The 61,142-nt window shown below is 37.7% G+C and overlaps 4 long non-coding RNA genes across 5 annotated transcripts; 1 reads left to right on the forward strand and 3 right to left on the reverse strand.

Annotated features, from left to right (window-relative positions):
* Positions 1 to 344: 344 nt before the first annotated feature.
* Positions 345 to 44,886, reverse strand: LOC135971746 (uncharacterized). 2 transcript variants are annotated; one of them, XR_010587979.2, is made up of 3 exons: positions 44,291 to 44,886; positions 42,747 to 42,832; positions 345 to 4,623 (listed from the first exon to the last, which is right to left on the reverse strand). It is a non-coding gene; the product is annotated as an uncharacterized lncRNA (long non-coding RNA). The 2 variants fall into 2 exon arrangements; XR_012414701.1 differs by lacking the exon at positions 345 to 4,623 and adding an exon at positions 35,411 to 35,878 and having other exon boundaries at positions 44,291 to 44,868.
* Positions 12,884 to 16,678, reverse strand: LOC135971747 (uncharacterized). The gene is made up of 2 exons (XR_010587980.2): positions 16,595 to 16,678; positions 12,884 to 15,053 (listed from the first exon to the last, which is right to left on the reverse strand). It is a non-coding gene; the product is annotated as an uncharacterized lncRNA (long non-coding RNA).
* LOC141407159 (uncharacterized) lies at positions 25,265 to 30,898 on the reverse strand. Its single transcript, XR_012414702.1, has 2 exons — positions 30,780 to 30,898; positions 25,265 to 29,369 (listed from the first exon to the last, which is right to left on the reverse strand). It is a non-coding gene; the product is annotated as an uncharacterized lncRNA (long non-coding RNA).
* On the forward strand, positions 25,410 to 26,366 carry LOC135971748 (uncharacterized). Its single transcript, XR_010587981.1, has 2 exons — positions 25,410 to 25,640; positions 26,170 to 26,366. It is a non-coding gene; the product is annotated as an uncharacterized lncRNA (long non-coding RNA).
* Positions 44,887 to 61,142: the final 16,256 nt, after the last annotated feature.

The raw sequence follows: 61,142 nt of genomic DNA on the forward strand, positions 1-61,142 counted from the left end.
CTCAGCTATTTGAGATCAGCGTGAGCAAGATAGTGAGACCTTATCTCTACAAAAAAATGAAAAAATTAGGTGTATGTGGTAGCACTTGCCTGTGGTCCCAGCTCCTCTGGAGGCTGAAGAAAGAGGATTGCTTGATCCCAGGAAGATGAGGCTACAGTGAGCCATAATTGTGCCACTGCGCTCCAGCCTGGGTGGCTTGAGACCCTGTCTCAAAAAAATCAAAGTAAAATTAATAAAACAGTGGCTTTCCTGAGATAATTGTCATCCACAGATTACTGTGTTTTTTTTTTTTTTTAAACTATTCAAAAGGTGTTTGCTCTTTGAAATGTTCTCGTGAATACAGGTTTCTCATAACTAAAGACTGGGGCATTGAAATAGGAAAAAAACAAAACAAACTTCCAGGACTCTCATAGATAGCTGTATGTTTATGAGGACTGCTGACTCAAGGTCAGACAAAGTTAACTTCATAGACTGAACTAATAGAAGACCGAAATAATCCTTTTATGACTTGTTGCTTGAAAAGTTTCTGAGCCTTTTTCTCATTTTTCAGAGTCAAGACAACATTTTTCTTTCCAGCTATTTACAGCTTCTCATGATTGAGTAAAGTATATTCCTGTGAGCAAAACTTGAAAGATATTTCATATTCTCTACTTGATTTCTCCAAAATTTGAAAAGTACTTATGAGGATTCCATACCAAGGAGATATAGTTATTTACCTAAGTACACTAAGAATCTGATTTCTTTCGTAACAGAACACAACTGGAGGCACAGATTATTTTACCAAAGATACGGTTATTTTACCAGTGGAATGGCCTACCTTCAAATACAGACAGACAGGCTTGAGGAATTAAAGTTGACCAACAGAGATGATAAAAGCCCCTTGAAGAAACTGGCCTCATAACTATCTACACAGGAATTGTACAGGGTTCCTGACCTGTGGTAAGTAAAAACTGTCACATTCTGACAGGCCTATGATTCCCAAATTATCTTGGGAGCTGAAGAAGAGAGAAATTCAACCAATGTGTATGAGTATTTGCAGGCACAGATACATCCCTTCAAGGCTTTAAAAAAGTCCAATCTGAGGTTCCTTAGGGAACAAAGTTGCAGTAAACCCAGTTTAGAAAGAGCTAATATGGGAAATAATTATTCTTGCTGAACTTTACACAAATAATCAGGCTAACTATAATAATACCAAAACTTATTTTGCAAATAAATGTGTCTTACTATGGTATGTCTTAAATAAAAATGAAAACTAGGGAGCGAAACGTTATATTTCAGAAAAATACTATAGCACACTTGTTGTTAGATTCTAGTCTTCTCCATTGTTTTTGAGTTTTTTATTATTTTCTGCACTTTGGAATGAATTCTGAAATCTCTTAGAGCTAAACTACTCAAACTAATACAACCACATTTTTTTTCCACTTTTCTGACCTGGACTCAATGAAATGGCTACGACTTTCTTCCGGAGGCCCTGCATGCTGAAGCTTATACCTGGAGATACAGATGAAAAATACGTGAGATTGTCATCGCTATCCTCCTTTGCAACTTAAAAATGCTTTGAATCTAACATCTGGATACGTTGTGCCCAACATTAACCTTTGTTATTATTTTCTATTTCCCTACAAATGCCTGTTGTTAAAAATATTTTTTGCCTTAATCACATAAGGGAGCCTCCTTCATTTGCAGTGACACCTCCTGGAATGAAACACAGATAGGATATATTCGGAGAACTAGGAAACTAACTAAAAAGATATGAGATGGTATATTTAAATTTGCTCTTTCCTGTTTACCCAAATTTGTCTTTCTAACAACCTCTGACCCAAATCTCTCTTGACTGTTGACCCCATGTCTGATTGGTTCTTAGGGCTATTCACTCTAATCCCTCAGGGATTTAGATGAATTACATAAGGACTTCTGAAGCTAGGACTTCCACTCCTTATATTAGGACCCATTATCCTAGAGTTTGCTGTTCACTTAAGTGCTGTACTAAAATTGTGGATGACAGTACTAACATCTTTGTCATGCAAGCCTAGGAACCCCAACCAGGCATCTGCGAATACATGCAGACAGCTACAAAGCAGTTTCATTCCATTTACTCTGGGGCCAAACCCTCTCTCAAGTATACCCCTTGTCAGCAGAAAGAAGTTAGAATGGTCTTTGGCCTCTTCCCAACTCTGTACCTCACACCTTAAGAATAAGATGCAATGAAATTCAGAAGGGGAAATTGACATCCCATTTGCAAAAACAGTAATTGAGAAAATTACGACAGGGAGAGACATACGACCTAAGTGACTTCATCTTGCATTCACGTCCAAGCAGCCCTTGTTTATTCCTGGGCAAAAACAAAACCCACTTTGGAAGAAATTTACTTTGTAGCTTAATTTTGAAACAAAGATAATAACAGCTCCTCCCTGAAACAAAACCCCTCATTGTTTGGGGACCACAATCACCTTTGTAAAACTAACAAATTAACCACCGTATTAGAAAGCACGGCTCGGGAGTCATACAATCAGAGGCCACAAGATTAATTAACTCCCCCATGGCTCCTATACATAACATTACTATTGTAAAACCTAAGATTGGTGTTTGAGGTATTTCTCATAACTTGCATTCTGACAGATCAGCAGGTGCCACCCAAACCAGTAAACTGGCTCATCTGGATATGTGGCCCCCGCCCAGGAGCTGAGTCAGCAAAGAAGATGGCTTTGACTTTCTAAGAGTTCATCCCTGACCCAACCAATCAGCATGTCCCTTTCTCTAACCCCCTGCCCACAAAACTATCTATAAAAACTCTAGCCTCTGAGTATTTGGAGAAGCAGTTTTGAGTAATATGAAAACTCTGCTCTCTCTTTTAGCTGGCTCTACATGTATAAAATGTTCTCTATAGTAATTCCCTTATCTTGGTAAAGTGGCTTTCTCTGTGCAGCAGCCAACATGAACCCAGTGGGCATCAACAACCCAACTGCCAAATTTTGTATCAAGAAAACTTGTTTTGATTTCGTGGGCTGACAGAGGAGACTTTAGATTTTTGCCGAATTTTGTATCAAGAAATCTTGTTTTGATTTCATGGGCTGACAGAGGAGACTTTAGATTTTAGAACTTTCTGTTGGTGCTAGAACAATTTAAGCCTTGGAACTATAGGAATGAAATAAAACTTTTGTGACAGGGTGTGATTTTTAGAGAGGCAGAAGTGCAGTGCTAGGGTTGGAATATTGCTTCCTTTCCAAATTTATGCTGACATTTCATCCCTAACATGGCTCTGTCACGCAGGCTGGGGTGTAGTGGTGCGTTCTCAGCTCACTGCAACCTCTGCCTACCGCATTCAAGTGATTTTCCTGCCTCAGCCTCCTGAGTAGCTGGGATTACAGATGTGTGTCACAACATCCAGCTAAATTTTGTATTTTTTTTAGTAGAGATGGGGTTTCACCATGTTGGCAAGGCTAGTCTCGAACTCACGACCTCTGGTGATCCACCCACCTGGGCCTCCCAAACTGCTGTGATTATAAGCCTGAACCACTGTGCCCAGCCTTGCTACTATTTTTTTGAAAGGCACCTGTCTGCTATTGAATATAATTATTTTAAATAAGCTGTTATATGTAAGATCAATTAAGAATATGAAAATTAAAAGCTTTTCTTATCTTCAGTAACCAATAAAAAAGTATAAAAAAAGTCTGAGATGCTAAGAAAGAATATTGAATTATATGAAATGCTGAATAAAAACCACAAAAAAAGGAAAATGAATGGAAGACAAAAATGGAAACAGGGGCAGCGCAAAAACGAGAAGACAGTAACAAACATGGTGAATATTCATCCAACTGTATCAATAATCACTTTGTAAAAGTGTCAAAATCTAATTCAGAACAATCATAATCAGAATATCAATATATGTGTCAGTAAATTTATGAATTAATTTCAATATTGCTTTCATTTGTATATGAATAAAATGTAAATTTAAAACTCTGGATGAACTTTTTCAGTAAGTGTAAATAAGTCTACTATGTGTATAAGAGTTTAGATAGAGATATTATTATTTCTTTGAGATCCTACTTAAGTCTTTGATTCATTGACATGCTGTGGATGTCCCCAACAAGACTACTACAGACGTTACATATTCACCAATCAGACCTTCCCTTTAATGATACAAAGGCCAGCTCGCTTGTCCATTTTTCTCTGTGAGTCTGGTGCACGTTGCTCCTTACTCAGCTTCACACTGACAACTACATCCATATAGGCGGTGATACAGTAATGATGGAGTAACTGCAGGAAGAATGAAACAAAATGTGGTAAAACTTATGGGGACTGGACATGGCTTATCACATGTAAAAATAGATGATTTATCTGGAGGGATGGATTGCAAGACAGTGCACATCAAACAATGAAGGACAGTGACATCCGAGAGAGGCAAAACAATGAGGGTTCACTGCTGCTTCAGGTTACTGCTTGGGGAGAGTTTCCAGGCTGTGGTGTAACACGGACTCTGGAAGACAGTCGGAGTTGAGAAGATGGAACTGACTGGAGAAAGAGGTGGCTGAATTTCATGAGGCGGGAGCACTCAGGCCAACACCCATGCAGGCTGGAATGTGGTGCCATCATTACTCCACTCAGACATGGTTCACAGGAGTACTGGAGCAGTACAGAAACAAAAAGCAAAGATACAAAGAAAAGTAATTTAAATGAATTCTTTAATAAAGAATAATTTACCTTTATGCTTTCATCTCATTTCTGACTACAAAAACACAAAGTTTTCCATGACTCAGTGATCCTGCATCAAGCCCAAGGATGAAGGTTATTTTTAGAAATAAAGTAAATGGTTTGTTAGGTAGATTTAGTGACCCTGTGTGGACACCAACCTGCCTTTCCTATGTTATCCTGCTAGTTGTGGCTGGTAAAATCACTACATTATGAAATAATTAAAGTACAGTTGTCTACTTATAAGAGAACATTTCTCACCAAAAGGAGAAGCCAATAAAGGTTTCTTCCTTCACTGATTTTCCTTAAAAAAATCTCCAGTTTCCTTTGCACTTCAAAACTATTTTTTTTCTCTGTTCGTCACTCCATGAATGCCACAGGCTATGTAGCTTGCATGAAGTATAGAATAGCTCTTTAGACACAGTGAAATTACGTTAAATTGTAACCCAGTATAGCATTCTCCTAAAAATTACCTGTGTATTTTTTCTCTTTCTCACTGTTCACCTCTTGCTTAGCTCCTTAGAAAGGCAAATTTAACCTTTTCCTTCCTTCGTTTCCACCAGTGAAACAACCTGCAAGGACTGCCAGCTTATCTAAGTATGTTTCCTTAGAAATTCTAAGGACCAAATGTTGAACTGAAGCGGCACCATCCAGAATTCTCCCTCACAGGGAGACTGTCTCAAGACAAGAGTTAATCCACATTCCGACTCTGTCCTCAATGACACTGGTCAGACTAACCAATGACCCCTTAGCTAAGTTTTACAGCAAGACACATAGACCCCGCACCTTCATGTTCCTTGCACGCCCTGCATAAGAAAGTTTCTCTTCTTAAAACCCTGCTTTCTTCCCAGAAAACTGAAGCGGCTCCATTAGGTACGAACCTGGTTCTTCTCCATTGCTAAACTGTGAAATAAAGTCACTTTCTTTTTACCACCCTCATGCTTGTTATTTGATAGTGTCAGTGACAAGTGGCCAAACCTGTGTTTGGTAACAAATTTGGTGGCCCATATGGGGAGCATTATGTGCTCTGGGCAACCCAAGCCTGTGAGCCTGGTTTTGCTACCAAGGCGGAGGGTTACCTGTGAGTACCAGCAGCTGAAGGCTAGCGGACCCCACAGCAGGAATGTTAGGGAACTTCCAAGTGGCTGCTGAAAATCTTTCATTTCCTAGACCCTCCCTTTCACTTCCTCGCACAACTTCTGCAGCCATCGACACTTTGCTGGTACAAAGAATGTGATCTCTGAAGAAGCTGGCAACCCTTGCAACCAAGGGAGCTGGTCGGATTGCACCCAGCTTTCCCGTGTCTTCTGGGGTGTCGCTGGGGCTCTGCTGTTTCGTCTTGTCCACTAACGGGACTATCACTTGAGTGTTTGACGGATTTGAATTTGTGGCACTCCTGGGCATTGCTCCACTTGGTTTCAGATACCTGTGGAGCTGTTTTGAACAGAGGAAAGAAATTCAGGATTCTACCCAGCCCTTAACTGGGGTTTGTTTGGAAGCTCACCATTTGTTTCTAAGTGTGAGTGTTTGACGTCTGAGTGTGGGCCCTGGTATCTTCCTATCCTTTTCACTTTCAACTTCATCTTCCTGATTATCTTGGAAGCCACCTACAGCCTTACTCATCTCAGTCAAAGGTACCCCTAGCTCTCTCCAGCTGTAAAGTTTCATTTGCCCATGACTTGCAGAGGTGGGAGGGATCCGTCTCACACTGTGCATGTCCAGGGTACTGGGGCTCTCCCTGATGGGATGTCAGCAAGAGTGGTGGGGGTACAAACCCTATACCATGCAGCAGCTAGAAGGTTCACAAACCTCCTTTTCTATCTTTTTCTCTTTCCCTCCTTTTAAAGGAGCCAGATTTTAAACCTGGCTCCTCTGCAGAGGCCTGACAGGAAATTCATATTCTCATACTCTTCTGGATTTCAGCTGGCTACTTATTAAGACCTACTTTTGTGAACATTTTAAACAGAGAGGCAAACTATAGCAAGAAAACTTGAGAGCTCAAATGGTTAACTGCAGCTATTAAGTGAAGCAGAGTCATCAAAACCTCTTTCTTCCTCTATTTTCTTTCCCCTTGCTTCAGATTGGCTGTTACTAAGCTGTTGGTGCTGTGATAAGACACATTATTGATGGACTAATTAGAAAGTAAACACAGGAAATTTGTTTAAAACTGAAGGAAAAAAAAAAGGTAAAAGATGCTTTTTAAAAAACAAAACTGCCATAAAGATTGCTTTACTCAAATTTTGGTTCACAGTTTTCATAGATTATATATTGGAGAAAACAGAATTTATCCATGGAAACAGGTTCCAGTTTTGTCAGACAATAACGTGTATCCAGCTATTTTTTATAAAATACTGAGTGTGCACTGTTACTTTACGGTTGGAATCCCAAGATAAAAGCTATGAGACCTTTGCTTGTGCGTATATACCTCTTTAGACATGTTTGTGTGTATGTACATATGTAGACATGTTTGTATGTACATATGTAGACATGTTTGTGTGTATGTACATATGTAGACATGTTTGCGCATGTACATATGTAGATATGTGTGTATGTACATGTGTAGACATGTTTGGGTGTATGTACATATGTAGACGTGTTTGTATGTACATATGTAGATGTGTTTGTGTATGTACATATGTATATATGCCTGTGTGTATGTACATTTGTAGATGTTTGTATGTATGTAGATATGTAGACATGTTTGTATGTACGTATATAGACATGTTTGTGTGTATGTACATATGCAGATATGTGTGTATTTACATATGTAGATGTGTGTATTTACACATGTAGACATTTTTGCGTGTATGAACATATGTAGACATGTTTGTATATGTACATATGTAGACATGTTTGTGTGTATATACATATGTAGACGTCTGTATGTACATATGTAGACGTGTTTGTGTGTATGTACATATGTGGATGTTTGCATGTATGTACATATGTAGACATGTTTGTGTGTATGTACATATGTAGATATGTTTGTGTGTATGTACATATGTAGACATGTTTGTCTGTTACATCTAGCCTGCTACCAAATTGACTTACAAGTAAATAAGCGCTCATATATTAGGAAGCTTTTCAAGTTCACATAAATTTAGTAATCCTTGACAAATAAAACTGGTGTTAAGATTATTGGTGACATAATATTAGAAATGTCTTCAAAATGATCAACATATTTTTATCTGAGTTTACTGAACAAATGGTTTTGTATTTACCTCTATCTATACATTAAGGTGTCAGGATATGACATAAAGGCTATAAGACCATAAACCCAGCCAAAAACAGAATAATTTTTGTTTCTGTGATGTTATAGATGAGTTAGACTCATTTAATATTACTAGTTCAATGAAAACAGTTAAATCTTCTGTGCTATTAACAAAATGCACATATATTGAACTTTAAGGTTCTTACTTAGGTAAAACACCTTATGTCCACAGACTTTAAAAATGGGTAATAGGGACATAACTAAATAATTACTACTTTTGGATAATCTCCCAGTTTTCAAAAGTACTCTAAGGTAAACTGTTAAAATGAAAAAACTGAGTACCCGTCAATGAGATCAATGCTTCTATGTGCAATTTTTGTATAATTTAAAATCTTAAAATCATTTTGGATGCTTACTGGATGTCTGGGTCAATTCCAATTAAGAAAGGGTTATTACACAGAGAAAACTGTTCTAAAAATTGTGAAATGTTTCTCATCTATACAATACTAATATCTGATAGTTCAGGATTTTTTACCTAGGTTTCTATAAAATGTGCCAAAGAAGAGGTGTCTTTATTGAGAAAAAGATTTATTTTGTCTAATTCAAAAGTTTTTTAAAAGTTGATTCAAATTATGAGTTTGAAAAGGTTATTTATGAAACAAACTAGAAAGGAAGCAGTAAATGGTGAAGAGAGATGTGAAGAAAGATATAGACAAGAATATGTAGTTTTGGTAAGGAAAGTTATCAAGAAAAAAGAGTAATTTTATATGAGAAAGAATCTTGCATGGTAAATTATTCTCCTAAAGGAAAATGACTGGTTATTTAAGAAACAGGTTCTTATTACAAGGTTAATCTAGAAAAAGAAAATCAAAAATAATTTTAAAAAGGAACAGGTACCATAGGACAAATATACAGTCCAAGTATGTGACAGATGGTCTGTGTAAGTCATGATAAGGCTCGTGAAGGGGAATTTATAACAGGAATTTTGTATGTAATCAAGTTAGGTATAATTCAAAAGGAATTGTTTATAATGGTCTTTCTAAAGAATGGTCCCCTATATTAAACCAATATTTTCTTAAGGTATCAATTTCCTCTTAATAAAATGACAAGAAATTTTGATTTTCTATTCCATAGTCGATTTCTTTTGAAAACTTCTGAGATTCATATCTCAAATGTTCAATTGTTGTCTTGCTACTATCAGCTTTTTCTCCCTTTGATGTGGCCTGGGATAACTCTATCTTTCAGCTTCCTCTCAGCTCCTGTAACTTTTCTTAGTTCTAAATGTTGTGGCCTGATGCTGAAATATTTTATCTTAGAGGTCTATAAAAGCAGTATTTTCCTCCAGGATAACTTGATTCTATATTCCTGGGTTTTTTTTTTTTTTTTGGTGTGTCTAAATTTTCACTGTCATCAGGAAAGTTACCATGCAGCTACTAAGAGTCATCTATTCCCCAGTTCTACGCATAACCTTGTACACACTCTTCCCATGTTTGACTAAATTCAAGCACTTTTTATTATAAGTTGTACTTCCAGATCATCTCAACGGGCTTTCCCCTAAGGAGAGGCAGTCGCACTAAAAAGGGTTTTCCTTTGACTTTTTGGTAACTGCCTTAAGAAACAAGAGTTTACATTTCATCAAGATAGTTCCTACGTTACCTTTATAAAGTGTTTAATTGGTTTTAAAAACCTATGAAATTTGAAAAGAGTAAGGTTTTTACACATGTGTAACTTTCTGCATTGCCTTTAAAGTCTTTCAATGATCACTTTGGTTAAATGAATAACTATTGTTTTACAAGGACCTGTAGTTTGCTTTTGATCAAATATTTTAAGCTTTCTAACATCTTTGACAGACATCTCCAAAATTGAATTCTGAATTAAGTCTCTGACTTATTGCTGGGGCTTATCAAAGCTAAAAAAATTAATCACTGTGAAGTGTATCACCACCTCCAACACCCTGAAAAAGTTCTTATCAGGTGCTATTAACTAACCTTTGTGGTGTTAAGGTACAAGGAATTGACTCCTGGATACATGTAGCTCCTCTAAAGAAGACAGACTCCTGCCAGCATCTAACATCTAACTCAAGTTAACCAAAGCCTCATCTTTAGACTCAAGCAAAGGCAATAATCGAACTACACTGCATTCATGCAACACAGGGACAGGCCTATATTATGGTTTATTCAATAATTTTGCTTCTATCTGAAATAGAAATATATGAAATATATAATTTATTTTGTGCCTTAATAATAAATAATTTAAATGTTTAGTTACCTATAGGCTTCTTGTCCTGGCACTACTGGGTTTGGTAACAAAATGGTCCAGGCTGAATACAACAGATGAGGGGCACCTTTTTCCTTAAAGCAGGATCTGTCAGTTCTGCTTACAGCACTGAAGCTCACAGACCCTGACTGCTGCCACACCTAGCAGAGCAAATGCCCATCTGTTATTACATATTCCCATACAATATCAGTGTTTTTGCTCTGCTGACTGCTCATGTCACACATCTTGAACAAGTGTTCCCAATCCTCACGTTTTTTGACTAAGACAACAAAAATTAAAATCTAAAAAGAGCACAAGCATGAAAGCCTTTTGAGAATATTAAGATTGATGAAAATGACAATAAATAAAAAATTGAAATACCCTTTTTACAAGCCAATGTAATTTAGAATATGTTGAGCATATTTGCACTGAGAGTTTCAGCTTCTACTAGGGCTGAATTGAGTGAACAGGAAGCCCTAATCTCCAATAGAGGAATCATACACCCTTTATTCAGACTAGAGGGCGGAGACAGCGTTGGGTTCTTGCCTAAGGACATGGTCAGATGATGGGGTGTTTTCAGTGGCATCTTTCTGAGAATTCTGGTGGCCAATCCAGACTCAATACAAATCATATTTTCCACACTATCATAGTAATGTTTGCCAGCTTAGTGCTCAGCACTGGGTCCTCTCTGCCTGGGACATCATGGTAAAAGAGTTTCATGTCTATCACTTTTCCAGTCTTAACCCTGAGCACTCAGAGCTCATCGACCCTCTTGCCACCTAGAGATGAGTCTGTCCTTCTACAATCTAATTCTCTCTCCTTCCTGGCCTGCCTGCCAGTTGGTGATTTTTTTTTCCTCAAGAATTTAGTCATGGATGATCTTCACAGTACACATCATAATAGATCAGATGTGTGCATTGAAATGAAGAGGAAAATGGGATTGTACAAGTTACTTACTTTATAGAAACTCCTGTTATAATAAAAAGAGCAAATCTCCATGACTCAAGATCACCAATTTAAATGAAACTGTCCTTTCCTATGGGGTGAATTGTAAGATTAGAGGCGTAAGAAGGTTTACTGAATTATAAATGCCCCAAATAATAGCACCTGAATTACTGCTACAATCTTCTGAGAAGTGAGAAATACGGTCAAGGTCAGCTGCGTCTCTCACTCTAAGTATCCAGGACCCAGGAGTTTGTTTTCTCGCTGAAGCTATGAATATGGTATGGAGAATGTAGCCCGTGATCATGGTCTGAAAACGCAAGAGTCTTGACTTTCCAGATGTCCTTGGGAGTGTACTATGCAGTGCCATGGCTTAGTATGCTTTGTGGGCATGGCTTCCGGAACATCCCTGGTGCTTCTCTATAAAGTGGTGTGGTCTGTGAACAGGGAGCTGTGTTGGGGAAGAGGGGACAGTCCCCTTGCTGTGGGGTTCTTTGTTTAGCCAGCACATTTGCAGTCAGCACTCAGCTTGTGTCCATCTCTTAGATCACAGGAAGGTGGGCTGGGGTATGTTGTACTTGCTGTTCGTTCCTTTTATCTATTAGGCTATTTCCACCTCTGCACAACACACTCTGAATCACTAACATGCCTCACCTTCATACATCTGATGTCTAAAGGTTCATTTCCACATCTTTTTGAGCAGGAATTAATCTACAGCTCAATGATTATAAACTTCTTTCGTATCTAGTTAACTTGCTTCCATGATAATGTCTACTCTGTGGCTTTTGGGCTTGTCACTTGAAATGATTTCATTGTGTCCCCACCCAAATCTCACCTGAAATTGTAATAATCCCCATGTGTCAAGGGCAGGGCCAGGTAAAGAAAATGGAATCATGGGAACAGTTTTCCCCATACTCTTCTCATGGTAGTAAATAAGTCTCACAGGATTTGATGGTTTTATAAATGGGAGTTCCCCTGCACAAGTTCTCCTGTCTGCCGTTATGTAGGATGTGACTTTCCTTCTCATTCACCTTCTGCCATGATGGTGAGGCCTCCCTGACCATGTGAAACTGTGAGCCAATTAAACCTCTTTCCTTTATAATATACATTACCCAGTCTTAGGTATGTCTTTATCAGCTTCATGAGAACACACTAATATACCAAAGGACAATATAGATCCATGACGTGAGTGTCAAGAGAATGTGTGGTCCCATAAATTTGTGATGGAGTCTGCATGATGAAGAAAACTAAATTATCACAGAGTTTTCTCAAAGGCTTAAGGCATCGTATTCTTGCAAAACTTGGGAAAAAAAGGAATCTGTACTAAGAAAACACGCTTAATGCAGAAATATATATGTTCCCCATCACTGGTGTTTCTCAGTCTTCTCTTCTAATGCCTGGAAGTCATGTCTTCTAAAATGTCTTTATACTGAGATCCTACAAAGACACTGCCCGAAAGTGCCTGCAAACAGGGCCTTCTAACATATGTGAGAAAGGTATCTTTCCTTGGAAAAGTGGTTACGAACACAGGAACTGATAACTGGATAATGGTGTGATTGGAAGAAGAAAATGGATGCGTGTCCCTGAAGCCTGACGGTGTCTTTCTGAAGCAGGTGCCCTGCGTAGGAATGGGGTATAATAAGGCAAGCTACTTTGCTATAGTCTCCCTACATCTCCATTCATCCTCTGATCTGTGGCTTTACTGTGGTTTAAATCTGTCTCTGTTATTGTTGTTTTATTTTTTGGTATCCGAATACTACATTTTAAGAAATGCTTTCATCATAGTTTTAGTTTTACAGAAAGTAGTAAAGATAATAGAGTTTCATATATCCTACAGCTTCCTGAAACGTGAACACCTTATATCACCATAGCATATTTATGAAAACTCAGAAATTGACAGTGGTACAAAACTATTAACTGAAATAGATTTTCTTCATATTTTACCAGGTTTTCCACTAATGTCATTTTTCTGTTCAAGGATCTAATGGAAGATACCACATTACATTTACTGTCAGGCATATTACCGATTGATCGTTGTATAACATATGACTACACAGTTCAGACTTTCAAACCCAGCCCTACATAGTACTTACAGTTTCTCTGGGTCAGATACCTGGCAGAGAGTTCAATGGAAGGCTCACCTGACAAAGGATCCCCTTCCAAGCTCCTAGAATTCTTGTAAGGATTCAATTTCTGTCCAGGTCAAGATGACTTCACTGGTGTGTTATTCAAAGCCTCTCAGCATTAATAACAATCAATAAAATCAGATGAGTAGAGAACCTTTCCCAATGCACTGTATGAAGCCAGTGTTCCCTGACACCACAGCTAGACAAAGACATTTCCGGAAAGGAAAATTAGAGACCAATATGAAATAGGTAAAAAGTATCAAGGAAGTACTATCAAAATTAACTAGTAACATATAAAAAGGATTATACACTAGGAGCAAAACTATTTATCCTTGCAATGTAAGTTTGGTTAAACATACAAAACAACTGGTGTTATAAACTATAGTAATAGAATTTTTTTAAAAAGACTCATGGTCACCTCTAAAGATGCAGAATAGGTATTTGACAAATTCCAAACCCATTCATGATAAAAGCTCTGGGAAAGTTAGGCATAGAAGAAAACTTGCTAAACCTACAAAGAGCATCCACGGAAAACTCACATAACGTAAGGAAAGACACACAAGCCAACAGAATAGATTTGAGCACGCCAAAATCCATCTTTATATATAGGGCAAACTTATTTTCAAGGTTGAAAAATTGATTCAAGATGAAAAAATAGTTTCTCAAGAAATGCTGATGGGAGAAAGGGATATCCATATGGAAGTTTAACTCTTTCCTGTACCATATATGTATCTGACTCAAAATAGAGTATGTGGCTAACTGTAAGAGCTAAAACTAAAAGTCCCACAGAAAGGAACACAGGAATAGGTTTTCATGGCCTTATGTGAAACAATGGATTCTAACATGTGACACAAAAGTGCAAGTGACAGAAAAAAAAAATAGATGCATTGAACTTCACGTGGATCAATACCTTTTAAGATGCAAAGTGCACCATCAAGACAACTGAAATAATGGAAGAAGATATTCCCAAGTCATATAACTGTTAGGAGACTATTACCCAGAATATAAGAAACGTTCAGGTGTGTACCACCACACCCGGCTAATTTTTGTATTTTTAGTAGAGATGGGGTTTCATCATGTTAGTTAGGCTGGGCTCGAACTCCTGGCCTCAAGTGATCCACCCACCTCAGCTTCCCAAATTGCTGGGATTATAGGCATGAGCCACCGTGCTCAGCCTCATTCTTCTTTATTATTTTCTAAATTTATATTTCTAAATAATATATTGTTCAGGATTTTTGTCTTCAACATTAGATAAATATGTGAATAAATTAATGTTTAATCTTAGTCAAATGATGAAAAAATATAACAAATCCATATCGTGATACATCCTATGGAACACCTGACAAGTTCTTTTCACTAGGATCAAGGTCAAAAAAATAAGTGAGGACCCAGAAACTGATACAGGTTAGACAGGACCTGATGTGGCAGGTAGGTTCTAAGATGCTTCCCAAGGATCCACACCTCTAGATATGCAAAACTCTATGCTAATACCCTCACTGTGAGGTTAAGACATGCCATACCACATGGATACATAAACACAAAAGGGGCAAAGTGTATGGAACAATGGTTTGTAAGAGAGACTATATCAAACAGGGAAGGACAGTGATACCTGAGATATACCATGCTGTGACATGAGCTCTACCATTGCCTCAAGACACTGCTTTGGGAGATTTTCCAGGCTGTGGTGTGGCATGGACTTTGGAAGACACTGTGAGTTGAGAAGATGGAACTGAGAGTCGAGTACAGATTGGCTGGATCGCATCTAGAATTTCTTCACATCCAGTGGTAAGAACGGGAGACAGCATGGCTGCCATTGTCATCATTACTCACTGAAATACGGTTCGCAGAAGTACAGGAGCAATGCAGAAACAAAGGCAGAGACACAAAGATAAGTTACTTGAATGAAGCCTTAATATTGCACAAAGACTGATGCCTTTACATGTTGTACAAAACCAAGGCTTAAAAAATAACCATTTGAGATAAAGTAAATGATGTGTCTAAGTCGAATGAACCTAGTGGACTCAAACCTACCTTTACTATACAATTTTCATACACGTGCCCGATAAACTCACTATATTATAAAATAATGAAAGTAGAGCTTTCTATTTATAAGAGCAGAACACAATTGTCAGAAAAAGAAGGATTAAAAATATTTTTACCTCTATTTGTTTCCCTATACAACCTTAAGTTTCCTTTAAATTTGGAAAATCATTTCTCACTTTCTTCACTACATAAATTCCACTGCCATTCTAGTTTGCATGGACTATAGGGTTGCTATTTTTAGGTAGTGAAATTAATTTAAATTATTTATATGCAGTGAAATTAATTTAAATTAAGTTGCTATTTATATGCAGTGAAATTAAGTTAAGTTAAATTGCCAGGCTCCAATATGATAGATGAGGGGTTGTTATTGTTGTTGTTATTTTAACCAAGATCTGTCACTGAAATTCTGTGTGTACAGTATTGAAGCCAAGAGACCCTGAAAGCCACCCTCACTGGAAAATCAAATGCCCATCTACTGATTTGGAGTACTTGTAAAACACCAGTGTTCACGCTCTCTTGGTTGCTCACATCTCATAAATCTTAGACAAATGTCCCCTATGTCCCCAGAATAATTTTAGAGCACTATGTTGATTATTGCCTTACTTGTACAGTAAACATATGTTATTGAGTTTCAGCAACTCATTCTGTATGAATGCTTCACTCACCAGAGGATGTGTTGTCAACATAGTCATGTTGGCATTAAGGCACTCCTCACTGCAAGCTCTGAATAAATTCTGGTCTGTTTGTTAGAGTCCTGTTAAATAATATCTGAAAATGGGGCTTTTTGACACACGTGATTCACAGGCATCTGTCTTTGAAAAAGTGGTTACTGATGCTAAAACTGGTGACTGAAAAATGCAGAATATGATGAAGAAGATGAAAGAGGACGAGTCTCTGGAACTTGGGGAGAATCTTCCTGAAGCAGGTGTACCTGTGTTCGAGTTGGTAAATCGATATGGAAATATGCTTTGCTATTCTCTCTTTACATGTCCTTTCATCTCCTGAGCTGAAGGTATTCTGTTTGTGCTTTGGAATTCTTTTAATATCACATTTAATATTTTTTTCAAAAATACTTTTCTCTGAAATAATTTTAAATACACAGAAATATGCACAGAAAGCTTTATATATCCTTGAGTTACATGCAATGATGAGCCCTAAAAAATAGTTGGCACAAAACTGTTTATTGAAGTATAGGCTTTTTCCATATTTTACCGGGTTTTTAAGTAATGTCATTTTTTCTGCCCAGGACAGCATATTGCATTTACTGTCAGGTGTATTATTTATTGCTGCAAAATAAATTCTCACATACTAAGTAGCTTTCACTTACAGTTTCTCTTTATCATGAATCCAGATGCAGATGATGGCCAAGGACAAGGTCTCAAGCGAAGAAGGTTCAGCTGGGGAAGGATCCCCTTCCAAATTCATGTGATTGTTGTTAGGAGTGAAGGCCCTGTGCTTGTTGAGATGAATTCACTGGTAAACTATTCCAAACCTGAAAATAATTAATAACAATCTATCACAAACTCTTCATAAAAACGTAAACAACAGTACAAGCAGAGATCACTTCCTGATGTATACTATTAGTTGGTTTATACTGATATTACAACAAAAGCAAGACATTTCAAGGAAGAAAAATTAAGATCAATATGTTTTATAAATAAAGTACAAAGGTCTTCAATAAGATGCTAGCAATACAAATCAGCAAATGGAAAAAGAATTACACACCATCACCAAGAGTATTTGTCTCAGGAATGCAAATTTGGTTCAACTTACAAAATAATTAGTGTCATGCCCTATAAGAATAAAATAAAAAACAAAAGCCATATGATCATCTCAAAAGATGCAGCAAAGGCACCGGATAAATCCAAAATCAATTTTTGATAACAATATACAACAAATTAAGCCTATAAGGAAAGTTTCTTTACCTTAAAGGGCATCCATGAAAAACTCAGTATCATCATAATTTAATTTAAAGGCTCAATAATAGTATAAACATGGACATACAGATCAAAGAAATATAGTAGAATTGAACATCCAAAAATTAATCTTTACCTTTAGAGTCAAATGATTTCGTAAGGTTGCCAAGCCAATTCAATACGGAAAAATACATTTGTAACAAATGCTGCTAAGACAATTGAATATCCACAAGCAAGTTGAACTTCTCACTCACACCATATACATAATTAGCTCAAAATAATCATATATCCAAATGTAAGCTCTAAATAGACCAAACCCATAGTAGATAATATATAAAAACGTAATTTGGGTCTAAAGTTAAACAATAACTCCTATAATTTCTAAGATATGATACTTAAAGCCCAACAAAAATAAACAAACATGAATATATTTAACTTTATAAGAATTAAAATCTTCTGGGATTCAAAGTACATCATTAAAAGTAAAAAGATAATGCAAAGAATAGAAGAAAATATTCACAATCACATAGAAGGAAAGGATTTATTATCCATAATATAGAAAATATTTTACAACTCAAAATAAAAAGGCAAGTATCACAATCGAAGTGGTAAACTATCTGAATAGACATGTATCCAGAGATACTATATTCATGTCTCGTAAGCACATGATATGGGGCCTAAGTCTTTTGTCATTAAGAAAATGCAACTCTAAGCAACCATGAGATACACTTCACAAATCTAAAGGGTATATTGCGAAAAAATAGTAAATTTAAAAAGGCAAAATACTTTGTGAGATTTTGGTGATGTGACACTCTGGAATGTGAAAAAGCATAGAGATAATAAAATGGTATTTACTAGGAGCTTGGAAGAGAGGCAGGTCAAACTGGTGAGGTACAGCAGATTCGCTCTGGGCAGTGAAATTACTCTGGTATCATACAGTAACGATAAATACATTATTGTATTTTACAAATCCTAAATAACTTTATAGTACAAAAAGTGAACTTACAATATACAAATTAAACACCTTATACAGCAGGTAGCAGATAGCACGGGGCTATACACATAAAAGAATTAAATAACACATCAGTGAAATCACCTCACTGAATGGAGGGGGGAAAAGCAGCTGACCCAAGTAACGTAGCAAGTCAGTGGATATTCTGAGTCTAAAGGGTAAAGATTTATCCATAAAATCTTCAGTTGGTAAAGTTCTTTCTCACGGCCATGTCTCATGGTTAATACCAGGCTTGTGAGGAAATCCACACAATTAGCATAAGCACCTAGTAGCGCCAGAAAAAGTAAAATGCCAAACAGTGCAAACAACTAACCAACCACATAACAACAGCAAAGCTTAATTATGGTGGTGTTTCAAAACGACAGATGATCCAACTGAAAGAACTTCCAATAGTCAACATTGCAACAATTTAAACAAATAAATGAAGTAGTAGAAGTAAAGAGTAAAATAAATATCCATGTTTGCATACTGACATAAAAATGATTGCATAAATATAACGATTATTGGAGAAGAATAGATATGTCCAGGATGAATGTTCCAGATAACTTTTGGTAGACCTCTGCTCATAAAGAAGAGCATTTCTTTTGTTTTGTTTTTTGTTTTTCAAGATAGCAGATTGTAGGATTTGTTAGTGTGCCTCACCTGCTTAGAAAGAGCAAAATAGTGTCTAGAGATTCACACTGTGAATTTGTATCCAACAAACACAGGAACTCAACAGAAAAAGTGAAAGAACCTCTGGATACTTTGAAAGGAGCAGGAGGCAGCAACTTGCACTACGTGTCAGATGGGCAACTGAGCCTTGAGAGTGCAAAAGGGGGAGACTCTCTCTGTGATACATTCCCACTAGGGAACCAGGCAATCCAGGTCACAGGGAAGCGCCTGAACCCTGCCCAGCGATGGAGCTGACTTAAGAGAGGTGGGGAGCATGAAAGTAAGAGTGGCACCTGGATGTGCTGCGTGTGCACTCCCAGACCCCAGCAGCAACAGAAGGAAGATATTCTTGACCCTAATTCATGGAATATCTTGAAGAAATCAGCGAAGTAACCCAGGCAGTAGGCATGCACTGGAAGAAGCCCCCAACTGAGGAAGAAGCTGACCAACTAAGATTTGTATTTGATCTAGTATTGAGCAGAGGATGAACCCCCGAAGGCCCAATCCAAGGGGCATCAAGGAAGCATTCTTGTGCCAGGGTCATGGGACCTGGGTACTGCTGTTTCACATGTCAAATCAAGGGGTGTGGCCTCAGAGCTACTGTTCCAGTTTCAGTCTCCAGTGGGAAGTCTTGTGGCCTGGGGCTGTTCTGAGCCTAGACTGCCTGGGACTTAGCTGGCTGCTGTGGGTTTTTGCCAGCAGAAGTCTGCATGTGTAAGACCTGCCACTTTCTACCCCTCTCTCCATGTACAGACTCTCATGGAGCAGAGGCTGTTCTCCTCCCTGGAACATTATCTCAGCGGTCAGGGAACTGTCCACTGACCACCATTGCAGCTTCTGCTTACACCAACATTGGAGAGGAAGAGTATGGACTTTCCTGACCCAGCCCACACCTGGCTTTGCCCCTCTACCTGTCCTAGTAGCAGAACCGGAACAGGGACTTTTTAGACTTCCATGTCACTTCCCATCAGCTGAATACTTCCCCTGGGTAACAAAGGCTAAGCATAAATCCCAGCACCATGACAGCTGGCTCTCTCCTGCAAGTGCCACCAACTGTCCAAGGTCAACCAACACAGTCCGTTATAACATCTGCTGGCACACTAACATGGTACTGGAATAAATGTAGACATACAGACCAGAGGAACAGAATAGAGACCCCAGAAATGAAGGCAAATACTTACGATTAACTGATTTTCAACAAAGCAGACAAAAACATATACTGAGGAATGAACATCCTATTCAATAAAAGGTGCTAGGAAAATAAGATGGCCACATGTCAAAGAATGAAATTGGATCCTTATCTGTCACCATATATAAAAATTAACTCAAGATGCATTAAAGACTTAAATGTGAGACATGAAACCATAAAGATTCTAGAAGTAAAACCAGGAAAAAATCTTCTAGACATTGGCCTAGGCAAAGAATATTTGACTAAGACCATGAAAGCAACTGTAACATAAACAAAAATAAATAAATGGGACTTAGCTAAACTGAAAACCACAGCAAAAGAAATAATCGACGAAGAAACAACCTACAGAATGGGAGAAAATATTTGGAAACTGTCCATCCAACAAAGGACTAACCCAGAATCTACAAGAAACACAAATCAGCAAGAAAAAAATAAATAATTCTATTAAAAACTGGGGGGATGACATGAACAGGCAAAAGATATACAAATGGCCAGCAAACATATGAAAAAAAAATGCTCAACATCACTAGTCATCACGGAATGCAAATTAAAACCATAATGCGATACCAACCTTAGCCTAGTCAGAAGGACCATTATGAAAAAGTCAGTAAGTGATTGATACTGGTGTGGATGAGGTGAAAAGGGAATGCTTATACACCCTTGGCAGGAATGTAAATTCGTACGACCTGTATGGTAAACAGCATGGAGATTTCCCAATGAGCTTTTAAAAGCACAGCTACCATTCAATCTAGCCATCCCACCACTGGGTACGGGCCCAAATGAAAAGAAGTCATTCTATCAGGCGCCACCTCCAGTCTTCCTGGACCCAGCAATTCAGGGGTTTCAGGTTTGGGAGAAGTGCAGGTTTCTCCATAAAGGCAGCGTTGGTGGTGGGCCTGACCCCTTGCAGCCCCACACGGAGGGAGTGGAGGGGCGCGTTCTGCAGCCTGCTGCACAGGATAAAAGGTAGATTCCACCTGGTGAGTGGAAGGTGCATGTGGCAGCTCTGCTGCGGCTGTGGGAGTACAGGAGAGAGTGGCTGGCTGCCTGGTGCACAAGTGTCTGCGGAGCACAGGCTCAGAAGGCCGGGGCAGAGAGGCAAAGGTGCTGGTCGCAGAAACTTTGGTTCAGGGGCTCAACACGCCCGCCAGAGATGTGGCCCATCATCTGACCTTTGGAAGCATTTTGTGCTCCTCACTCAGCTTCCTGTTACAAATCGTGGCAACATATTTCAGAGGACTTAGGGGAAAATGGCCCTCTTGGAACCATCAGGTCCATTCTCAGTGGCGTTCTGCCGGGGAGGGGAGGAAGTCCCCAAGGATGGTGTAAAGGAGGGGTGCCTGACCTTGGGCTTGGCAGATGGGTGAGCTCCACTTCCCGGTGCCAAAGCCTTTATTGTATCTGCTGCAGACTCCGTCAGACTGGGCACAGTGATCCAAGAGTTCACCCATGTCAGAAATTCTTTCGGTGCTGCTGCCCAGTGGAAGACCACAGCCTGCCTTCTTCCTGGGCCTGAGTGAAGTGACACGGCCACTGCCAGGGCGGGGGTCCAGGGAAGCCTGTCTCTGGTGTCACTGTGCTCTGCGCCAAGTACGGAGAAATGTTTGTAAGGAGTTGACAACTCCCGAGAAAGCATTTCAGTGGTTAATGGAGGACCTGCACTCTGGAAATGCAGAGAACCCAGGACTGTTGCCAGGATTAACTGGGTGACTAACAAGAGAGGGCAGACAGAGCCTGGCTCATTTCGGTACTCTGCACGGGTTAGTTGCCACCATCAGCTGTGATGGGCACATGTGGTGACTGCTTTGTGGCACTCCTGGGCATCGCTCCACTTGGTTTCAGATACCTGTGGAACTGATTTGAACAGAGGAAAGAAATTCAGGATTGTACCCAGCCCTTAACTGGGGTTTGTTTGGAAGCTCACCATTTGTTTGTAAGTGTCAGTGTATGACCTTTGAGTGTGGGCCCTGATCTCTTCCTATCCTTTTCACTTTCAACTTCATCTTCCTGATTATCTTGGAAGCCACCTACAGCCTTACTCATCTCAGTCAAAGGTACCCCTGGTTCTCTCCAGCTGTAAACGGTTTCCTTTGCCCATGACTTGCAGAGGTGGGAGGGATTCGTCTCACACTGTGCATGTCCAGGGTACTGGGGCTCTCCCTGATGGGATGTCAGCAAGAGTGGTGGGGGTACCAACCCTATACCATGCAGCAGCTAGAAGGTCACAAACCTCCTTTTCTATCTTTTTCTCTTTCCCTCCTTTTAAAGGAGCCAGGTTTTAAACCTGGCTCCTTTGCAGAAGCCTGGCAGGAACTTCATATTCTCATTCTCTTTGGGATTTCAGCTGGTTACTTATTAAGACCTACTTTTGTGAACATTTTAAACAGAGAGGCAAACTATAGCAAGAAAACTTGAGCGCTCAAATGGTTAACTGCAGCTATTAAGTGAAGCAGAGTCATCAGAACCTCTCTTTCTTCCTCTGTTTTCTTTTCTGCCTGCTTCAGATCGGCTGTTACTAAGCTGTTGGTGCTGTGATAAGACTCATTATTTACCGACTAACTAGAAAGTAAACACAGGAAACTTGTTTAAAACTGAAGGAAAAAAAAAAGGTAAAAGATGCTTTTTTAAAAACAAAACTGCCATAAAGATAGCTTTACCCAAAGTTTGGTTCACAGCTTTCACAGATTATATATTGGAGAAAACACAATGTAGCCATGGAAACAGGCTCCAGTTTTGTCAGACAATAACGTGTATCCAGCTATTTTTTATAAAATACTGAGTGTGTACTGTTACTTTACGGTTGGAATCCCAACGTAAAAGCTATGAGACCTTTGCTTGTGTGTGTATACCTGTTTAGACATGTTTGTGTGTATGTACATATGTAGACATGTTTGTGTGTATGCACATACGTAGATATGTTTGTGTGTATGTACACATGTAGATGTTTGTGTGTATGTACATATGTAGACATGTTTGCATGCATGTACATATGTAGACATGTTTGTATGTACATAAGTAGACATGTTTGTGTATGTACATATGTAGACATGTTTGTGTGTATGTACATATGTAGACATGATTGTGCGTATGTACATATGTAGACATGTTTGTGTGTATGTACATATGTAGACAGTTTGTGTGTTATATCTAGCCTGCTACCAGATTGACTTAAAAGTAAATGAGCGCTCATAAATTAATTCGGGAAGCTTTTCAAGTTCACATAAATTTAGTAAACCTTGACAAATAAAACTGGTTTTAAGATTATTGGAGACATAATATTAGAAATATCTTCAAAATGATCAACATATTTTTATCTGAGTTTACTGAACAAATGGTTTTGTATTTATCTCTGTCTTTACATTAAGGTGTCAGGATATGACATAAAGGCTATAAGACCATAAACCCAGCCAAAAACAGAATAATTTTTGTTTGTGTGATTTTATAGATGAGTTAGACTAATTTAATATTACTAATTCAATGAAAACAGTTAAATCTTCTGTGCTATTAACAAAATGCACATATACTGAACTTTAAGGTTCCTACTGAGGTAAAACACCTTATGTCCACAGACTTTAAAAATGGGTAATAGGGACATAACTAAATAATTACTACTTTTGGGTAATATCCCAGTTTTCAAAAGTACTCTAGGTAAACTGCTAAAATGGAAAAAACTGAGTACACGTCAATGAGATCAATGCTTCTATGTGAAATTTTTGTATAATTTACAATCTTAAAATCATTTTGGATGCTTACTGGATGTCTTGGTCAATTCCAATTAAGAAAGGGTTATTATATAGAGAAAGCAGTTCTAAAAATTGTGAAATGTTTCTCATCTATACAATACTAATATCTAATAGTTCAGGATTTCTTTTTTCCTAGGTTTCTAGAAAATGTTCCAAAGAAGAGGTGTCCTTATTGAGAAAAACAATTATTTTGTCTAATTCAAACGTTTTTTAAAAGTTAATTCAAATTACGAGTTTGAAAATTTTATTTATGAAACAAACTAGAAAGGAAGCAGTAAATGGTGAAGAGAGATGTGAAGAAAGATATAGACAAGAACATGTAGTTTTGGTAAGGAAGGTTATCAAGAAAAAAGAGTAATTTTATACGAGAAAAAATCTTGCATGGTATATTATTCTCCTAAAGGAAAATGACTGGTTATTTAAGAAACAGGTTCTTATTACAAAATTAATCTAGAAAAAGAAAATCAAAAATAATTTTAAAAAGGAACAGGTACCAGTGGAGAAGTACACAGTCCAAGCATGTGACAGATGGTCTGTGTAAGTCAAAATAAGGCTCGTGAAGGGTCAAAAAGAGACATATTTCATTTATTTGGTATATTAACCTACAGAAAACATTGTGAAATACAAAATTATGTTTAACTTTCTTTGGGTTATTTATATAAATATGTTATTAGTATGTATTCCAAATTTCTATGATTCCTATAATTCTAATATGTCTTTGTATATGTTATAACTAATAATTATGTTTATTATGTTAAATTGTTATGTGCCACAGAAATGACCAGATTTCTTTGTCGATTGTGTCTTTAACAATGGCTTCGTTGGACACAGTGGCTCAGGCCTGTAATGTCCTCACTGGGCACGGTGGCTGATGCTTTTATACTACAACTTTAGGTGGCTAAGTGGAAGGATTGCTTTAGCTCAGCTATTTGAGATCAGCGTGAGCAAGATAGTGAGACCTTATCTCTACAAAAAAATGAAAAAATTAGCTGTATGTGGTAGCACTTGCCTGTGGTCCCAGCTCCTCTGGAGGCTGAAGGAAGAGGATTGCTTGATCCCAGGAAGGTGAGGCTACAGTGAGCCATAATTGTGCCACTGCACTCCAGTCCGGGTGGCTTGAGACCCTGTCTCAAAAAAATCAAAGTAAAATTAATAAAACAGTGGCTGTCCTGAGATAATTGTCATCCACAGATTACTGTGGTTCTTTTTTTTTTAAATGATTCAAAAGGTGTTTGCTCTTTGAAATGTTCTCGTGAATACAGGTTTCTCATAACTAAAGATTGGGGCATTGAAATACGAAAAAAAAAACCAAAACAAACTTCCAGGACTCTCACAGATAGCTGTATGTTTATCAGGACTGCTGGCTCAAGGTCAGACAAAGTTAACTTCATGGACTGAACTAATAGAAAACCGAAATAATCCTTTTATGACTTGTTGCTTGAAAAGTTGCTGAGCCTTTTTGTCATTTTTCAGAATCGAGACAACATTTTTCTTTCCAGCTATTTACAGCTTCTCATGATTGACTAAAGTATATTCCCGTGAGCAAAACTTGAAAGATAGTTCATATTCTCTACTTGATTTCTCCAAAATTTGAAAACTATTTATCAGTATTCTATACTATGGAGATATAGTTATTTACCTAAGTACAATAAGAATCTGATTTCTTTTGTAACAGAAGACAACTGGAGGCACAGATTATTTTACCAAAGACATGGTTATTTTACCAGTGGAATGGCCTACTTTCAAATACAAACAGACAGGCTTGAGGAATTAAAGTTGAACAACAGAGATGATAAAAGCCTCTTGAAGAAAGTGGCCTCGTAACTATCTACAGAGGCCTTGCACAGGGTTCCTGACCTGTGGTAAGTAAAAACTGTCACATTCTGACAGGCCTATGATTCCCAAATTATCTTGGGCGCTGAAGAAGTGAGAAATTCAACCAGTGTGTATGAGTATTTACAGGCACAGATACATCCCTTCAAGGCTTTAAAAAAGTCCAATCCGAGATTCCTTAGGGAACAAAGTTCCAGCAAACCCAGTTTAGAAAGAGCTAATATGGGAAATCATTATTCTTGCTGAACTTTACACAAATAATCAGGCTAACTATAATAATACCAAAACTTATTTTGCAAATACATGTGTCCTACTATGATATGTCTTAAATAAAAATGAAAACTAGAGAGCAAAACATTATATTTCAGAAAAATACTACAGCACACCTGTTGTTAGATTCTAGTCTTGTACATTGTTTTTGAGCTTTTTATTATTTTCTGCACTTTGGAATGAATCCTGAAATCTCTCAGAGGTAAAGTTCTCAAACTAATACATTCACATTTTTATTCCCCTTTTCTGCCCTGGACTCAATGAAATGGCTACGACCTTCTTCCGGAGGCCCTGCATGCTGAAGCTTATCCCTTGAGATACAGATGAAAAATACGTGAGATTGTCATCGCTATCCTCCTTTGCAACTTAAAAATGCTTTGAATCTAACATCTGGATACATTGTGCCCAACATCAACCTTTGTTATTATTTTCTATTTCCATACAAATGCCTGTTATTAAAAATATTTTTTGCCTTAATCACATAAGGGAGCCTCCTTCATTTGCAGTGACAACTCCTGGAATGAAATACAGCTAGGATATATTCTGAGAACTAGGAAACTAACTAAAAAGATATGAGATGGTATATTTAAATTTGCTCTTTCCTGTTTATCCCAATTTGTCTTTCTAACAACCTCTGACCCAAATCTCTCTTGACTGTTGACCCCATGTCTGATTGGTTCTTAGGGCTATTCACTCTAATCCTTCAGGGATTTAGACGAATTATATAAGGACTTTTGAAGCTAGGACTTCCACTCCTTATATTAGGACCCATTATCCTAGAGTTTGCTGTTCACTTAAGTGCTGTACTAAAACTGTGGATGACAGTACTAACATCTGTCATGCAAGCCTAGGAACCCCAACCAGGCATCTGCGAATACATGCAGACAGCTACAAAGCAGTTTCATTCCATTTACTCTGGGGCCAAACCCTACCTCAAGTATACCCCTTGTCAGCAGGAAGAATGGTCTTTGGCCTTTTCCCAACTCTGTACCTCACACCTTAAGAATAAGATGCAATGAAACTCAGAAGGGGAAATTGAAATCCCATTTGCAAAAACAGTAATTGAGAAAATTACGACAGGGAGAGAGATAATGACCTAAGGGACTTCATCTTGCATTCAACCTCCAAGCAGCCCTTGTTTATTGCTGGGCAAAAACAAAACCCACTTTGGAAGAAATTTACTTTGTAGCTTAATTTTGAAACAAAGATAATAACAGCTCCTCCCTGAAACAAAACCACTCATTGTTTGGGGACCACAATCACCTTTGTAAAACTAACAAATTAACCACCGTATGAGAAAGCATGGCTCGGGAGTCATACAATCAGAGGCCACAAGATTAATTAACTCCCCAATGGTTCCTATACATAACATTACTATTGTAAAACCTAAGATTGGTGTTTGAGGTATTTCTCATAACTTGCATTGTGACAGATCAGTGGGTGCCACCCAAACCAGTAAACTGGCTCATCTGGATATGTGGCCCCCGCCCAGGAGCTGAGTCAGCAAAGAAGATGGCTTTGACTTCCTAAGAGTTCATCCCTGACCCAACCAATCAGCATGTCCCTTTCTCTAACCCTCTGCCCACAAAACTATCTATAAAAACTCTAGCCTCTGAGTATTTGGAGAAGCAGTTTAGAGTAATATGAAAACTCTGCTCTCTCTTTTAGCTGGCTCTACATGTATAAAATTTTCTCCATAGTAATTCCCTTATCTTGGTAAAGTGGCTCTATCTGGGCAGCAGCCAATATGAACCCAGTGGGCATTAACAACCCAACTGCTTAGTTTTGTCTCAAGAAAACTTGTTTTGATTTCATGGGCTGACAGAGGAGACTTTAGATTTTAGAACTTTCTGTTGGTGCTGGAACAATTTAAGCCTTGGAACTATAGGTATGAAATGAAACTTTTGTGACAGGTGTGATTTTTAGAGAGTCAGAAGTGCAGTGCTAGGGCTGGAATATTGCTTCCTTTCCAAATTTATGCTGACATTTCATCCCTAACATGGCAGTGTTGAATTGTGAGGCCTTTAAAAGGTGATTGGATCATGAAGAGTTTGACCCCATCAGTGAATTAATCCCTTCATGGATCAATACATTAATATTTAAAGATTAATAGTCCATTATGAGAGAAGAGTGGCTTATAAGAAGGGAGACATGATCTTGCATGTCAGCAAGCGCTACTCCATTGCCATATGATACCCTGTAGACTTCAGAACTCTTCAGAGAGTCCCAACCAGCAACAGGATGTCGCCACATACAACCTGTCACCCTTGGACTTTTCAGTCTCCATAACTGTATGAAATACATGTGTTTTCTTTATCAACTACCCAGTTTCAGGTATTCTGTTATCAGTAACAGAAAATGGACTAAAAGTCTTAGTATTACTATTCCCTGTTATTAAGTTCAATGGATTATTACAACTATTCCAGACAAGAATACAACTGTTCCAGATGTTTCAGGAATGAAGGTTTGCATCACCCTGCCAGGTAGAGACCCAGGACCAGCAAAGTGGCTTGCTGAAGACAAAGAGAATACAGAATGAGTAGCAGTAGAAGGGAGTTATAAATACCAGACAGGGCCAGGCACAGTGGCTCACGCCTGTAATCCCAGCACTTTGGGAGGCCGAGGCGGATGGATCACATGGTCAAGAGATTGAGACCATCCTGGCTAACACGGTGAAATCCCATCTCTACTAAAATACAAAAAATTAGCTGGGCGTGATGGCAGGTGCCTGTGGTCCCAGCTACTCAGCAGGCTAAGGCAGAAGAATGGTGTGAACCAGGGAGGTGGAGTTTGCAGTGAGCCAAGATCACGTCACTGCATTCCAGTCTGGGAGACAGAGTGAGATTCTGTGTCAAAAAATAAAAAATAGAAAATAAAATCAAATAAATACATACATACATACCAGACAGGACCAGGTGACCAGTTACAGAAACAAGGATTAAAATTGTCACTAGTATTTCCTACCTACTTTGTTGAGAATACATTTGCATCCATGTTTTCTTAATCCAGTCTGTCACTGATGGACATTTGGGTTGATTCCAAGTCTTTGCTATTGTGAATAGTGCCACAATAAACATACGTCTGCATGTGTCTTTATAGAAGCATGATTTATAATCCTTTGGGTATATACCCAGTAATGGGATGGCTGGGTCATATGGTACATCTAGTTCTAGATCCTTGAGGAATTGCCATACTGCATCATCATTCTTAGCAAACTATCACAAGAACAGAAAACCAAACACCGCATGCTCTCACTCTTAGGTGGGAACTGAACAATGAGATCACTTGGACTCAGGAAGGGGAAAATCACACACCGGGGCCTATCATGGGGACGGGGAATGGGGGAGGGGGGAGGGATTGCATTGGGAGTTATACCTGATGTAAATGACGAGTTGATGGGTGCTGACGAGTTGATGGGTGCAGCTCAGCAACATGGCACAAGTATACATATGTAACAAACCTGCACGTTATGCACATGTACCCTAGAACTTAAAGTATAATAATAATTTAAAAAAAGACAGAAAAAGAGAAAAAAAATATGGATTCAGACATATGCATAATACAAGCATAAAAACACAGAAAAAAAAAGAATACATTTGCATGTTATATATCAATATACTAGGCAAATAACATTGTTTTTATTTCTCTCTTATTCTTTTATCACAAAACACAAAATGTGTTAACTTGATACTACAGTTAAGTGTTAGGAATTTCACATACTTGTATTGAAGTTATGGGGTATCAGGAGAAGAGTAAACATCACCCACAAACTTCTACTGCTCTTAAGACAAATAGTATAGTGTGTTTTGGTTGCACACAGGATGGTTGCATCATGTTAGGTAGAACTATTGCCTTGTTATTGTCTGTATCTAAAGATTAGTTATGGCTTAAGGTGATACATATAGGTGCCAACTAGAAAGGTGCTGGACTTGTCATGGTTAATTGAATGTGCTGACTGGATTAAAGAATACCTAGAGAATTGGTAAAGCATTACTTCTGGGTGTGTCCGCCAAGGTGTTTCCAGAGGAGGTTGGTATGAGTCAGGGAATTTAGTGGGAAAAACCCACCCTCAATGAGGGAAGGCAGCATACAATCTCCTTGGGGACCAAATAGAACCAAAAACGAAAAAATTTTTAAAAGTTTTCCTGTCTCTCTCCAGGAGAAAGTACACTCCTTTTCCTGCCCTTGGAAAATACAACTCCATGATCTATGACCTTGAAACTCCAGAACTTATACCAGTAAATGCCCTGGATTCTCAGGCCATTGATCCCAAACTGAGAATTACACCAAGACCTTCCCTGCTTCTGAAGATTTCAGCTTTGGACTGAGCCATCACGCTACAGCATCCAAGGTCCTTAAACTCGCAGATGGCTGTCTCGGGAATTCTCCGACTCTACAATGTTACACGAGTAAATCCCCAAACAAAATGCCATTCATCTAACTATTGTCTATCTATCAACTCTCCATCTACGTATCTGTCTACCTACCTATCTACCCCCCTGTAGTTCTGTCTCGCTGGAAAAAAAAACCTGACAAATACACCCATAAAGACTTCAGCCAAATGGCACAATACCATGTCTTTCCCTAGTGGCTCCTCCACCACCCCTGCTGCTTATGAGTGTGTGGCCTGGAGAGCTCCTCTCTTTTCATTGGCACTTCAAGAAATGCTGGCCTCTTCTTACTGTGATTGGTTAGTAATACATTACTAATGCCATTATACACATTGTGTTGAGTTGCCTCCTCTGAATTTCACTTGACGAACACACATGGACATCACTTTTCTCCTACTTAGCAGTCTCCTAAAGAGTGGTTACCTTGGTAGAAATAAACTAGACACAGGTAAGACAGGAGCCACAGAGTGTCTTACAGTATAAACAAGTACTCTTTGAGAAAGATACCTGGATGTAAGCTGGACAGTTCGGCTTCAGGCCATCGATCAGGATTAGCAAGCATCCCATGAAAGGCACAGCCAGTACCAAACGCTGAGTCGTACTGGGCAAGGCTATAGGTTATAGCCACTGTCCAGAGAGGCCTTAACAGCAAACAGAAGTAAAAGTATAACACATGCTGTGTGATAATTTTACAAACTATAGTTCCAGGAATCCTTGAGAGGGAAAGTAAAAATGGCAAAGCATTATTTGAAAGTTTGCGCTGGAGTCGTCGTTCTCCAAAGATAAAGAAAAATCTCAGGCCTGGTGCAGTGGCTCATCACGCCTGTAATCCCAGCACTTTGGGAGGCTGAGGCGGGTGGACCATGAGGTCAGGAGATCGAGACCATCCTGGCTAACACGGTGAAACCCCGTTTCTACCAAAACCAAAAAAATTAGCCGGGCGTGGTGGCAGGCACCTGTAGTCCCAGCTAATCGGGAGGCTGAGGCAGGAGAATGGCATCAACCTGGGAGGTGGAGCTTGCAGTGAGTTGAGATCACGCCACTGCACTCTAGCCTGGGTGACAGAGTGAGACTCCAACTCAAAAAACAAAAACAACAACAAAAAAAACTCTATCTAGTGGATTTGAGCCCCAATAATAGAAACACAAACAATGATTTCTGTAACTTATTTATGTATTTATTTAATTTATTTATTTAACGGGGTTTCACTATGTTGCCCAGGCTGGAGTGCATGGTTATTCACTGGCACAATCATAGCACACTACACAGACTCAGACTCCTGGTATCACATGATCATCCTAACAACCCTCCCTAGCAGCTGGGACTGACTACAGGGGTGTGCCACCACTCTTGCACAGATACAATTTTTAAATCAAGAAAGTTGCATTTCTTTTTCTTCTTTCCCATAGTCATTCTAATCATGTGAAGAATGATCATACAAATCATTTTATGATTAGTAACTGAAGATGTAGATGCATTATGGTTTCCACACAATCTTTTATGCTGTCCACTACTTACTTGGATCAACTTTAGTTTTGGATACTTGAGAAGAAGAATGGGCTTTAGTGTTCCCTGAAGAATAGAGTGAGTAAAATAGAATCTCATCTCATTTATATTTTATAATGTTATTGCATTTGTACCATGAGTTTTAGGTTCCATGAAGGCTTCATTAACAGGAAGACCTGATCTCAAATACATGAGCCATGTCTACACTTCTATTTATTTTGAAATAATTTTAGATTAAAGAGAGTTGTCAAAATCTTACAAAAAGTGGATATACCCTTCAATTTCCTGCAACATTAATATCATACACATAACCAGACTATCTGTGAAAACTCACAAACTGACAAAGGCACAAAACTATTAACTAAAGTGCTGACTGTCTTCATATTTTACTTGAAGTGGGTTACTTAGTTTTTCTACAGAATGATCGTTAATGTAAAAATCACAATGAGTTTGAAAAGGTTATTTATGAAACAAACCAGAAAGGAAGCAGTAAATGGTGAAGAGAGATGTGAAGAAAGATATAGACAAGAACATGTAGTTTTGGTAAGGAAGGTTATCAAGAAAAAAGAGTAATTTTATACGAGAAAGAATCTTGCATGGTAAATTATTCTCCTAAAGGAAAATGACTGGTTATTTAAGAAACAGGTTCTTATTACAAGGTTAATCTAGAAAAAGAAAATCGAAAAAAAATTTTAAAAAGGAACAGGTACCAGTGGACAAGTATACAGTCTAACCATGTGAAAGATTGTCTGTGTAAGTCATGATAAGGATTGTGAAGGGGAATTTATAAAAGGAATTTTGTATGTAATGAAATTAGGTATAATTAAAAAGGAATTGTTTATAATAGTCTTTCTAAAGAATGGTCCCCTATATTAAACCAATATTTTCTTAAGGTATCAATTTGCTCTTAATAAAATGACAAGAAATTTTGATTTTCTATTCCATAATCGATTTCTTTTGAAAACTTCTGAGATTCATATCTCAAATGTTCAATTGTTGTCTTGCTGCTATCAGCTTTTTCTCCCTTTGACGTGGCCTGGGGTAACTCTATCCTTCAGCTTCCTGTCAGCTCCTGTAACTTTTCTTAGTTCTAAATGTTGTGGCCTGATGCTGAAATATTTTATCTTAGAGGTCTATAAAAGCAGTGTTTTCCTCCAGGATAACTTGATTCTATAATTTTGGGGTTCTATTTTGTGTGTGTGTGTCTAAATTTTCACTGTCATCAGGAAAGTTACCATGCAGCTACTAAGAGTCATCTATTCCCTAGTTCTACTCATATCCGTGTACACACTCTTCCCATGTTTGACTAAATTCAAGCACTTTTTATTATCAGTTGTACTTCCAGATCATCTCAACGGGCTTTCCCCTAAGGAGAGGCAGTCCCTAAAAAGGGTTTTCCTTTGACTTTTTGGTAACTGCCTTAAGAAACAAGAGTTTACATTTCATCAAGATAGTTCCTATATTGCCCTTATAAAGTGTTTAATTGGTTTTTAAAAACCTATGAAATTTGAAAGGAGTAAGGTTTTTACACATGTGTAACTTTCTGTATTGCCTTTAAAGTCTGTCAATGATCACTTTGGTTAAATGAATAACTATTGTTTTACAAGGACCTGTAGTTTTCTTTTGATCAAATATTTTAAGCTTTCTAACATCTTTGACAGACATCTCCAAAATTGAAATCTAAATTAAGTCTCTGACTTATTGCTGTGGCCTATCAAAGCTAAAAAAATTAATCACTGTGAGGTGTATCACCACCTCCAACACCCTGAAAAAGTTCTTATCAGGTGCTATTAACTAACCTTTGTGGTGTTAAGGTACAAGGAATTGACTCCTGGATACATGTAGCTCATCTAAAGAAGACAGACTCCTGCCAGCATCTAATATCAACCTCAAGTTAACCAATCTGCAAATCTCCAAATTGAAGAGTGTCTGCCTTTCCTGGTCATCCTGACTGAAACCCCCACATTTTTCCTTGCTTTAAATAAAATATAAATTATGTATTTTATTTCACCTAAGATTTATCCCTTTAAAATAAAAATTTGGAACTGACTGGTTAAAAACTGTTTGGGGCAGGGAACAGGTAATCAAGAGACTGATGATCTAAAATGAAAAAGAAAAACTTAAAAACTGACAAAAGAAGAATCCATATAACTTTACCAGATCTGCTCCTCTATGTCTGTGTATTTATATGCTTCATATATATAATATTTTGCTAACAAACTATATAAAAGAGCTCTAATTGGCATATATATGCACTTAAATAAAATATTTTATCAAAAAAATTAACTACAATGCTTTGTAGTTCACATGACTCTAATAATCTTTGAATAATAAAGATAGCTCTAAAGATTACGGGTACAATAACATTATTTCTTCAACATTTAGACATTTGGTCTAAATTAGGCAGGTCAGATATTCTCTTTGCTGTTTTAAAGTTATAAATATCTGTGACTTTTTGTAATTGTCCAACCTGCCTGCATTAGAGCCAGTAGCTTCTAGGTAAAGCTTGGGGACATGTTGAGTTAGCCATGCCCCCTAGGTATGTTGGAAAGAGTCAGACATTATCTTCATTTCTGTCCTGTGTCCTACGCTCTGCACTTGGTATGAAATTAAAACTGCTTTCACCTAAAATAAAAGTTGTGAAGATTTAACACTGTAACACATGTAATTGATACTACTGAGAAAACATTTACATTCAAGGCATATAAAAATTGTAAAATGTCTTTTTATAAAAAATTATAAAAGACCTAAAGATACGATTTTTGTTTTAAAAAGTAATCTTGTCTAAATTAGAGGTTTTAAAAATTGTCTTAAGTTAAAAAAATAATAGGATAAAACGTAAGGTTTATGCAAGCTTTAAAAGGTTTGTAGAAGATTGGTCTTGTAAAGAAAGTTCTGTGTGTGAGTGTGAGTAGCTTGCCAAAACTTGAAGCGGGTTACTTAGTTTTTCTACACAATGATCTTTAATGTAAAAATCACAATGACACAGGCCCAGAATCTGCACGCTTATGTGCGATAAACAGAGTTTTCATTGACCATTAATCAGTTGTTTAGTAGAAAGCTGTAAACAGTTAGAGTCAAACTGATTTAGATTCGATAGGTTTCTTTATAAGGTTTTATGTAAAAATTGGGTTTGACATTAATAAAATATTAATGCAAAGGTAAAATTTGGTTTTCTCTTTAAACAAGATTTCTGTATAATACTGAGAGATAATAAAATATCTTTTATTTGTCTTCTAAATAAACTGAAAAAAGTAGGGGAGAGAGAAGATACAGATTCAGATGGCCTCATGCTGACTTTATTTGGTCCTGTTGTTGGGAGAGCAGAGTCTCCTCTCACCCAATTAATAATGCATTTGCCTTTTAAAATTTTTGAGCTATCATTTTGGCTAAGCAAATGATTTGTGGTTATCTGGGATTCTATTTGGTGATATGAAGTGTTTTAAGCCTTTAACACTCGCAAACTTTGAAAAATAAAATTATAAACTAAGAATTTTTCTTTTAACTCATTAGTCTTTTAAGTATTAGGTCCCCTGAAGTTCAAAAGAGACATATTTAGTTTATTTGGCATATTAACCTACAGAAAACATTGTCAAATACAAAATTATGTTTAACTTTCTTTGGGTTATATTTATATAAATATGTTATTAGGATGTATTCCAAATTTATATGGTTCCTATAATTCTAATATGTCTTCATATATGTTATCAGTAATAATTATGTTTATTATGTTAAATTGTTATGTTCCACAGAAATGACCAAATTTCTTTGTCGACTGTGTCTTTAACAATGGCCTCGTTGGACACAGTGGCTCATGCCTGTAATGTCCTCACTGGGCACTGTGGCTCGTGCCTGTAATACTAGAACTTTAGGGAGGCTAAGATGGGAGGATTGCTTGAGCTCAGCTATTTGAGATCAGTGTGAGCAAGATAGTGAGACCTTATCGCTACAAAAAAATGAAAAAATTAGCTGTATGTGGTAGCACTTGCCTGTGGTCCCAGCTCCTCTGGAGGCTGAAGAGGATCGCTTGATCCCAGGAAGGTGAGGCTACAGTGAGCCATAATTGTGCCACTGCACTCCAGCCTGGGTGGCTTGAGACCCTGTCTCAAAAAAATCAAAGTAAAATTAATAAAACAGTGGCTGTGCTGAGATAATTGTCATCCACAGATTACTGTGGTTCTTTTTTTTAAAACTATTCAAAAGGTGTTTGCTCTTTGAAATGTTCTCATGAATACAGGTTTCTCATAACTAAAGACTGGGGCATTGAAATAGGAAAAAAACAAAACAAGCTTCTAGGACTCTCACAGATAGTGTATGTTTATGAGGACTGCTGGCTCAAGGTCAGACAAAGTTAACTTCATGGACTGAACTAATAGAAGACCAACATAATCCTTTTATGACTTGTTGCTTGAAAAGTTTCTGAGCCTTTTTGTCATTTCTCAGAGTCAAGACAACATTTTTCTTTCCAGCTATTTACAGCTTCTCATGATTGAGTAAAGTATATTCCTGTGAGCAAAACTTGAAAGATATTTCATATTCTCTACTTGATTTCTCCAAAATTTGAAAACTACTTATGAGGATTCCATACCAAGGAGATATAGTTATTTACCTAAGTACAGTAAGAATCTGATTTCTTTTGTAACAGAACACAACTGGAGGCACAGATTATTTTACCAAAGATATGGTTATTTTACCAGTGGAATGGCTTATTTCAAATACAGACAGACAGGCTTGAGGAATTAAAGTTGACCAACAGAGATGATAAAAGCCCCTTGAAGAAACTGGCCTCATAACTATCTACACAGGAATTGTACAGGGTTCCTGATCTGTGGTAAGTAAAAACTGTCACATTCTGACAGGCCTATGATTCCCAAATTATCTTGGGAGCTGAAGAAGAGAGAAATTCAACCAATGTGTATGAGTATTTGCAGGCACAGATACATCCCTTCAAGGCTTTAAAAAAGTCCAATCTGAAGTTCCTTAGGGAACAAAGTTGCAGTAAACCCAGTTTAGAAAGAGCTAATATGGGAAATAATTATTCTTGCTGAACTTTACACAAATAATCAGGCTAACTACAATAATACCAAAACTTATTTTGCAAATAAATATGTCTTACTATGGTATGTCTTAAATAAAAATGAAAACTAGGGAGCGAAATGTTATATTTCAGAAAAATACTATAGCACACTTGTTGTTAGATTCTAGTCTTCTCCATTGTTTTTGAGTTTCTTATTATTTTCTGCACTTTGGAATGAATTCTGAAATCTCTCAGAGGTAAAGTTCTCAAACTAATACAACCACATTTTTTTCCCACTTTTCTGACCTGGACTCAATGAAATGGCTACGACTTTCTTCCGGAGGCCCTGCATGCTGAAGCTTATCCCTGGAGATACAGATGAAAAATACGTGAGATTGTCATCGCTATCCTCCTTTGCAACTTAAAAATGCTTTGAATCTAACATCTGGATACGTTGTGCCCAACATTAACCTTTGTTATTATTTTCTATTTCCCTACAAATGCCTGTTGTTAAAAATATTTTTTGCCTTAATCACATAAGGGAGCCTCCTTCATTTGCAGTGACACCTCCTGGAATGAAACAGAGATAGGATATATTCTGAGAACTAGGAAACTAACTAAAAAGATATGAGATGGTATATTTAAATTTGCTCTTTCCTGTTTACCCCAATTTGTCTTTCTAACAACCTCTGACCCAAATCTCTCTTGACTGTTGACCCCATGTCTGATTGGTTCTTAGGGCTATTCACTCTAATCCCTCAGGGATTTAGACAAATTACATAAGGACTTCTGAAGCTAGGACTTCAACTCCTTATATCAGGACCCATTATCCTATAGTTTGCTGTTCACTTAAGTGCTGTACTAAAACTGTGGATGACAGTACTAACATCTGTCATGCAAGCCTAGGAACCCCAACCAGGCATCTGTGAATACATGCAGACAGCTACAAAGCAGTTTCATTCCATTTACTCTGGGGCCAAACCCTATCTCAAGTACACCCCTTGTCAGCAGAAAGAAGTTAGAATGGTCTTTGGCCTTTTCCCAACTCTGTACCTCACACCTTAAGAATAAGATGCAATGAAACTCAGAAGGGGAAATTGAAATCCCATTTGCAAAAACAGTAATTGAGAAAATTATGACAGGGAGAGAGATACGACCTAAGTGACTTCATCTTGCATTCAACCTCCAAGCGGCCCTTGTTTATTCCTGGGCAAAAACAAAACCAACTTTGGAAGAAGCAAAGATAATAATTTTGTTTTTTGAAACAAAGATAATAACAGCTTCTCCCTGAAACAAAACCACTCATTGTTTGGGGACCACAATCACCTTTGTAAAACTAACAAATTAACCACTTTATTAGAAAGCATGGCTCGGGAGTCATACAATCAGAGGCCACAAGATTAACTAACTCCCCAATGGCTTCTATACATAACATTACTATTGTGAAATCTAAGATTGGTGTTTGAGGTATTTCTCATAACTTGCATTCTGACAGATCAGTGGGTACCACCCAAACCAGTAAACTGGCTCATCTGGATATGTGGCCCCCACCCAGCAGGTGAGTCAGCAAAGAAGATGGCTTTGACTTCCTAAGAGTTCATCCCTGACCCAACCAATCCTCATGTCCCTTTCTCTAACCCCCTGCCCACAAAAGTATCTATAAAAACTCTAGTTTCTGAGTATTTGGAGAAGCAGTTTTGAGTAATATGAAAACTCTGCTCTCTCTTTTAGCTGGCTCTACATGTATAAAATTTTCTTTATAGTAATTCCCGTATCTTGGTAAAGTGGCTCTATCTGGAGAGCTGCCAACATGAAGCCAGTGGGCATTAACAACCCAACTGCCGAGTTTTGTATCAAGAAAACTTGTTTTGATTTCATGGGCTGACAGAGGAGACTTTAGATTTTAGAACTTTCTGTTGGTGCTGGAACAATTTAAGCCTTGGAACTATAGGAATGAAATAAAATTTTTGTGACAGGTGTGATTTTTAGAGAGTCAGAAGTGTAGTGCTAAGGTTGGAATATTGCTTCCTTTCCAAATTTATGCTGAAATTTCATCCCTAACATGGCAGTGTTGAATTGTGAGGCCTTTAAAAGGTGATTGGATCATGAAGAGTTTGATCCTATAAGAGAATTAATCCCTTCATGGATCAATACATTAATATTTAAAGAATTATAGTCTATTATGAGAGAAGACTGGCTTATAAGAAGGGAGACATGATCTTGCACATCAGCAAGCTATACTCCATTGCCATATGATACCCTGTAGACTTCAGAACTCTTCAGAGAGTCCCAACCAGCAACAGGATCTCGCCACATACAACCTGTCACCCTTGGACTTTTCAATCTCCATAACTGTATGAAATACATGTGTTTTCTTTATCAACTACCCAGTTTCAGGTATTCTGTTATCAGTAACAGAAAATGGACTAAAACAAACTCTTAGTATTACTATTCCCTGTTATTAAGTTCAATGGATTATTACAACCATTCCAGACAAGAATACAACTGCTCCAGATGTTTCAGGAATGAAGGTTTGCATCACCCTCCCTGCTAAAAACCCAGGACCAGCAAAGGGAATTGCTGAAGGAAAAGAGAATACAGAATGGGTAGCAGTAGAAGGGAGTTATAAATACCAGACAGGGCTGGGCACAGTGGCTCATGCCTGCAATCCCAGCACTCTGGGAGGCTGAGGCAGGTGGATCACGGGGGCAGGAGATCAAGACCATCCTGGTTAACACGGTGAAACCCCGTCTCTACTAAAAATACAAAAAATTAGCTGGGCGTGGTGGCGGGCGCCTGTAGTCCCAGCTATTCAGTGAGGCAGAAGAATGGTGTGAACCAGGGAGGCGGAGCTTGCAGTGAGCCGAGATCATGTCACTACACTCCAGCCTAGGAGACAGAGTGAGATTCGGTGTCAAAAAATTTTAAAAAAATTAAAAAAAAATGATAAAATAAATACATGCATACATACCAGACAGGACCAGGTGACCAGTTACAGAAACAAGGATTAAAATAGTCACTAGTATTTCCTATCTACTTTGTTAAGAATATATTTGCATGTTATATATCCATATATTAGGCAAATAACATTGTTTTTATTTCTTCTTTTGTCACAAAACACAAGACTGTGTTAACTTGATACTAACAGTTAAGTGTTAGCAATTTAACATACTTGTATTGAAGTTATGGGGTATCAGGAGAAGAGTAAACATCACCCACAAACTTCCACTGCTCTTAAGAAAAATAGTATAGTGTGTTCTGGTTGCACACAGGATGGTTGCATCGTGTTAGGTAGAACTATTGCCTTGTTATTGTCTGTATCTAAAGATTAGTTATGGCTTAAGGTGATACATATAGGTGCCAACTAGAAAGGTGCTGGACTTGTCATGGTTAATTGAATGTGCTGACTGGATTAAAGAATACCTGGAGAATTGGTAAAGCATACTTCTGGGTGTTTCTGCCAGGGTGTTTCCAGAGGAGGTTGGTATGAGTCAGGGAATTTAATGGGAAAAACCCACCCTCAATGAGGGAAGGCAGCATACAATTTCCTTGGGGACCAAATAGAACCAAAAATGCAGACATTTTAAAGTTTTCCTCTCTCTCTCCAGGAGAAAGTATACTCCTTTTCCTGCCCTTGGAAAATACAACTCCATGATCTATGACCTTGAAACTCCAGAACTTATACACAGTCCCTGGATTCTCAGGCCTTTGGTCCCAAACTGAGAATTACACCAAGAGCTTCCCTGGTTCTGAAGATTTCAGCTTTGGACTGAGCCATCACGCTACAGCATCCAAGGTCCTTAAACTCGCAGATGGCTGTCTTGGGAATTCTCCGACTCTACAATGTTACACGAGTAAATCCCCAAACAAAATGCCATTCATCTAACTATTGTCTATCTATCAACTCTCCATCTACGTTTCTGTCTACCTACCTACCTACCTATCTACCCCCCTGTAGTTCTGTCTCGCTGGAAAAAAAAACCTGACAAATACACCCATAAAGACTTCAGACAAATGGCGCAATAGCATGTCTTTCTCTAGTTCCTCCTCAACCACCCCTGCTGCTTATGAGTGTGTGGCCTGGAGAGCTCTTCTGTTTTCATTAGTACTTCAAGGAATGCTGGCCTCTTCTTACTGGGATTGATTAGTAATACATTACTAACGCCATTATACACATTGTGTTGAGTTGTCTCCTCTGTATTTCACTTGACGAACACACATGGACATCACTTTTCTCCCACTTAGCACTGTCCTAAAGAGTGGTTACCTTGGTAGAAATAAACTAGATACAGGTCAGACAGGAGCCACAGGGTGTCTTACAGTATAAACAAGTACTCTTTGAGAAGGATACCTGGATGTAAGCTGGACAGTTCGGCTTTAGGCCATCGATCAGGATAAGCAAGCATCCCATGAAAGGCACATTCAGTACCAAACCCTGAGTCGTACTGGGCAAGGCTATAGGTTATAGCCACCATCCAGAGAGGCCTTAACAGGAAACAGAAGTAAAAATAAAATACATGCTGTGTGATAATTTTACAAAGTATAGTCCCAGGAATCCTTGAGAGGGAAAGTAAAAACGGCAAAGCATTACTTGAAAGTTTGCCCTGGAGTCGTAGTTCTCCAAAGATAAAGAAAAATCTCAGGCCTGGTGCAGTGGCTCATCACGCCTGTAATCCCAGCACTTTGGGAGGCCGAGGCGGGAGGACCATGAGGTCAGGAGATCGAGACCATCCTGGATAACACGGTGAAACCCCGTTTCTACCAAAACCATAAAAATTAGCCAGGCGTGGTGGCAGGCACCTGTAGTCCCAGCTACTCGGGAGGCTGAGGCAGGAGAATGGCATCAACCTGGGAGGTGGAGCTTGCAGTGAGCTGAGATCGCGCCACTACACTCTAGCCTGGGTGACAGAGTGAGACTCCAACGCAAAACAAACAAACAAACAAACAAACAAACAAAAACTCTATCTAGAGGATTTGAGCCCTAATAATAGAAATATAAACAGTGATCTCTGTAACTTATTTATGTATTATTTAATTCATTTATTTAATGGGGTTTCACTATGTTGCCCAGGCTGGAGTGCATGGTTATTCACTGGCACAATCATAGCACGCTACACAGCCTCAGATTCCTGGTATCACATGATCATCCTAACAACCCTCCCTAGCAGCTGGGACTGACTACAGGGGTGTGCCACCACTCTTGCACAGATACGATTTTTAAATCAAGAAAGTTGCATTTCTTTTTCTTCTTTCCCATAGTCATTCTAATCATGTGAAGAATGATCATACAAATCATTTTACGATTAGTAAGTGAAGATGTAGATGCATTATAGTTTCCACACAATCTTTTATGCCATCCACTTGTTACTTGGATCAACTTTAGTTTTGGATACTTGAGAAGAAGAATGGGCTTTAGTGTTCCCTGAAGAATAGAGTGAGTAAAATAGAAACTCATCTCATTTATATTTTGTAATGTTATTGCATTTGTACTATGAGTTGTAGGTTCCCTGAAGACTTAATTAACAGGAAGACCTGATCTCAAATATATGAGCCATGTCTACACTTCTATTTATTTAGAACTAATTTTAGATCTATAGAGAGTTGTTAAAATCCTACAAAAAGTGGATATACCCTTAAATTTCCTGCAACATTAATATCATACCCATAACCATAGACTATCTGTGAGAATTCACAGACTGACAAAGGCGCAAAACTATTAACTAAAGTACTGACTGTCTTCATATTTTACCAGGTTTTCCACTAATGCCATTTTTCCTCTTTTTGGATCTAATCAAGGATAACATACTATGTTTACCATCAAGTGTATTATTGTTTATCGCAGTATAGCCAATTACCACATAGCTTAGTGGCTCAAAAGTACACACAAATTACTCACAGTTTCTCTGGGTCAGGAATCTAGATGTAGATGATTGCCAAGGCTGAGGTCTCACCTGAAGGATCAGCTGGGGAGGAATCATCTTCGAAGTTCATGTGATTGACCAGGTTGAGAAGATTACACTGATGAATTATTCCAAACCTTTAAAATATTAAGAGCAATTTTTTACTAACTTTCTCCAAAAAAATAAAATAACAGAGAAGAGATCAGTGTGCAGCATGTCCTATGAGGCAGTTTTCTCTGAGGTAACAACCAGACAAAGACAATCCAAAAAATGAAAACTATAAACTAATATGCTTTATGGATACCTAGGCAATACTTCTGAAGGAAATAGTTTCAACGCAAATCAGGATCGTAAAACAGAATTAAACACTAATTTATTTATTTACTCAGGATCATAAGTTTGGTAAAACATATAAAAAGAATTAGTGTAATAACTATATTAATATAACAACAAAATTTTCATTATCACATCTAAAAATATGGAATAAGCACTTTCCAATTCAAAAACCCACTCACAGTAAAAACACTAAGCAAATTTTGCATAAAGGGAATGTTCTTCCCTATAATAGGCACCTATGAAATATTCACATGACAACACATGGTATCAAGTAGGTCTCAGTAATATTCCCAAAATTATAAACACAAAAGGTTACCTATTCCCACTATTTCAACTAAACATTATGCTCGAGGACATAATTTATAAAAGTAGGATAGAAAAATAAATATAAGTCTTCCAAATTGAAAGGGAAGAAGTTAAACAATCTGTTGGCCAGTGACATAACCTAATATATAGAAAATCCTAAAAAATCCACTAAAATAACATTGAAACAAAAACAAAATTCAGTATGCATGATCAATGTAATAAATTGCATTCTTATACAATACAAACTAATCAAATAATGACACTCAAAATAATTTCATTTAACAAGGCATCAAAAAGAAAATATATTTGAAAATAAGATATATGTACTGAAAATTACAAATTATATTGAAGTATTAAAGAAATCCTAAATAAATGAATACAAGAATTAGTGTAATATACTATATAAACTAGATTTTCATCGATCAGAAAGCTATTAAGTATTAACCAGGATGCTTATACTTTCTAAGTACATCTTCAGAATCAATACAAGCCCTACTAAAATTCTAATTTTTTTTCATTTTTAGCAGTTCTTGGACCACTGATTCTAAAACACACAGAAAGATGCAGCTGATCCAGAACAGCCCAAAGAATGTTAAATGCTTTTTACAGAAACTCAAATGATGTTTATAGAAAGTCTGCCCATAGGGAAATGGGGCATAATTTCCTACTTTCTATGAATGCGCTGGGCATAGTGATGTTTTTTCCAAAAGGTACATCATGAAAAGAGGAATAATATTAATTTTATAGTGAAGAAAACTGAGCTACACTGCCTCATCCATGCGATCAAATAACATTAACCATGATAAAGCAGCTGGGCACAGTGGCTCACACCTGTAATCCCAGCACTTTGGGAGCCTGAGGTGAGAGGAACGCTTGGGGCCAGGGCTTAGAGACCAGCCTGGGCAATGTCTTGAGATTCTGCCTCTATAAAAGTAAAAGTAAAATGAAATCACCCAGATGTGGTGGCACATGCCTGCAGTCCCATCTACTCAAGAGGTTGAGGTGGAGGATCATTCAAGCCTAAGAGTTCGAGGCTGCAGTGAGCTTTGTTCACGCCACTGCCCTCCAACATGAGCAACAGAATGAGACCCATCTCAAAAAAAAGAAAAAAAAAGTGATAGAGCATGTTGATACTATGTACTCTTGTCACAGTATCATGAGAATAAAACCTTCCCTCTGGGGTTTTCCTCTGCTAAATCCACAACGGCCATCCAGTCATTAGGAAAACACCAGAGACATCCCAAAGGAGGGATTTCAATGACATCAGAAATAGGAAAAATCTGAGAAACTGGCACAACATACCTAAATGTGATGTGGTGTCCTGAGCGGAATCCAGGAACAGAATATGGACGTTACATGAAAACAGAATATCTGATCAATCATGAATGTTGGTGAATGATAAAGTATAATATTGGTTCACCAACTGCAACAAGTGTTTCAAATGAATGTAAGAATTTATAAAAGGGAAATTATGTGTTGAGTATATGTAAACTCTCTGTATGTACTTCTAACTATTCTGTAAATTCAAAAGTTTTGTAAAAAAAGATTTTAAAAAAACAAATAAATAGCCCGGGCGCTGTGGCTCATGCCTGTAATCCCAACACTTTGGGAGGCTGAGGCGGGTGGATCACGAGGTCAAGACCATCCTGGCCAACATGGGGAACCCCGTCTCTACTCAAAACACAAACATGAACCGGGCGTGGTGGCGGGCGGCTGTAATCCCAGCTACTCGGGAGGCTGAGGCAGGAGAATCGCTTGAACCCGGGAGGTGGAGCTTGCAGGGAGCCGAGATTGTGCCACTGCACTCCAGCTTGGCAACAGTGGGAAATTCCATCTCAAACAAAACCCAAAAAACCAAAAAAATAAAACAAGCCAACAAAACAAATAAATAAAACATATATATTTTTAAAATTATACTATTGAGCTTAGGAAGCAGTACACTGTCGATCTTGTAGTGTCCCAGGTGCTCACTTCCCTATTCCTACCCTTTTTATTAGCCTGGTGAACATTACCATTATTTTTAATTTTCCTTTTTCCATTTGCAAACTTTTCTTTCTTAGTTTTGGTCTCTAAATCTGTATTTGTAAATAATGTCCTGTTCGCTGTTTCTTGTCTTCACAAATAGACAATTACATGTCTCTATCTATATGGCTCAGTAAAATCATGAGAAACATTCAGAGAAATCCAGATTGTGATACATTTTACAAATTATGTGACCTGTTTTCTCACAAAGGCCAAGATCAGCAAAGTAAGTGAGGACTGAGAACCTGTCTCAGATTAACAAAGACCTGATGTTGGCAGGTGAGCGCTGAGATGGTGCGCAATGATCCTCACAGCTTGGTGTACATAACCCAATATTCTAATCCTTTCCTTTTGACTTTGCGGAGAAACCGAGACTTGCTTTGATACATCAGAAAACTACAATGTGATAGGACGTCACTTGAATAATCATGTTACCTACGATTATGATACCTGTCTTGCTGCAAGCTCTTTCCCATGGTGGCTTTGATGACACATTCTGCCATGGGAGAGAAGCCAACATAGGAAATAACTGAATGCAGCCTCTGGCCACAGACAGCAAAAAACTGAGGCTTCCGTTCCAGTATCCTGCCCTAGAGGTTGCAATTTATATTTACAACTAATCTAAGCTCCTTTCATATAAAATCATACTGCTTCAGAAGTAGTGTAACCATCTTATAATAGTTCTAACTATTTCTTCCTTTTTCCTGTATTTTTCTTTTGTCCCTCTTTTCCTGTCTTTCATTTTACTTATATGTGTGTATATATATCTTATACTTACAAAAATATAATTAAATAAATTGCTTTTTTTTTTTTTTGAAACAGAGTGTTGCTCTATCAGCCAGGCTGGGGTGCAGTGGTGCATTCTACGCTCACTACAACCTCTGCCTCCTGCATTCAACGATTTTCCTGCCTCAGCCTCCTGAGCAGCTGGGATTACAGATGTGTGTCACAACGTCCAGCTACATTTTGTATTTTTTTAGTAGAGATGGGGTTTCACCATGTTGGCAAGGCTGGTCTCGAACTCCCCACCTCAGGTAATCCACCCACCTGGGCCTCCCAAACTGCTGTGATTGCAAGCCTGAACCACCGACCCAGCCTTGCTACTATTTTATTGAAAGGCACCTGTCTGCTATTGAATAAAATTATTTTAAATATGCTGTTACATGTAAGATCAACTAAGAATATGAAAATTATAAGCTTTTCTTGAGTAACTAATAAAAAAGTATTTTAAAAGTCTGAGATCTTAAGAAAGAATATTGAATTATATGAAATGCTGAATAAAAACCACAAAAAAAGGAAAATGAATAGAAGACAAAATTGGAAACAGGGGCAGCGCAAAAAGACAGTAACAAACATGGTGAATATTCATCCAACTGTATCAATAATTACTTTGAATAAGTGTCAAAACCTAATTCAGAACAATCATAATTAGAATATCAAGATATGTGTGAGTTAATTTAGGAATTAATTTCAATATTGCTTTCATTTGTATACGAATAAAACGTAAATTTAAAACTCTAGACGAACTTTTTCAGTAAGTGTAAATAAGTCTATTATGTGTATAAGAGTTTAGATAGAGATATTATTATTTGAGATCCTACTTAAGTCTTTGATTCATTGACATGCTGTGGATGTCCCCAACAAGACTACTACAGACATTACATATTCACCAATCTGACCTTCCCTTTAGTGATACGAAGGCCAGCTCGCTTGTCCATTTTTCTCTGTGAGACTGGTGCACGTTGTTCCTTACTCAGCATCACACTGACAATTACATCCATATAGGCGGTGGTACAGTAATGATGGAGTAACTGCAGGAAGAATGAAACAAAATGTTGTGGTAAAACTTATGGGGATTGGACATGGCTTATCACATTTAAAAATGGATGATTCATCTGGAAGGATGGATTGCAAGACAGTGCACATCAAACAATGAAGGAAGTGACATCCGAGAGAGGCGAAACAATGAGGGTTTACTGTTGCTTCAGGTTACTGCTTGGGGAGAGTTTCCAGGCTGTGGTGTGACACGGACCCTGGAAGACAGTTGGAGTTGAGAAGATGGAACTGACTGGAGAAAGAGGTGGCTGAATTTCATGAGGCGGGAGCACTCAGGCCAACACCCATGCAGGCTGGACTGTGGTGCCATCATTACTCCACTCAGACATGGTTCACAGGCGTACTGGAGCAGTACAGAAACAAAAAGCAAAGATACAAAGAAAAGTAATTTAAATGAATTCTTTAATAAAGAATAATTTACCTTTTATGCTTTCATCTCATTTATGACTACAAAAACACAAAGTTTTCCATGACTCAGTAATCCTGCATCAAATCCAAGCATGAAGGATATTTTTAGAAATCAAGTAAATGGTTTGTTAGGTAGATTTAGTGACCCTGTGTGGACACCAACCTGCCTTTCCTATGTTATCCTGCTAGTTGTGGCTGGTAAAATCACTACATTATGAAATAATTAAAGTACAATTGTCTACTTATAAGAGAATATTTCTCACCAAAAGGAGAAGCCAATAAAGGTTTCTTCCTTCACTGATTTTCCTTAAAAAAATCTCCAGTTTCCTTTGCACTTCAAAACTATTTTTTTCTCCGTTCGTCACTCCATGAATGCCACAGGCTATGTAGTTTGCATGAAGTACAGGGTAGCTCTTCAGACACAGTGAAATTAAGTTAAATTGTAACCCAGTATAGCATTCTCCTAAAAATTACCTGTGTATTTTTTCTCTTTCTCACTGTTCACCTCTTGCTTAGCTCCTTAAAAAGGCAAATTTAACCTTTTCCTTCCTTCGTTTCCTCCAGTGAAACAGCCTGCAAGGACTGCCAGCTTATCTAAGTATGTTTCCTTAGAAATTCTAAGGACCAAATGTTGAACGGAAGCGGCACCATCCAGAATTCTCCCTCACAGGGAGACTGTCTCAAGACAAGAGTTAATCCACATTCCGATTCTGTCCTCAATGACACTGGTCAGATTAACGGATGACCTCTTAGCTAAGTTTTACAGCAAGTCACATAGACCCCGCACCTCCATGTTCCTTCCACGCCCTGCATAAGAAAGTTTCTCTTCTTAAAACCCTGCTTTCTTCCCAGAAAACTGAAGCGGCTCCTTTAGATACGAACCCGGTTCTTCTCCATTGCTAAACTGTGAAATAAAGTCACTTTCTTTTTACCACCCTCATGCTTGTTATTTGATAGTGTCAGTGACAAGTGGCCAAACCTGTGTTTGGTAACAAATTTGGTGGCCCATATGGGGAGCATTATGTGCTCTGGGCAACCCAAGCCTGTGAGCCTGGTTTTGCTACCAAGGTGGAGGGTTACCTGTGAGTACCTGCAGCTGAAGGCTAGCGGACCCCATGGGAGGAACGTTAGGGAACTTCCAAGTGGCTGCTGAAAATCTTTCATTTCCTAGACCCTCCCTTTCACTTCCTCGCACAACTACTGCAGCCATCGACACTTTGCTGGTACAAAGAATGTGACCTCTGAGGAAGCTGGCAACCCTTGCAACCAAGGGAGCTGGTCGGATTGCACCCAGCTTTCCCGTGTCTTCTGGGGTGTCGCTGGGGCTCTGCTGTTTCGTCTTGTTCACTAACGGGACTATCAATTGAGTGTTTGACGGATTTGAATTTGTGGCACTCCTGGGTATCGCTCCACTTGGTTTCAGATACCTGTGGAGCTGTTTTGAACAGAGGAAAGAAATTCAGGATTCTACCCAGCCCTTAACTGGGGTTTGTTTGGAAGCTCACCATTTGTTTCTAAGTGTGAGTGTATGACCTTTGAGTGTGGGCCTTGATTTCTTCCTATCTTTTTCACTTTCAACTTCATCTTCCTGATTATCTTGGAAGCCACCTACAGCCTTACTCATCTCAGTCAAAGGTACCCCTAGCTCTCACCAGCTGTCAACAGTTTCCTTTGCCCATGACTTGTAGAGGTGGGAGGGATTTGTCTCACACTGTGCATGTCCAGGGTACTGGGGCTCTCCCTGATGGGATGTCAGCAAGAGTGGTGGGGATACCAACCCTGTACCATGCAGCAGCTAGAAGGTTCACAAACCTCCTTTTCTATCTTTTTCTCTTTCCCTCCTTTTAAAGGAGCCAGATTTTAAACCTGGCTCCTCTGCAGAGGCCTGACAGGAAATTCGTATTCTCATTCTCTTCTGGATTTCAGCTGGCTACTTATTAAGACCTACTTTTGTGAACATTTTAAACAGAGAGGCAAACTATAGCAAGAAAACTTGAGAGCTCAAATGGTTAACTGCAGCTATTAAGTGAAGCAGAGTCATCAAAACCTCTTTCTTCCTCTGTTTTGTTTTCTGTCTGCTTCAGATTGGCTGTTACTAAGCTGTTGGTGCTGTGATAAGACACATTATTTACGGACTAATTAGAAAGTAAACAAAGGAAACTTGTTTAAAACTGAAGGAAAAAAAAAGGTAAAAGATGCTTTCTTAAAAACAAAACTGCCATAAAGATTGCTTTACTCAAATTTTGGTTCACAGCTTTCATAGATTATATATTAGAGAAAACACAATTTAGCCATGGAAACAGGTTCCAGTTTTGTCAGACAATAACGTGTATCCAGCTATTTTTTATAAAATACTGAGTGTATACTGTTACTTTACGGTTGGAACCCCAAGGTAAAAGCTATGAGACCTTTCCTTGTGTGTGTATACCTGTTTACACATGTTTGTATGTACATATGTAGACATGTTTGTGTGTATGTACATATGTAGATGTTTGTGTGTATGTACATATGTAGACATGTTTGTATGTACATATGTAGACGTGTTTGTGTATGTACATATGTAGATATGTGTGTATGTACATATGTAGATGTGTATGTACATATGTAGACATGTTTGTGTGTATATACATATGTAGGTATGTGTCTTATGTCTAGTCTGCTACTAAATTGACTTACAAGTAAATAAGCGCTCATAAATTAAGTCAGGCAGCTTTTCAATTTCACATAAATTTAATAATCCTTGAAAAATAAAACTGGTTTTAAGATTATTGGTGACATAATATTAGAAATATCTTCAAAATGATCAGCATATTTTTATCTGAGTTTACTGAACAAATGGTTTTGTATTTATCTCTGTCTATATATTAAGGTGTCAGGATATGACATAAAGGCTATAGGACCATAAACCCAGCCAAAAACAATAATTTTTGTTTCTGTGATGTTATAGATGAGTTAGACTCATTTAATATTACTAGTTCAATGAAAACAGTTAAATCTTCTGTGCTATTAACAAAATGCACATATATTGAACTTTAAGGTTCTTAATTAGGTAAAACACCTTATGTCCACAGACTTTAAAAATGGGTTATAGGGACATAACTAAATAATTACTACTTTTGGGTAATATCCCAGTTTTCAAAAGTACTCTAGGTAAACTATTAAAATGGAAAAACTGAGTACACGTCAACGAGATCAATGCTTCTAAGTGCAATTTCTGTATAATTTAAAATCTTAAAATCATTTTGGATGCTTACTGGATGTCTGGGTCAATTCCAATTAAGAAAGGGTTATTATATAGAGAAAACTGTTCTAAAAATTGTGAAATGTTTCTCATCTATACAATACTAATATCTGATAGTTCAGGATTTCTTTTTTCCTAGGTTTCTATAAAATGTGCCAAAGAAGAGGTGTCTTTATTCAGAAAAAGAATTATTTTGTCTAATTCAAAAGTTTTTTAAAAGTTGATTCAAATTATGAGTTTGAAAAGGTTATTTATGAAACAAACTAGAAAGGAAAGCAGTATATGGCGAAAAGAGATGTGAAGAAAGATATAGACAAGGGCATGTATTTTTGGTAAGGAAAGTTATCAAGAAAAAAGAGTAATTTTATATGAGAAAGAATCTTGCATGGTAAATTATTCTCCTAAAGGAAAATTACTGGTTATTTAAGAAACAGGTTCTTATTACAAGGTTAATCTAGAAAAAGAAAATTGAAAAAAATTTTAAAAAGGAACAGGTACCATAGGACAAGTGTATAGTCTAAACATGTGACAGATGGTCTATGTAAGTCACGACAAGGCTCGTGAAGGGGAATTTATAAAAGGAATTTTGTATGTAATGAAGTTAGGTATAATTAAAAAGGAATTGTTTATAATAGTCTTTCTAAAGAATGGTCCCCTATATTAAACCAATATTTTCTTAAGGTATCAATTTGCTCTTAATAAAATGACAAGAAATTTTGAATTTCTATTCCATAATCGATTTCTTTTGAAAACTTCTGAGATTCATATCTCAAATGTTCAATTGTTGTCTTGCTGCTATCAGCTTTTTCCCCCTTTGACATGTCCTGGGATATCTCTATCCTTCAGCTTCCTCTCAGCTCCTGTAAATTTTCTTACTTCTAAATGTTGTGGCCTGATGCTAAAATATTTTATCTTAGAGGTCTATAAAAGCAGTGTTTTCCTCCAGGATAACTTGATTCTAGACTCTTGGGTTGTGGTTTTTTGTTGTTGTTGTTGTTGTTGTTGTTTTGGTGTGTCTAAATTCTGTCATCAGGAAAGCTACCATGCAGCTACTAAGAGTCATCTATTCCCCAGTTCTACTCATAACTGTGTACACACTCTTCCCATGTTTGAATAAACTCAAGCACTTTTTATTATAAGTTGTACTTCCAGATCATCTCAACGGGCTTTCCCCTAAGGAGAGGCAGTCACACTAAAAAAGGTTTTCCTCTTACTTTTTGGTAACTGGCTTAAGAAACAAGAGTTTACATTTTATCAAGATAGTTCCTACGTTGCCTTTATAAAGTGCTTATTTGCTTTTTAAAAACCTATGAAATTTGAAAGGAGTAAGATTTTTACATATGTGTAACTTTCTGTATTGCCTTTAAAGTCTTTCAATGATCACTTTGGTTAAATGAATAACTATTGTTTTACAAGGACCTGTAGTTTGCTTTTGATCAAGTATTATAAGGTTTCTAACATCTTTGACAGACATCTCCAAAATTGAATTCTAAATTAAGTCTCTGACTTATTGCTGGGGCTTATCAAAGCTAAAAAAATGAATCACTGTGAAGTGTATCACCACCTCCAACACCCTGAAAAAGTTCTTATCAGGTGCTATTAACTAATCTTTGTGGTGTTAAGGTACAAGGAATTGACTCCTGGATACATGTAGCTCCTCTAAAGAAGACAGACTACTGCCAGCATCTAACATCTAACTCAAGTTAACCAAAGCCTCATCTTTAGACTCAAGCAAAGGCAATAATCAAAGTACACTGCTTTCATGCAACACAGGGACAGGCCTATATTATGGTTTATTCAATAATTTTGCTTCTATCTGAAATAGAAATATATGAAATATATAATTTATTTTGTGCCTTAATAATAAATAATTTAAATGTTTAGTTACCTTTAGGCTTCTTTTCCTGTCACTACTGGGTTTGGTAACAAAATGGTGCCAGGGTGAATACAACAGATGAGGGGCACCTTTTTCCTTAAAGCAGGATCTGTCAGTTCTGCTTACAGCACTGAAGCTCACAGACCCTGACTGCTGCCACACCTAGCAGAGCAAATGCCCATCTGTTATTACATATTCCCATACAATATCAGTGTTTTTGCTCTGCTGACTGCTCATGTCACACATCTTGAACAAGTGTTCCCAACCCTCACATGTTTTTTGACTAAAACAAAAATTAAAATCTAAAAAGAGCACAAGCTTGAAAGCCTTTTGAGAATATTAAGATTGATGAAAAGGACAATAAATAAAAAATTGAAATACCCTTTTTACAAGCCAATGGCACAAAAATATTTTCTGATCCAGCACTCTATGTACACATTTTCTAAGTGGTATTTTTTGTATCTCTGAGAACTAAAACCAAATTTAATAATCACTCATCAAAAATAAGAAAATAATATCTAATAGAATAGGTGATCTGTACAAAGACATGTCATGTACACATTTAGGGAAGTCAGATGGAAGGAATTATGGAGTCCAGCCATTGTCTAAATCTTTGTGTAAGGAGAAAGTAAGGCAACATCGTGAAGTTCACACCTGCACAATTAAGAAGTGGTTGCTCCTTGTAATCAGACGTGAAGTGTTACTATACTGCTACACAAATCAATACCTTGTTAACCTTTCACATGTACAGAAACTGAGCCATATAATGGAAAGTTTCACACATCTTTTTAAGCGTAAGAATCTGAGTCAATTTTGCCTTGTGGCTTCCAAAACAGTTTCTGTCCTTCTCCTTTTCAACCAGAGATATTTCAGAGAAAATTTGCAGAAAAACAAAAAACAGAGAATGTGTAATATCAGTCTTTTCTAATAAAAGTGATATTCACATTAAATTTAGGAAAGAGAAATATGAGAAAAGATTAAAATAATTAAAAGTGTTCATTGAAAAATAATTGTGAATCCATTTTTAAAACAGAGGAATAAACACCTTAAATATACAATACAAAAATTAAAATATGGTTTTAGATGATGCTTATGAGAGTAAAAAAGGAAAAATATTATACTCAAGTGTTAAACACATTTGAACAACAAATCATATCAAAACCAGGATAAATATTACAATGCAAGAAATAAAGTCTTAAGGTGTCACTGGCCAGCCTGCAAAATCAGTATTGAACAAGCTCAGCCTTATTCAAAACTGAATTCCTCACCTCACCAACAGAAAGGGCAGGCAGCTGCTGCCCTTGCACATGGAGACCCCATACAGTGGCTCTGAGCTCAGAGGCTCCCATGTGGCTCTGACTTTGGTGGGTACGGTCTGGAGGAGAAGGAACCTGTCACAGAGTCGTCTACACCAGTGCAGGAGGTTACTATGGCTGCATCTCAAGGTTTTCAACACTAATGGCTGTTGTTGAAAGTATTTATACATAAAGTGGGGAGTGGTGTTGGGGGATTGTCTAAGATTCACAAGGATATTAAGAGACTCAAGAGTTTACAGCAACAATTTAACTTCTAAACCAGCCAGGTGCGGTGGCTCATGCTTGTAATCCCAGCACCTCAGGAGGCTGAGGTGGGCGGATTGCTTGAACTCAGGAGCTCGAGGTCAGCCTGCGCAACAAGACGAAACCTCATCTCTACAAAAAATACAAAAAAAAATTTAACTGGGAAGAGTTGTGCACCTGTGGTACTAGCTATTTGGGAAAGTGAGGTGGGAGGACTGCTTGAGCCCAGAAGTCGAGGCTCCAGTGAGCCAAGACCTTGCCACTGCACTCCAGCCCAGGTGTAAGAGCGAGATCCTGTATCAAAAAAAATTAACATTTAATTTTTTTTTTAAAGTTCTAAACCTACAGCTTTATTCAAGGTACAGCTGAAAGTACTGGTGTAGGTGCAAGGCATGCAGGTTGTTACATTTTTTACTTCATTATGGAAAAGCACTGTGGTTAGAAGAAGAGGCTCTGGGCCAGGCACAGTGGCTTACACCTGCAATCCTGGCACCCTGGGAAAAAAAGCAGGGAGGATTACCCGTGGCTAAGAGTTCTACACTAGCATGGGAAACATAGGAGGACCCGGTCTCTACCAAACAAAAAAAAACATTAATTAACCAGGTATGGTGGCTTGTGCCTGTAGTCCTAGCTATTCAGGAGGATGAGAGGGGAAGATCATTTGATCCCAGTAGTTCAAACACAGAGTCTCCTCTACGATTGAGTCACTGTACCCTAGCTGGACAACAGGACAAAATCCTCTCTCTCTCTTAAAAAAGAAAAAATACAAAACAATCTTTGGAGAGAAAAGTATTGTCCTAAATAGACTCTCTTAATCATAAGACAGTGTAGGCTGGGTGTGGTGACTCACACTTGTAATCCCAACACTTTGGGAGGCCGAGGTGGGCAGATCACCTGAGGTCAGGAGTTCAAGACCAGCCTAGCCAATATGGTGAAACTCCATCTCTACTAAAAATACAAAAGAATTAGCCAGGTGTGGTGCCGCATACCTATAATCCCAGTTACTCGAGAGGCTGAGGCACAAGAATCGCTTGAACCCAGGAGGCAGAGGTTGCCGTGATCCATGATTGCGTCATAGCACTCCAGCCTGGGTGACAGAGTGAGACTCTGTATCAAAAAAAAAAACGAAAAAGAAGATAATAATAAGACTGTGAAATTTGCACAAAGATAGAAGAAACAACCAGTACCTTAAAAAATAAAAACAGAGCTAGAAAGGTGACATATACATATATAAAAATTAATGTATACATTGATGCATGGGGGAGAGATCAGTTTTTAATAAAATGTTCCAGGAAATTGAATATCCACAGGGAACAACCAAGATACGACCTTTGACCTCACATACACACAAAATCAATTCTAGTTGGTTCATTGGCTTAAATATAAAAATAATAAGAGTATTCAGAACACAATTTAGGAAAATATCTTCATGTCACAGGGTAGGGTGAGCTGTCTAACTAGACCTGAAAATTATTTAGCATGTCAGACAAGACACATTCTACATAGTGGAAGTGAGCAAAGACTGGGGCAGACAGTATCAAACTCAAGGGTCCTTTATACCTTTCCCGCAGAAAGTCAGCTCAGACTCCAAAATGGAGCACAGGAGTGAAAATCGTGCTCACTTCTTGAGACGTCTGTGTGCACTGTAGGAAATGATATCATATAAAGCATGCAGTATATTATCAAGCCTATACTAACCCCTAAAAATTAATTTTCTAATAAATTGTGAGATACAACTTTTGTGTCAATTGTAACAGGTCATTACTTCATACACCAGAATGGAAGAACAAAACCACTAACAAACGAAGAAACTAATACTTTTATCACTTATAAATAAATCACATAGTAATAATATAAATACATTATAATTACTGGAAAACTATTTTCAATGTGCATACATGTGGATATTTGTCTTGTGTCATTCCTATGATTACATGGGATGGAACATACAAGAAAAACACATTGACAAAGGTTTTCCTAAATTTTCTCTCATTCAGCTGTAACGCTCCTGAATCACTCTTCAATTCATCTTGCCCATAATTTTCCCCATATTATTATGACCTGTGCTAATCTGAAGCTTGGTGATGCTGCACTTCTTGTGAGATTCCTATGTTGCTCCTGTGAGTTTACCTTTCCAACCTTCTGAAACCCCTTATGCAAGATATGATGTTAATGATATGACCTGAAAATGTCAATGGAAGGTTTACAGACCAAGCTCATGTATATGTAAATGAGGACAATAACATTATGGTTGCCTTCTCGTCAATAGTGTTTTAACACTGTCTAATTTAAGGTGCACCTGTGTTTCATAAACGTGAAAATGTGCCCTCTACGATGAGTGGAATACAATGTCCTCTGTGACTGCCAATTTCTCAGTGTTAGATTATGGGGGCTCACCAACTGTATTCTTACCTGCTATTGAAGGAATATGCTTAAATATTATCACATAAGTTCACCAAGTGCATATACATTCTACGTAGCTATTAGACACATTAGAGTTACTAGTGGAACACTAGAATTCTTATGTTATGCATGGAAATGTAGTTTTATGAACTATGGTTTAAGAAATCCACTGAGGAAGAAGATGGCAATTATGAAGAGTTACTTGAAAAATTCACTGGAGTGATAGCTTTCTAAAGACCTAGAAAAAGCTGTATCTTGAAACTTTCCACTGCAGTCTTAGGAATATAATCAATGATCCTTGTAAGCTTTATTATAAATTCCATTTTTTCAGCTATAATATTTATGTAACTCTTTTTTCTTCATTCCCATTTGCCGTTTTAACCATATGGCTGGAAATCATAGAAATCACTTTATAATTAGTCACTGGAGACGTAGATGCATAATGGTCGTTATAAAATGTTTTAATCTGTCCCCTTGCTACTCTGGTCAACCCTAATTTGGGTACTTGGATTTGGGGACTGGTTTTGATGTTCCCTCAGGAATACACTGATAGAAGAAGAAACACATAAAGTATGAATTTCTGTATACCCAAAATTCAGTCAACCTCCTAAACAATGGGAGTTTCTTTATGTGTATGCAGAAACTCACATACAAAAACAAAAACTCACAGAATTTAGGAGGTTGACTGAATTTTCCCCTACAGTTTTAAATTCCAGCAAGGCTAAATTAAATACACATAGTGTCATGTTCTCAAATATCCAAGACATTCTTCCACTGAACTCCAACTTCTAATCAGGTTAGAGTGTGGAGTCCAAGTGTTGGGTATTTGCCTCATGATCTGGTCTAGAATTTGGTTTCTTTTAAATGGCATCTCTTTTAGAATTGTGATGTCCAGGCCAACCTCTAAGGAACTGTTGGTTTAAGGTATTGTGGGAAATCACATCTTCCATGCAGTTAGAGTGTGTCTGGGAACTCCCTGCTCAGCACTTTGTCATCTGCTTTCTCCACTCACTAGCATCCAACTGCAAAAAACCTGTTGTGTAAAAGATTCATATCCAGGTCTCTGTAAGTAGGGTATGGCCTAAACCCATTTTTTAGAAACGTTTGTTGTAATCTGCTTACCTGCTACCTTGGTGGCTTTCGGGTTGGCTGTGGGCAACAGAATGCATGGTCCCAGACAATTCCTGATGGAGTCTGTAGAATGAAAAGAACTAAATTAGGACATATTTTTCTGAAAGGTTTGAAGGTACAGTTGTCTTCTGATTACTTGAAGAAGAAATCCCTGTACCAAGAGAACACTATCCTGAACGCAGAAATATGATTTATGTTCCCTGTCACTGAAATTTCTAATTCTTGGCTTCTAATCTGAGTCATAGCTCCCAAAAATGCTTCAATGGGATCCTGAATATACACTGCTCAATGATGTCTGCACATGGGGCTTTCTGGATATGTGAAGGAAAGGCAGCTTTTTCTGAACAAGTGGTTGCTGACACTCCAACTGGTGACTGGGCAACAGAGAAGGAGAAAAAGGATGACAGTCTCTAAAGCTTGATGGTGCCTTCCCGAAGCAGGTGTACCTGGGTTTGGAAAGGTGACTAGATAAAAAATGCTCGTTTTCTATTCTCTCCCTATGTACCCATTCATCTCTGGAAGCCAAAGATTTTTGCTTATGTCTTTGTTTTCTTTTTAAAGATATAATAATTTTAGAAAACAGATTTTGAAATAATTGCAGATTTACAAAAAGATACACAGGTAGAACAGACAGTTTCATATACCCTTCAGCTAACTAAAATGTTACTATAATAACTATAGTATATTCATGAAAACTAAGAATTTCACTATGTTTCAAAACTATTAACTGATCTACAGATTTCCTTCATATTTTACCAGAATTTCTAATAATGATATATTTATCTGTTCTAAGACCTAATCTAGAATACCACATTGCAATTACTGTCAGGTATATTACTTAAGACTTGGTGCATAACAGACTACTATACATCTTAGTGGTTCAAAACCACACACATATTACTCACAGTTTCTCTGGGTCTTCAGTCCAGATGTAGGTGATGGCCCAGGCTAAGGCTCAGCTGGGGAAGGGTCTCCTTCCAAGCTCATGTAACCATTCTTAGGATTAACCTCTCTGACCTCATCAAGAAGAATTCATCAGTGAATTATCATAATCATTTAAAAAAATTAATACTAATTTATTACAAATTATTCCAAAAAAGTGGAGAAAACATGATTTCCCATTGTATACTGAGTTAGTTTACCCTGATACTGCAGCCAGACAAAGACACTTCAAATAGGGAAAATGAAGAACAATATACCTTATGAATACAGGGACAAAAATCATCAAGGAAATATTAGTAAAACAAAGCAGAAACATGTGAAAAGTATTGTATGCTATATCAAGGGTATTTACCTCAGGAAAGCAAAATTTGGTTCAACATACAACTAGTGCTATGCACTGTATTCATATAATAAAGAATAAAAACCACATAATCATCTCAGAAGATGCATAGGCACTTGAGAATTTTCCAACTCCTTATCAGAAAAATATGCAGCAAATGACGCAGATAAGGGAACTGTCTCCCTTTTAAAGGGGATCCGTGAAAAACTAAAGTATCATCATAAGTTATCTGAAACGTTCACTAATTTCTCCAAGATTAGAAATAAGACACGGATTTCCACACTTGACACTTGTTTTCAACATTGTACTAGAGGATACAGACATGACAGTTAGTCTAGAAAAATAAATATAAGGCTTCGAGGATGGAAAGGAAGTCAAACTCTGTTGGCATATGACATGATCTTATGTATAAAACTTCTAAAGGACTCAATCAAATATGTTTAGAATTTAGAAATGAGTTCAACAAACTTGCAGTATACAAGGTGAAGATACAAAATCCTCTGAATTTCTATATGCTAGCAATTAATAATCTAAAACAAAAAATTCAGAATGTTCCATTTGAGATGACATCAAAAATAAGTTTATCAAATTAAGTATAAGATATATACACAAAAACTATAGAAAATATTTTGAAAAAAAACGGAAAAAACTTTGACTATTCACTGCTTATAAAGGCTAATGTTGTCAGGCTGGCAATATTCTCCAAAGGGATCTATAGATTTAATGCAACCTCTATCGAAATCCCAGGTGACACTCCCTTCCTCTAAATTCACAAAGCTTATCGAAAGTTCATATATAATGCAATAGACCCAGAGTAGCCTAAATTATTTTGAGAAAGGAGAAAAAAGGTTGGCATGGGAGATACATACTTCCTGATTTCAAAACTCACTGCAAAGTAATACTAATCAAGATTTATAGTACTGGTATAAGAATATACATGTTGATCAATGTAATAGAATATAAGGCTCAAAAATGAATACATACATTTATAGTGAAATAATTTTATAATGTCACCAAATAAATTATATATGGATAAATATTTCTAAGCAAGTGCATATTCCATGCAAGTCGAACTCCTGCCTCACACTGAAAATGTAAGTGACTCAAAAGGATCATATATCTATATATAATAGCTAAACAGGCCCAAAATGTAGAAAATAACACAGAAATACATCTTCGTTGTCTTAGGTTAAACAATCTTTTCTAAGATATGATGCCGAAAGCAAAAGGGAAGAAGAAAAATCAGGCATATTAAACCTCATTAGAATGTGAAACTTTTGTGATTCACACTGCACCAACAAAAATAAAGACACCCAAAGAATGGGAGCAAATATTTGCAAACAAAAGCAAATATTGGCAAATGAAACCTAATTAAACTTAAGGGCTTCTGCGCAGCAAAAGAAAACTATCTAGAGAATGAACAGACAACCTACAGAATGGGAGAAGTTTTGCAAACTATGCATATGACCAAAGTCTAATATGCAGCATCTATAAGGAACTTAAACAAATGTTCAAGAAAAAAAAACCAACTCCATAAAAAAAGAGGGCAAAGGACACGAACAGACACTTTCAACAGAATATATATATGTGGCTAACAATCATATGAAGAAAAGCTCAACCTCACCGATCCTGAAAGAAATGCAATTAAAAATCACAATGTGATACCATCTAACACCAGTCAGAATGGCTATTACTAAATAGTCAAGAAATAGATACTGGCAAGGTTGTGGAAAAAGGAATTACTTACACGCCGTCAATGGACGTCTAAATTAGTTCAACCATTGTGGAAGGCAGTGTGCAGACTACAAGAAGACCTAAAAACGGAAATATCATTTAACCCAGCAATCCCATTACTGAGCATATACCCAAAGAAATAAAAAGTGTCCTGTGAAGAAGACACACGCATGCATAGGTTCATTGCAGCACTATTCACAATAGCAAGAATGTGGAATCAACCTAAATGCCCATCAATGGTGGACTGCATAAAGAAAATGTGGAACATACACACCACGGAATACTATGCAGCCATAAAAAGTATCATGTCTTT

Source organism: Macaca fascicularis, chromosome 7 (assembly GCF_037993035.2).
Source record: "Macaca fascicularis isolate 582-1 chromosome 7, T2T-MFA8v1.1".
NCBI classification, from domain to species: Eukaryota; Metazoa; Chordata; class Mammalia; order Primates; family Cercopithecidae; genus Macaca; species Macaca fascicularis.